The 72089-nt window shown below is 38.1% G+C and overlaps 2 protein-coding genes across 5 annotated transcripts; one reads left to right on the top strand and one right to left on the bottom strand.

The window, feature by feature from the left end:
* The first annotated feature begins 48716 nt into the window (after positions 1-48716).
* Positions 48717-50926, top strand: LOC126381075 (putative nuclease HARBI1). Its single transcript, XM_050030616.1, has 6 exons — positions 48717-49302; positions 49388-49578; positions 49693-49828; positions 49952-50093; positions 50202-50483; positions 50641-50926. Exons 1-6 carry the CDS (start codon positions 49060-49062, stop codon positions 50751-50753), a joined length of 1107 nt encoding a protein of 368 aa, XP_049886573.1. The 5' UTR covers positions 48717-49059; the 3' UTR covers positions 50754-50926.
* On the bottom strand, positions 50911-53488 carry LOC126381076 (uncharacterized). Of its 4 annotated transcripts, none has more exons than XM_050030619.1 (6): positions 53041-53488; positions 52790-52922; positions 52521-52703; positions 52243-52351; positions 51617-51739; positions 50911-51375 (listed from the first exon to the last, which is right to left on the bottom strand). In XM_050030619.1, the coding sequence occupies exons 1-6, from the start codon at positions 53088-53090 to the stop codon at positions 51014-51016; spliced, it is 960 nt and encodes a 319-aa protein (XP_049886576.1). In that variant the 5' UTR covers positions 53091-53488; the 3' UTR covers positions 50911-51013. The 4 variants fall into 4 exon arrangements, with proteins under 4 accessions (XP_049886576.1, XP_049886577.1, XP_049886574.1 ...); XM_050030620.1 differs by having other exon boundaries at positions 53350-53488; XM_050030617.1 differs by having other exon boundaries at positions 52790-53488.
* Positions 53489-72089: the final 18601 nt, after the last annotated feature.

The following is a 72089-nucleotide window of genomic DNA, read 5'->3' as shown; positions in this document are numbered from 1 at the left end:
TGGGTTCGTAGTTGAATGGTGCATGGTCTAAGATAAGTCTTATGATATTAACTCACTAGGAGGCGCTGCTATATTAGTGTGAAACGTTTATATTGCAATATTATTAAAATTAAAACGTATTGTCTGATTTCAATGCGGATTTCAGGAATGAGTTCGTGGGTGATTGGTGCATGTTCTCAGATGAGTGTTATAGAGGTAACTTTAAACAGAAAGCAACTGTATAATATATAATAAGGGACTTAATATTATGTGGTAGGATGAATCACACTTATTACCCACGACGGAACGGAGCAGGTATATGCGTTTAGGGTGAGAGATGTTTGTGTGTGCGTTTGTGCAAAGAAATGTTATTAATTATCTTCTAAACTAATAATCCGATTTTGATGCGGTTTTCAATAACGGGTTTGTGTTTGATGAGTTCATGTTATTAGACAAGTGTCATGTCTGTAACTCACTAGGGGGCGCCACAATATTAGTGTTTAGAATAAATATTATCCGAAACGCCTCTTCAATTTATAATAGCAATTTATTTGCAATAGTTTTTATTAGTTAATTGTTTTTGACAGGCGTTTTTTTTTTTCGGTTCCATTGATTACACGTAATTACGTCGAACACAATGCTGTTTCATTGCTACCTAAATCCCTTAAAAATCAGTAAAAAGGCATTGATATGCCTTTTTGCCTGATGGCATATTCATGGTCCTTCGAGCCAGATTTCAGAGAAGATCCCAGATCACAATCAATAAATTGTAGATAAATTAATACGAAGTGATTGGCGAAGATTAAAGAGAAGATTAAAGAAAAATCAAGATCGACTATAAGTGGCACGTGGATTGTGTGGTCAAGTGAATCAAATTCATCCAATTAATCCTCATTTAATTCATAAAGTTGAACCCATCACTCAATAATCAGGTAGTATTAAGTAAACAGCCTCCGTGGTCTAGTGGTTAGAGCGTTAGGCTCACGATCTGGTGTTCCGGGTTCGATTCCCGATGGGGACATTGTCGAAATCACTTTGTGAGACTGTCCTCTTTGTTTGGTAAGGACTTTTCAGGCTTGAATCACCTGATTGTCCGAAAAAGTAAGATGATTCTGTGCTTCGGAGGGTACGTTAAGCCGTTGGTCCCGGCTATTAGCCGTAAAAACACCTCCACCAACCCGCAGTGGAGCAGCGTGATGGAGTATGCTCCATACCCCCTCCGGTTGATTGAGGGGAGGCCTGTGCCCAGCAGTGGGACGTATATAGGCAGTTTATGTATGTTATGTATTAAGTAAAGCAAAGTGTTGTTAATTACGGTTAGTATAATTTTAATTACATTTATTACCCACGACGGAACGGAGCAGGTATATGCGTTTAGGGTGAGAGATGTTTGTGTGTGCGTTTGTGCAAAGTAATGTTACCACCTATCTTTTAAACTAATGATCCGATTTTGAGGCGGTTTTCAATAGCGGGTTTGTGTTTGATGAATTCATGTTCTTAGACAGGTGTCATGGCTGTAACTCACTAGGGGCGCCACAATATTAGTGCAAAACAATGTTGCAATATAATCAAAACGAAATGTCCGATTACAATTCTGTTTTCGGCAATGTGTACGTGGTAGCTTATTGCATGTTCCCAAATAATAAAAATTACGTCTTTAACTCACTAGAGGGTGCTACAATATTAGTGAAAAATAGTATTGCAATAATATTAAAACGAATTGTCCGATTTCAATGCGGTTTTCAGCAATGGGTTCGTAGTTGAATGGTGCATGGTCTAAGATAAGTCTTATGATATTAACTCACTAGGAGGCGCTGCTATATTAGTGTGAAACGTTTATATTGCAATATTATTAAAATTAAAACGTATTGTCTGATTTCAATGCGGATTTCAGGAATGAGTTCGTGGGTGATTGGTGCATGTTCTCAGATGAGTGTTATAGAGGTAACTTTAAACAGAAAGCAACTGTATAATCCATACTAATATTATAAATGCGAAAGTAACTCTGTCTGTCTGTCTGTCTGTCTGTCTGTCTGTCTGTCTGTCTGTCTGTCTGTTACTCTTTCACGCCTAAACGGCTCAACGGATTTTGATGAAATTTGGTATGGTGATAGATGATAACCTAGAAATGGTCATAGGCTATAAATAATCACGCCATCGTTCTTAGGGGGTAGGCAGTTGGCAGATAACTAAATTGATTTAGTGATTTGTAGTCGTTTTTGTTGGGACTTTTGCTCTTTCACGTCTAAACGGCTGAACGGATTTTAATGAAATTTAGTAAGGTAATAGTTGGTTATCTAAAAACGGTTGTACGATCAAATTGATCACGTCATCGTACTTAGGGGGTAGGAAGTAGGCAGAAAACTGAATTGAGTTAGTGATTTTTTTATGGTTTTTGCTGGGAGTTTTGTCTATCATGCCTAAACGGCTCAACGGATTTTGATGAAATTTAGTTAGCTGATAGATAGTAATCTAGAAAAGGATATGGCCTATTAATATTTATGCTATCGTACTTAAGGCGTAGGCAGTAGACAGAAAACTAGGTTAGTGATTTTTAATTGTTTGTTTTAAAAGTTTGCCTCATTCACGCCTTAACGTCTGAACGGAATTTTATAAGACTTGGTTAATTTAAAGATAGGATCTTAGGCACGGACACAGGCTACTTTTTATGGCGGGAAAATACCTCATTCCCGCGGAAATCTAGATTTCGTGATCGTGTCAAGAAGCGCATGACGCCATAGCTACTGGAATGATTTCGATGTTTTTTTTTAAACTGAGTGACCTCAAGTTAGTATTTGATCACTTTTCTAACTTAGAGGGTAGGTAGGCGCCATAATTTAGGGAATTTATGATAAAATTTTGATGCAACTGTCTTTATTAAACAGTTATATCTCATTCCTACAGGAACCTACACATAGCTATAGCTAGCTATCTATTAACATTAAAACTCTTTCTAGAATCACATTACGCCAATTAATTGATCTGATTTGTATAAGTTTTTTTATTCAACTAACTATTACATTACATACAGATAAAATCTAATTACTTACACCACATAATTAATATAGTACTACATGACTAGCTACGCTTTAAACTTGAGGAGGTAATTCGATAGACATTTATACGAACTTTAAGCCCAGTAATCAATCATAGTAATAAGGTAATACTCATTTTAGACAAAGAAACGGATAGGTAATCAGTTCGTCAACGAAATTATAACACCTACACTTAGTTTGTTTACTATTTAACGAGGGAAAATAATCCTTACTAATATTATAAATGCGAAAGTAACTCTGTCTGTCTGTCTGTCTGTTACGCTTTCCCGCTAAAACCTCTCAACCGATTTTGATTAAATTTGGCACAGACAATCTTTAGACCCTGAGAAAGAAAATAGGATACCTTTTATTGCGAAAAGAAGGGACGAAGAGATTGAAATAGGGGTTGAAAGTTTGTATGGGATATTTTAATTTTAAAATATAAATCCATGAAACTTTATATTTAAGCACTTGATAAAAAATAATTAAACATTTGTTCTAGCGTTGCTGAAATTTCGACCAGTGAGGGGGTGAAATGAGGGTTGAAAGTTTGTATGGGAGTTCGTCATTTTTGGGGATAAAACCACGAAACTTTATATTTAGGAACTTGATCTATACTTATAATAAATCTGTAGAGAGGTCAATTCTGTACATTAAATATTTTTTCAAAATAACTATCAGGGGGTGATAAGTGGTCGATACTGATGCCAAAAATGCAATCAGTAAAATTTTTGTCTGTCTGTCTGTCTGTCTGTCTGTCTGTCTGTCTGTCTGTCTGTCTGTCTGTCTGTCTGTATGTTCCTTATAGAAACAAAAACTACTAGACGGATTTTAATGAAACTTGGTACAATTATTCTTCACACTCCTGGACAGGTTATAGTATACCTTTCATCACGCTACAATCAATAGGAGCAGAGTAGTGAAGGGAAATTCTTTTGTATGAAAAATCTAAACCACTCAAGTTAGACGTTTGAAATTTGGCATGCAGGTACCTTAGATACCGTAGAGGTGCACTAAGAAAGGAATTTCCGAAATTCCTACGGGAACGGGAATTAGCGGGAAAATCCTTTTGTATGAAAAATCTAAACCACTCAAGTTAGACGTTTGAAATTTGGCACGCAGGTACCTTAGATACCGTAGAGGTACACTAAGAAAGGAATTCCCGAAATTCTCACGGGAACGGGAATGCGGGAAAATCCTTTTGTATGAAAAATCTAAACCACTCAAGTTAGACGTTTGAAATTTGGCATGCAGATACCTTAGGTACCGTAGAGGTGCACTAAGAAAGGAATTCCCGAAATTCCCACGAGAACGGGAATTAGCGGGAAAATCCTTTTGTATGAAAAATCTAAACCACTCAAGTTAGACGTTTGAAATTTGTCATGCAGGTACCTTAGGTACCGTAAAGGTGCATTAAGAAAGGAATTCCCGAAATTTCCACGAGAACGGGAATTAGCGGGAAAATCCTTTTGTATGAAAAATCTAAACCATTCAAGTTAGATGTTTGAAATTTGTCATGCAGGTACCTTAGATACCGTAGAGGTGTACTAAGAAAGGAATTCCCGAAATTCTCACGGGAACGGGAATTAGCGGGAAAATCCTTTTGTATGAAAAATCTAAACCACTCAAGCTAGACGTTTGAAATTTGGCATGCAGGTACCTTAGATACCGTAGAGGTGTACTAAGAAAGGAATTTCAATTCCCACGGGAACGGGAATTAGCGGGAAAATCCTTTTGTATGAAAAATCTAAACCACTCAAGCTAGACGTTTGAAATTTGGCATGCAGGTACCATAGGTACCGTAGAGGTGCACTAAGAAAGGAATTCCCAAATTTCTCACGGGAACGGGAATTAGCGGGAAAATCCTTTTGTATGAAAAATCTAAACCACTCAAGTTAGACGTTTGAAATTTGGCATGCAGGTACTTTAGTAAACTTAAAGCTTAGTTGCAACAGGATATTACAAAATTCCCACGGGAACGGTAGTTAGCGGGAAAAAACATTTGTATGAAAAAATCGAAACCGCGTAAGATAGAAGATGTTTTCAATTCAATTAAATTAAATTATTTATTGCATTCCATGTAGTACAATGGGGTGTTACATAGGCATAGGAACTAAAACATGGACCCTGTAGGGCACAGCAACGTTGAAGGGAAGAGAGGAAGTGTGTATTAAAATGAAAACTCAATGAACAATCAATTAAAAAAAATCAATTCAATCAATTGATTCAATCTAGCATGCATGCATACCTTAGTAAATATAAAGTTTATTTTTGGCTGTATTTTGAAAAATGGGAGTTATTGGGAAAAAAATTGTACTTATGAAAAAATCTAAACTGCATAAGTATGCACTCCCACACACACAAAGATCTCTCTCTTATATAACACGCCACGCGGACGAAGTCGCGGGCAAAAGCTAGTATATAATAAGGGACTTAATATTATGTGGTAGGATGAATCACACTTATTGTTTTGCGAGATCTTACCTACACATTATATAGATTATGATTCGTATATGCTCTCTAAAAAGTCTGAAATAAAATTAAGCAAAATTAAAAATTTTGAAAAAACCCACGACGGTAAAAATCTCATCGAAAAAGAATAAAATAACTCAAAACCCCCGACTTAACCCAATTATTATGTAACGAAATATTATATTAGACTTAAAAATACTTTCTAAAAAGAGTTGATATCTCGAGACATCGGTAATAGATATACTTAAGTACCTAAACAATGAATATGGATGTTTACAGTTTTTTCCTAACGTGTCTGTTTCTCGAAAATATACTTAAACTAGCTGGTACCCGCGACTTCGTCTGCGTACTTTTAATTTGAATATTAAGGATTATATAAAAGGAACGGTATAGCATGTGATTAAAAGAGAGTAAGTAGGTATATTTAAAAAAAATAAAAAATATCTGTTTACAGTCGTTATAAAGTACCTATGTATTCCATTGAGTGGCAGAAATTACCTAGGAATATTTAGCGGTCCCTTATGTCCAAGACACTTACAGGGGTCAGCGTCACGTTGTGTACAAAAATATTTTAAAATGACCTAATTTAAAACTTTTTTGTACACAACGTTTGCTATTTTGTTATTATTTGTTAAAATGTAGAAATTGTTTGGACTCGACACTCGCGAGCAGGCCACGTATACACCACGTGCGCTCCCCCACCACAAGACAGCGCCGTTGACTGCCGCCACACTTCGGCGAATGTGCGCGACGACGAACGACGACCGACGGCAGTGGCGGCGATGCAGAGTATTCGTTAAAAGGAACTTTATCTACAAAAGCCAAATTTTTTTAACTTGATACACCCAAAACTACTAAATATCATGTTCCTAGGTTCAGTGGTTAATATTTTGTATACAAAAAGTTTGGCTTCGTAGTTCCCGTTCCGAATCCGTTCCGTTCCGTTCGAATTTCGGAAAATCCGTTTGTTGAAAAACTCTGCACATCCTAAGAGACCTACGTACCAAGTTTCATGGTTTTATCTTCAAAAATGACGAATACCCATACAAACATTCAACCCGTATTTCACCCCCATACTGGTAAAAATTTCAAAATGCTTGAACAAACGATTTTTTGTTTGTTATTTAGTGCCTAAACACAAAATTTAATATTTTTATCTTGAAAAATGACGAACCTCATAAAAAATTTCAACACCTATTTCATCCCCTCAAAGATCGAATTTTCAAAAACGCTTTAACAAATTGTTTTTTTATTTCTTACTAGCTTTTGCCCGCGACTTCGTCCGCGTGGCGTGTTATATAAGAGAGAGATCTTTGTGTGTGTGGGAGTGCATACTTATGCAGTTTAGATTTTTTCATAAGTACAATTTTTTTCCCAATAACTCCCATTTTTCAAAATACAGCCAAAAATAAACTTTATATTTACTAAGGTATGCATGCATGCTAGATTGAATCAATTGATTGAATTGATTTTTTTTAATTGATTGTTCATTGAGTTTTCATTTTAATACACACTTCCTCTCTTCCCTTCAACGTTGCTGTGCCCTACAGGGTCCATGTTTTAGTTCCTATGCCTATGTAACACCCCATTGTACTACATGGAATGCAATAAATAATTTAATTTAATTGAATTGAAAACATCTTCTATCTTACGCGGTTTCGATTTTTTCATACAAATGTTTTTTCCCGCTAACTACCGTTCCCGTGGGAATTTTGTAATATCCTGTTGCAACTAAGCTTTAAGTTTACTAAAGTACCTGCATGCCAAATTTCAAACGTCTAACTTGAGTGGTTTAGATTTTTCATACAAAAGGATTTTCCCGCTAATTCCCGTTCCCGTGAGAAATTTGGGAATTCCTTTCTTAGTGCACCTCTACGGTACCTATGGTACCTGCATGCCAAATTTCAAACGTCTAGCTTGAGTGGTTTAGATTTTTCATACAAAAGGATTTTCCCGCTAATTCCCGTTCCCGTGGGAATTGAAATTCCTTTCTTAGTACACCTCTACGGTATCTAAGGTACCTGCATGCCAAATTTCAAACGTCTAGCTTGAGTGGTTTAGATTTTTCATACAAAAGGATTTTCCCGCTAATTCCCGTTCCCGTGAGAATTTCGGGAATTCCTTTCTTAGTACACCTCTACGGTATCTAAGGTACCTGCATGACAAATTTCAAACATCTAACTTGAATGGTTTAGATTTTTCATACAAAAGGATTTTCCCGCTAATTCCCGTTCTCGTGGAAATTTCGGGAATTCCTTTCTTAATGCACCTTTACGGTACCTAAGGTACCTGCATGACAAATTTCAAACGTCTAACTTGAGTGGTTTAGATTTTTCATACAAAAGGATTTTCCCGCTAATTCCCGTTCTCGTGGGAATTTCGGGAATTCCTTTCTTAGTGCACCTCTACGGTACCTAAGGTATCTGCATGCCAAATTTCAAACGTCTAACTTGAGTGGTTTAGATTTTTCATACAAAAGGATTTTCCCGCATTCCCGTTCCCGTGAGAATTTCGGGAATTCCTTTCTTAGTGTACCTCTACGGTATCTAAGGTACCTGCGTGCCAAATTTCAAACGTCTAACTTGAGTGGTTTAGATTTTTCATACAAAAGGATTTTCCCGCTAATTCCCGTTCCCGTAGGAATTCGGAAATTCCTTTCTTAGTGCACCTCTACGGTATCTAAGGTACCTGCATGCCAAATTTCAAACGTCTAACTTGAGTGGTTTAGATTTTTCATACAAAAGAATTTCCCTTCACTACTCTGCTCCTATTGATTGTAGCGTGATGAAAGGTATACTATAACCTGTCCAGGAGTGTGAAGAATAATTGTACCAAGTTTCATTAAAATCCGTCTAGTAGTTTTTGTTTCTATAAGGAACATACAGACAGACAGACAGACAGACAGACAGACAGACAGACAGACAGACAAAAATTTTACTGATTGCATTTTTGGCATCAGTATCGACCACTTATCACCCCCTGATAGTTATTTTGAAAAAATATTTAATGTACAGAATTGACCTCTCTACAGATTTATTATAAGTATAGATCAAGTTCCTAAATATAAAGTTTCGTGGTTTTATCCCCAAAAATGACGAACTCCCATACAAACTTTCAACCCTCATTTCACCCCCTCACTGGTCGAAATTTCAGCAACGCTAGAACAAATGTTTAATTATTTTTTATCAAGTGCTTAAATATAAAGTTTCATGGATTTATATTTTAAAATTAAAATATCCCATACAAACTTTCAACCCCTATTTCAATCTCTTCGTCCCTTCTTTTCGCAATAAAAGGTATCCTATTTTCTTTCTCAGGGTCTAAAGATTGTCTGTGCCAAATTTAATCAAAATCGGTTGAGAGGTTTTAGCGGGAAAGCGTAACAGACAGACAGACAGACAGAGTTACTTTCGCATTTATAATATTAGTAAGGATTATTTTCCCTCGTTAAATAGTAAACAAACTAAGTGTAGGTGTTATAATTTCGTTGACGAACTGATTACCTATCCGTTTCTTTGTCTAAAATGAGTATTACCTTATTACTATGATTGATTACTGGGCTTAAAGTTCGTATAAATGTCTATCGAATTACCTCCTCAAGTTTAAAGCGTAGCTAGTCATGTAGTACTATATTAATTATGTGGTGTAAGTAATTAGATTTTATCTGTATGTAATGTAATAGTTAGTTGAATAAAAAAACTTATACAAATCAGATCAATTAATTGGCGTAATGTGATTCTAGAAAGAGTTTTAATGTTAATAGATAGCTAGCTATAGCTATGTGTAGGTTCCTGTAGGAATGAGATATAACTGTTTAATAAAGACAGTTGCATCAAAATTTTATCATAAATTCCCTAAATTATGGCGCCTACCTACCCTCTAAGTTAGAAAAGTGATCAAATACTAACTTGAGGTCACTCAGTTTAAAAAAAAACATCGAAATCATTCCAGTAGCTATGGCGTCATGCGCTTCTTGACACGATCACGAAATCTAGATTTCCGCGGGAATGAGGTATTTTCCCGCCATAAAAAGTAGCCTGTGTCCGTGCCTAAGATCCTATCTTTAAATTAACCAAGTCTTATAAAATTCCGTTCAGACGTTAAGGCGTGAATGAGGCAAACTTTTAAAACAAACAATTAAAAATCACTAACCTAGTTTTCTGTCTACTGCCTACGCCTTAAGTACGATAGCATAAATATTAATAGGCCATATCCTTTTCTAGATTACTATCTATCAGCTAACTAAATTTCATCAAAATCCGTTGAGCCGTTTAGGCATGATAGACAAAACTCCCAGCAAAAACCATAAAAAAATCACTAACTCAATTCAGTTTTCTGCCTACTTCCTACCCCCTAAGTACGATGACGTGATCAATTTGATCGTACAACCGTTTTTAGATAACCAACTATTACCTTACTAAATTTCATTAAAATCCGTTCAGCCGTTTAGACGTGAAAGAGCAAAAGTCCCAACAAAAACGACTACAAATCACTAAATCAATTTAGTTATCTGCCAACTGCCTACCCCCTAAGAACGATGGCGTGATTATTTATAGCCTATGACCATTTCTAGGTTATCATCTATCACCATACCAAATTTCATCAAAATCCGTTGAGCCGTTTAGGCGTGAAAGAGTAACAGACAGACAGACAGACAGACAGACAGACAGACAGACAGACAGAGTTACTTTCGCATTTATAATATTAGTATGGATTAATTTATCACAAGGTTCTAAGTTACTAATAAAAATATTATCGATACATTTCGCGGACTGTGACGTGATTCGGGTTGGTTCTGAAAAAAGATTTACAAGATTATAACACAGAAATAAAGATTTGAATGTAGTACTTAATGAGCAATTTTCCAGAATATCAATATTAAAATCACCGCAGACGATAACATGTTTGCTTTTATTACATAATTTGCATAAAGCTTCATCAATAACTTTCTCAAATAGATCATAAGATGAAGCGGGGGGTCTGTATACGCTCAATACAATAAGCCGGCTGAGTTCAATACAGGCTAGCTCAACAGTTCGCTCAACTGAGAGACTTACAATATCCGTTCGTTCCTTATATTTTAAACAATTACGTACTAATATTAATGAACCGCCACGGATAGCCGTCTCCCTGCTGTACGAGCTGGCAACCTGGTGATTATTGAAGCAAACGAACTCATGTTTTTTTAGCCAATGTTCAGTTACGCACATAATATCAACACAATTAATGTTTAAAAAAAGTTCAATTTCAAGTTCCTTGCCCAATATTCCTTGTATGTTTAAGTAAAAGACATTTGTATAACTAAAACACATAATAACGGGTTCTTACCGCGGGTTTATGTGTTTTAATTATGATAATAACCGCGTAAACTTAAAACAATTTGTATAACTAGTGATGATACAATAGTAAATGGAATTGGTGGTCAGCTTCAATCTTCTGGATGTATCGACTTATCATTGCATCATGAATGTAATAAAAGCATTACATTTCATCATAGGTTTTATGTTTTCAATAACATTGCATTAAAGGCAGATGGGATTCTCGGGTTAGACTTTCTGTGTAACTTTAGATCAAATATAAACATAGACACAAATGAGTTGATACTTTTTGATAAACATGGAATGGAATTTTGTCTTACTCTTTGTGACACGGTAGATTATTCTCGAGATTGTTTATTTATCCCAGCGCGTAGTGAATCTATTCATTTTATATTTTTGGATACAGATTATAGAAATGATGATTTGGTCGTTTCTTCTCAGGAATTAATGAAAGATGTATTTTTGGCTAGTTGTATTGTAAAACAGAAAAATAACCGAATACCAATAAAAATTTTAAATGTTAGTGATCAGGATGTTAACCTACCTATGTTTCAACCTGAACTACATCATATAAATAACTTTGAAATATATTCATTTGACCAATGTTCTTCAACTTTAAATCGTGCTAAAACCTTATCAACTTATCTAAAAACAAATCACTTGACATCGGAGGAACAAAAGTCGATAGAAAGTATTTGTAAAAAATATTCAGACGTTTTCTTTTTAGCGGGAAATAAATTAACTGCTACAAATATTTACAAACAAACAATTAATGTAAAACCTCATGTAAATCCGATATATACTAAACAGTACAGATTGCCACAATCATTAAAACCAGAAGTAGATAGGCAAATCAAGCAGATGATTAAAGATGATATAATAGAAGAATCAAGAAGCGAATGGTCAAGTCCAATACTATTGGTACCGAAGAAAGATACAGGAACTGGAAATAAAAAAATGGCGTATGGTCATAGATTACAGAAAATTAAATGAGACAATTACGGATGATAGATTTCCACTACCCAATATTACGGAAATATTGGATTCGATTTCTGGTTCCATCTATTTCAGTCACCTAGATTTATATCAGGGATATTATCAAGTAGCTTTAGCGGAAGAGAGTCGTAAACTTACAGCTTTCACTACCAGCACAGGTCAATATCAGATGAAGAGACTCCCTATGGGGTTGAAAATTAGTCCGAGTGCCTTTAGTCGAATGATGTCAGTAGCTATGTCTGGATTAACGTATGAAAAGTGCTTTGTCTACTTAGACGATCTAATTGTTTTCGGAAGGAGCTTAGACATACACAACAAAAACCTAACTGATGTATTTGAGAGACTAAGGAAATTTAATTTAAAACTAAATCCTGAAAAATGACAATTTCTTAAAAAACAAATTTTATATTTCGGTCATATGGTCACATCGGAAGGAGTATTGCCAGATCCTGATAAAATTAAAGTCTTGCAAAATTACCCTACTCCACAAAATGCGGATGAAATAAAGAGATTTATAGCATTTTGTAATTATTATAGGAAATTCATTAAAAATTTTGCTTCTATAACAATACCACTGAATAAATTGACAAGAAAAAATGAACCTTTTGTTTGGACATCAGAATGTGAAAAATCATTTCAAACTCTAAAATTAGCGTTAGTTTCGCCACCCATTTTACAGTATCCGGATTTTAGTGAAGAAAATGAATTCATTATACGAACTGACGCATCAGGAGTAGCTATTGGAGCTGTTTTGTGTAATAAAGATATGCGACCTGTAGCCTATACCAGTAGCCCTTTAAACAAAGCAGAACGTAACTATCCAACAATACAAAAGGAGCTTGTTGCTATTGTATGGGCAACAACATATTTTCGTCCATATTTATTTGGCAAAAAATTTACAATATTCACTGACCATAAACCTCTTATTTACTTATTTTTACCCACGACGGAACGGAGCAGGTATATGCGTTTAGGGTGAGAGATGTTTGTGTGTGCGTTTGTGCAAAGAAATGTTATTAATTATCTTCTAAACTAATAATCCGATTTTGATGCGGTTTTCAATAACGGGTTTGTGTTTGATGAGTTCATGTTATTAGACAAGTGTCATGTCTGTAACTCACTAGGGGGCGCCACAATATTAGTGTTTAGAATAAATATTATTCGAAACGCCTCTTCAATTTATAATAGCAATTTATTTGCAATAGTTTTTATTAGTTAATTGTTTTTGACAGGCGTTTTTTTTTTTCGGTTCCATTGATTACACGTAATTACGTCGAACACGGTGCTGTTTCATTGCTACCTAAATCCCTTAAAAATCAGTAAAAAGGCATTAATATGCCTTTTTGCCTGATGGCATATTCATGGTCCTTCGAGCCAGATTTCAGAGAAGATCCCAGATCACAATCAATAAATTGTAGATAAATTAATACGAAGTGATTGGCGAAGATTAAAGAGAAGATTAAAGAAAAATCAAGATCGACTATAAGTGGCACGTGGATTGTGTGGTCAAGTGAATCAAATTCATCCAATTAATCCTCATTTAATTCATAAAGTTGAACCCATCACTCAATAATCAGGTAGTATTAAGTAAACAGCCTCCGTGGTCTAGTGGTTAGAGCGTTAGGCTCACGATCTGGTGTTCCGGGTTCGATTCCCGATGGGGACATTGTCGAAATCACTTTGTGAGACTGTCCTCTTTGTTTGGTAAGGACTTTTCAGGCTTGAATCACCTGATTGTCCGAAAAAGTAAGATGATTCTGTGCTTCGGAGGGTACGTTAAGCCGTTGGTCCCGGCTATTAGCCGTAAAAACACCTCCACCAACCCGCAGTGGAGCAGCGTGATGGAGTATGCTCCATACCCCCTCCGGTTGATTGAGGGGAGGCCTGTGCCCAGCAGTGGGACGTATATAGGCAGTTTATGTATGTTATGTATTAAGTAAAGCAAAGTGTTGTTAATTACGGTTAGTATAATTTTAATTACATTTATTACCCACGACGGAACGGAGCATTTATATGCGTTTAGGGTGAGAGATGTTTGTGTGTGCGTTTGTGCAAAGTAATGTTACCACCTATCTTTTAAACTAATGATCCGATTTTGAGGCGGTTTTCAATAGCGGGTTTGTGTTTGATGAATTCATGTTCTTAGACAGGTGTCATGGCTGTAACTCACTAGGGGCGCCACAATATTAGTGCAAAACAATGTTGCAATATAATCAAAACGAAATGTCCGATTACAATTCTGTTTTCGGCAATGTGTACGTGGTAGCTTATTGCATGTTCCCAAATAATAAAAATTACGTCTTTAACTCACTAGAGGGTGCTACAATATTAGTGAAAAATAGTATTGCAATAATATTAAAACGAATTGTCCGATTTCAATGCGGTTTTCAGCAATGGGTTCGTAGTTGAATGGTGCATGGTCTAAGATAAGTCTTATGATATTAACTCACTAGGAGGCGCTGCTATATTAGTGTGAAACGTTTATATTGCAATATTATTAAAATTAAAACGTATTGTCTGATTTCAATGCGGATTTCAGGAATGAGTTCGTGGGTGATTGGTGCATGTTCTCAGATGAGTGTTATAGAGGTAACTTTAAACAGAAAGCAACTGTATAATATATAATAAGGGACTTAATATTATGTGGTAGGATGAATCACACTTATTGTTTTGCGAGATCTTACCTACACATTATATAGATTATGATTCGTATATGCTCTCTAAAAAGTCTGAAATAAAATTAAGCAAAATTAAAAATTTTGAAAAAACCCACGACGGTAAAAATCTCATCGAAAAAGAATAAAATAACTCAAAACCCCCGACTTAACCCAATTATTATGTAACGAAATATTATATTAGACTTAAAAATACTTTCTAAAAAGAGTTGATATCTCGAGACATCGGTAATAGATATACTTAAGTACCTAAACAATGAATATGGATGTTTACAGTTTTTTCCTAACGTGTCTGTTTCTCGAAAATATACTTAAATGTAGCGATAATAATTTTACCATAATACATAACCGAGGAATATCCGTCGGGGGCTGCCTTTTCTATATGAAATTTCAACAAAAATTTAATCATACTCATAAGTGTATTTTATGTCGTCGTTAAACATCTACAATTCTTCAATAATTGTATTCACGTCACTAGAAAAACTTTAGCTGGGTTAATGGTTAATGTTATGGGCGATAGGCTGATCCCTTATCACCATAAGGTTCATCATATCCATCTTTAGACTTCGTATCAACAGTGGCTGCAAGTTGTCTTTGATTACTTGTGGCTCTGCCCACCCCATTGGGGATTACGGGCGTGAGTTTATGTATGTATGTATGTATGTGTTGCTTAATTTTTTATCTCATTTATTATTCCCGCTATAAATTCTTTATTATTTTCATTTATAAGTATGCATACTTTATTTATATTTAACTTCTTACATAACATAGACAGATCTCTCACCAATACGTCTCGCGTTACTGGTGATCGAGATAAGCTATTCAAGTATATAGCGCTATTACTGGGAACATAAACAAAGTACTTCGATTCACTCGTAATTAATGTGTCTTTTCTTAATATTTGTAATCTTTTATTGTTCAGTAACGCTAACTCTACAACATTTTTCGGTTTCTTAATAATGTCCACAACCCTCGGTTGATCAGACCTCGAATTAGGGGAGTTATTATCCGCCGATAATGTTGTATTATCTCGCGTTATGTTGCTTTCCTGCAAACGTCTCGCTTGTGCTAGCGTAAGCACATTCATAACACTTTCATTCAAACGCTGTAGTTCTGGTAAAGTAATTTGAATCCGTGATAGCGCATCAGCTGCCGCGTTATCTTTACCTTTTAAGTACTCTATTGTAAAGTCGTATTCCTCTAGTTGTAAACGAAACTTTAATAACCTACTAGATGGGTCGCGCATGCCGAATAAATAAACTAGTGGCCTATGATCGGTTTGTATCTTAAAGCTTCGTCCATATAAATAAGGTCTAAAATACTTAACGCTCCACACTATTGATAAAAGTTCTTTTTCGATAGTGGGATAGTTAACTTCTGCCTTATTCAATGTACGGCTCGCGTACGCTATCGGCCGTCCGTCGCTATTACACAGGACTGACCCTATGGCTATTCCTGACGCATCAGTTTGTAAGACAAACTTGTTTTGATTAGAAAAATCAGGATATTGAAGTACTGGTGGATTAATCAATGCTGTTTTTAAAGTTTGAAATGAAGATTCGCATTCATCGGTCCAAATAAACGGTACATTTTTCCTACATAATTTATTTAGAGGATATACTTTTTCGGCGAAGTTTGTTATGAACTTGCGATAGTAATTCGCGAATGCTACTATGCGTTTTACCTCATCCGTATTTTGAGGTCGAGGATACTGTTGTAACACTTTAGTCTTTTCAGTGTCGGGCAAAATCCCTTTTTCTGACACTAAGTGACCCAAATAAAGCACTTCTTTTTTTAGAAATTTACATTTTGCTGGGTTCAACTTCAAATTAACTTTGCGTAACCTTGAAAATACATCAATTAGATTTTTGTTGTGCATTTCTAAATTCCTACCGAAACATACCAGATCGTCTAAATAAACCATACATTTTTCATAATTCAGTCCTGACATGGCTACAGTGATCATTCGAGAAAAGGCACTGGGGCTCGTTTTAAGACCCATTGGTAACCTTGTCATTTGATATTGATTCTTACTGGTTGTGAAAGCTGTATAGGGTCTACTGTCTTTGTGTAAGTTTATCTGATAATATCCTTGATAAAGATCAAGATGAGAAAAGTAAACTGCTCCTGATAATGAGTCAAGGATGTCGGATATATTGGGTAATGGGAATTTATCATCTTGTATTAGGTTATTTAATTTTCGGTAATATATAACAATTCTCCATTTTTTAATACCTGTTTGGTCAAGTTTTTTAGGTACTAATAACAAGGGGCTTGACCAAGCGCTTCTTGTTTCCTCAATTATTCGATCATCTAACATTCCCTTAATTTGATTATCAATTTCAGTTTTTTGTGCTTGAGGTAAACGATAAGGCCTTACGTAAACTGGATTACTATGGGGTTTTAACTGAATAGTTTGTTCGTACAATGGGGTTGTAGTTAATTTATCACCGGGTAAATGGAAGACATCCGGGTACTTTGCACAAATATTTTCAATTGACTTTCGTTCCTCAACATTTAGTCCATCTAATCGTAATAATGAAAATAATGATTTGACCCTTTCAGCGTTCATTGATGGCTTATTAAACGTACAGACATTATATTCTTCTAATTTCGAAATATTGACATTAAAATAGTTGAGATTTACATCCTGCTCTCTGGTGTTTAAAACTCTGATGGGTATTTTTCCATCTCTTTCCCGTGATATAGAACTGGCTAGGAATACGCCTTCAGACAACTCATTGACTACACAGTCTCCCTTCTGGATTGTATCTATAAAATAAACACACTCACATCTCGCGGGTATCGTTAGATAATTATTATTGTTTTTATATTGATAATTTAATTTTAAAGTAAGTGGCCTAGAATTTTCCGTCAATAATTTTAAAGTGTTAATCTCAAAGTCTAGGGTTGCTCGATATTTGATTAGGAAATCCTGTCCGATTATACCGTCAGTTTCACAAGGCAATTTATCGAAAACATAAAATTTGTGTTTGATTACATCTTGATTATGCTTTAAAGGAGAATGGGCGAATCTGGTCCAAGAACCTCCACTGATGAGACTTATATGTAATGAAAGCTTATGCTTTCTCTATGAATCTGGCAAAGTTCTATCAGATTCTGTCCCGGGGTTCTTTTTTTACGGCCATGTTTGTCCTGGCTAAAAATGTGATAAAATACAGCGGGAGCTAAAATCGGCTCAAGATTTGTTGCTGGATAACTAAGTCTACATAAATAATTATGTATCATATTGTATATCATTTTAAAGAGGATCTTTTCCAGAATCCGAAACATAAAAAAAAAACTAAAAAATATCTTTTTGTAAGCGAATTATAGTCAATTTATATCTGCAGCGCCATTGTTTCTCGGTAGCTAAGTTCAAGTTTCATGCCTTTTACCCCTTCCAAAAGTATCTTACCGATTTTTTTTATATTGCTTCCGGAATTTGATCTGGTGATAATAACAAGAAAAATAAATAGACACCTCTCCGATAGAGACCCCCTAAGCTATTGCCTATTGCAAGAAATCGTCATCATTAGCAAGTCATTACGGTATTGCATATAAGCTTATCAGCAACTTGGAACTTGGTCCAAGAACCTCCACTGGTGAGACTTGCATGTAATGATAGCTTATACTTGTCCTATGATTCTGGCAAAGTTCTATCAAAGTCTGTCCTAGGGTTTTTTTACGGCCATGTTTGTCCTGAGTGTACAATAGTGGACTGCAAAATCACCTCAGGATTTGTTGTCGAAAAACTATTTAACTAAGTCTATATACATAATTATACATCATAATGTACATCAATTTTAAAGGGGAAGGTTATCAGAATCAGAAACACAAATAAAAAAATGCATTAAGTATGTAAACGACTTTTAGCCAACTCACGTCCGTAGCACCATTTTTCTCAGCAGCTACGTACGAGTTTCGCGCCTTCCAACCTTTCCAAAGAAGCCCAATAATTTTTTCCTTCTTCTGATATTGCATTCTTAACCTGACAAGTGACAACAACAAGATATAAAATAGATACCATTCCGATAGGGGCCGCGTAAGCTATGTACCTATTGCAAGATAACGTACTCAAAGGCTAGTCATTATAATCCAACAGACGTAACATGATTAGAATGCGGCGGGACGGAAATGTAGTACATCGCCTTATGCGAAAGAGACGAAATATGTGTCTCTTTAACACTAACAGTATACAGCTTAGTACGAGAGATACAAGAAATAAGTCATTCTAATCAAGATGCAATACAATGACTCTATTGTATACAAAAGAAACACATTTATTAAACAAGTTCAGGCAATAACTGGTGCAAAAGGCGGCTTTATTGCCAAGGTAGCAATTACTACCAGGCAACCTTACGTTTACGATACGTTTGTTGTACCATTCGGCATTGTTTATAATACAAGATATAAGCCTGGATTAATAAAACAAGATTGTGGTGAAAGAAAACATACTACATTTGCGTCCTCCCGCATTCTAAACATGTTACGTCTGTTGGATTATAATGACTAGCCTTTGAGTACGTTATCTTGCAATAGGTCCATAGCTCACGCGGCCTCTATCGGAATGGTATCTATTTTATTTCTTCTTATTTTTTTTATATTTTTTTTTCTTTGTTGTCACTTGTCAGGTTAAGAATGCAATATCAGAAGAAGGAAAAAATGATTGGGCTTCTTTGGAAAGGTTGGAAGGCGCGAAACTCGTACGTAGCTGCTGAGAAAAATGGTGCTACGGACGTGAGTTGGCTAAAAGTCGTTTACATACTTAATGCATTTTTTTATTTGTGTTTCTGATTCTGATAACCTTCCCCTTTAAAATTGATATACATTATGATATATAATTATGTATATAGACTTAGTTAAATAGTTTTTCGACAACAAATCCTGAGGTGATTTTGCAGTCCACTACTGTACACTCAGGACAAACATGGCCGTAAAAAAACCCTAGGACAGACTTTGATAGAACTTTGCCAGAATCATAGGACAAGTATAAGCTATCATTACATGCAAGTCTCACCAGTGGAGGTTCTTGGACCAAGTTCCAAGTTGCTGATAAGCTTATATGCAATACCGTAATGACTTGCTAATGATGACGATTTCTTGCAATAGGCAATAGCTTAGGCGGTCTCTATCGGAGAGGTGTCTATTTATTTTTCTTGTTATTATCACTCAGATCAAATTCCGGAAGCAATATAAAAAAAATCGGTAAGATACTTTTGGAAGGGGTAAAAGGCATGAAACTTGAACTTAGCTACCGAGAAACAATGGCGCTGCAGATATAAATTGACTATAATTCGCTTACAAAAAGATTTTTTTTTATTTTTTTTTATGTTTCGGATTCTGGAAAAGATCCTCTTTAAAATGATATACAATATGATACATAATTATTTATGTAGACTTAGTTATCCAGCAACAAATCTTGAGTCGATTTTAGCTCCCACTGTATTTTATCACATTTTTAGCCAGGACAAACATGGCCGTAAAAAAAGAACCCCGGGACAGAATCTGATAGAACTTTGCCAGAATCATAGGGAAAGCATAAGCTTTCATTACATATAAGTCTCATCAGTGGAGGTTCTTGGACCAAGTTTCATACAAAAGTGCCCATTGTCATTTAGGTACACAAATCCATCTGAGATCACAGTTCCACCAACGCCTTTTACAGTAAGTCTCTCTTTTTGGATTGGAATTTGTAAACTAATTATTCGATCTCGCTTGATGACAGATAATGACGCACCGGTGTCAATTAGCCAGCGATACCTATTCGATCCCAATGCAAAGGTGACTGAATTCAATTTATCTGTGACACGTGTATAATTATTCACGAAAAAAATGATTCAGAGATTCGGTATTTTGTTGCTCGGATGTTTCAGATTCAGGTGTCATAGTATGTATGTTACTATGGGCACGAATTGACGGGTCCTATTGTACCTACCCCTGTAGTTGTTACCACGACCACGATAATTGTCCCTTAGTGGAAATGGAATTCGCCTCGTACTCCTTGTAAAATTTCCTGGATTACCTCTTGTTGACTGATTATAATGCTGCGACTGGGCTCGCAGTCTATTTCCTCTGCCTCGATTCAACCTGTAAGAGTAGTTACCTCTACGAGGAGCATGATACATACCAAGTACCTCGGTTGATGGTCCAGCCGACGTCATGTCCTCCTCTAGAGCGACTTGAACCGCGTCTTTTAAGCTCTTAAAATCACGTGCCGCAATTATTGTGCTTAACCTACGATTTCGTAGACCGTCGGCAAAACGTTTTATTGCTGTTTTCTCGTTTATAGGACGTAAAATATTATAACTGTCAACATTTCCTTCGGCTTGCGAAATTGTAAGGTCCACAAACAGCTCTGAAATTTCCTTACCGTAGTCCTCCACAGACCGATCATTTTGTCGCAAGTTTTGCAGTCTGGTTTGTATAGCCGTAGCTGCTTTTCTAGGTAAAAGAGTATGTCGCATATCCTTTAACAATTCATCCGTAGTTTGGTAAATACTTGTCAATTTAAGTTTCGCATTTTGAGACAAACGTGTCTTAAGGACAAAAGTAATCAAGTTCTTCCGCTCTTCCGATTCTAAAGTGGAACTATAGTATTCGATACTGTCAATTAATTCTTTAGTGTTATTTTCTGTGTCTGTCATAACCGGCAGTAGGCTCAGCGCCACTTTTAAATCAAATTTAGCCATTTTTCGCGTTTCTAACTCGTCACTAGAACTTGATTCCTCTTTACCCACGACGGAACGGAGCAGGTATATGCGTTTAGGGTGAGAGATGTTTGTGTGTGCGTTTGTGCAAAGAAATGTTATTAATTATCTTCTAAACTAATAATCCGATTTTGATGCGGTTTTCAATAACGGGTTTGTGTTTGATGAGTTCATGTTATTAGACAAGTGTCATGTCTGTAACTCACTAGGGGGCGCCACAATATTAGTGTTTAGAATAAATATTATCCGAAACGCCTCTTCAATTTATAATAGCAATTTATTTGCAATAGTTTTTATTAGTTAATTGTTTTTGACAGGCGTTTTTTTTTTTCGATGAGATTTTTACCGTCGTGGGTTTTTTCAAAATTTTTAATTTTGCTTAATTTTATTTCAGACTTTTTAGAGAGCATATACGAATCATAATCTATATAATGTGTAGGTAAGATCTCGCAAAACAATAAGTGTGATTCATCCTACCACATAATATTAGTCCCTTATTATATATTATACAGTTGCTTTCTGTTTAAAGTTACCTCTATAACACTCATCTGAGAACATGCACCAATCACCCACGAACTCATTCCTGAAATCCGCATTGAAATCAGACAATACGTTTTAATTTTAATAATATTGCAATATAAACGTTTCACACTAATATAGCAGCGCCTCCTAGTGAGTTAATATCATAAGACTTATCTTAGACCATGCACCATTCAACTACGAACCCATTGCTGAAAACCGCATTGAAATCGGACAATTCGTTTTAATATTATTGCAATACTATTTTTCACTAATATTGTAGCACCCTCTAGTGAGTTAAAGACGTAATTTTTATTATTTGGGAACATGCAATAAGCTACCACGTACACATTGCCGAAAACAGAATTGTAATCGGACATTTCGTTTTAATTATATTGCAACATTGTTTTGCACTAATATTGTGGCGCCCCTAGTGAGTTACAGCCATGACACCTGTCTAAGAACATGAATTCATCAAACACAAACCCGCTATTGAAAACCGCCTCAAAATCGGATCATTAGTTTAAAAGATAGGTGGTAACATTACTTTGCACAAACGCACACACAAACATCTCTCACCCTAAACGCATATAAATGCTCCGTTCCGTCGTGGGTAATAAATGTAATTAAAATTATACTAACCGTAATTAACAACACTTTGCTTTACTTAATACATAACATACATAAACTGCCTATATACGTCCCACTGCTGGGCACAGGCCTCCCCTCAATCAACCGGAGGGGGTATGGAGCATACTCCATCACGCTGCTCCACTGCGGGTTGGTGGAGGTGTTTTTACGGCTAATAGCCGGGACCAACGGCTTAACGTACCCTCCGAAGCACAGAATCATCTTACTTTTTCGGACAATCAGGTGATTCAAGCCTGAAAAGTCCTTACCAAACAAAGAGGACAGTCTCACAAAGTGATTTCGACAATGTCCCCATCGGGAATCGAACCCGGAACACCAGATCGTGAGCCTAACGCTCTAACCACTAGACCACGGAGGCTGTTTACTTAATACTACCTGATTATTGAGTGATGGGTTCAACTTTATGAATTAAATGAGGATTAATTGGATGAATTTGATTCACTTGACCACACAATCCACGTGCCACTTATAGTCGATCTTGATTTTTCTTTAATCTTCTCTTTAATCTTCGCCAATCACTTCGTATTAATTTATCTACAATTTATTGATTGTGATCTGGGATCTTCTCTGAAATCTGGCTCGAAGGACCATGAATATGCCATCAGGCAAAAAGGCATATCAATGCCTTTTTACTGATTTTTAAGGGATTTAGGTAGCAATGAAACAGCACCGTGTTCGACGTAATTACGTGTAATCAATGGAACCGAAAAAAAAAACGCCTGTCAAAAACAATTAACTAATAAAAACTATTGCAAATAAATTGCTATTATAAATTGAAGAGGCGTTTCGAATAATATTTATTCTAAACACTAATATTGTGGCGCCCCCTAGTGAGTTACAGACATGACACTTGTCTAATAACATGAACTCATCAAACACAAACCCGTTATTGAAAACCGCATCAAAATCGGATTATTAGTTTAGAAGATAATTAATAACATTTCTTTGCACAAACGCACACACAAACATCTCTCACCCTAAACGCATATACCTGCTCCGTTCCGTCGTGGGTAATAAATGTAATTAAAATTATACTAACCGTAATTAACAACACTTTGCTTTACTTAATACATAACATACATAAACTGCCTATATACGTCCCACTGCTGGGCACAGGCCTCCCCTCAATCAACCGGAGGGGGTATGGAGCATACTCCATCACGCTGCTCCACTGCGGGTTGGTGGAGGTGTTTTTACGGCTAATAGCCGGGACCAACGGCTTAACGTACCCTCCGAAGCACAGAATCATCTTACTTTTTCGGACAATCAGGTGATTCAAGCCTGAAAAGTCCTTACCAAACAAAGAGGACAGTCTCACAAAGTGATTTCGACAATGTCCCCATCGGGAATCGAACCCGGAACACCAGATCGTGAGCCTAACGCTCTAACCACTAGACCACGGAGGCTGTTTACTTAATACTACCTGATTATTGAGTGATGGGTTCAACTTTATGAATTAAATGAGGATTAATTGGATGAATTTGATTCACTTGACCACACAATCCACGTGCCACTTATAGTCGATCTTGATTTTTCTTTAATCTTCTCTTTAATCTTCGCCAATCACTTCGTATTAATTTATCTACAATTTATTGATTGTGATCTGGGATCTTCTCCGAAATGTGGCTCGAAGGACCATGAATATGCCATCAGGCAAAAAGGCATATCAATGCCTTTTTACTGATTTTTAAGGGATTTAGGTAGCAATGTAACAGCACCGTGTTCGACGTAATTACGTGTAATCAATGGAACCGAAAAAAAAACGCCTGTCAAAAACAATTAACTAATAAAAACTATTGCAAATAAATTGCTATTATAAATTGAAGAGGCGTTTCGGATAATATTTATTCTAAACACTAATATTGTGGCGCCCCCTAGTGAGTTACAGACATGACACTTGTCTAATAACATGAACTCATCAAACACAAACCCGTTATTGAAAACCGCATCAAAATCGGATTATTAGTTTAGAAGATAATTAATAACATTTCTTTGCACAAACGCACACACAAACATCTCTCACCCTAAACGCATATACCTGCTCCGTTCCGTCGTGGGTAATAAAAGAGATGTTTCAACTAGTTTATCGTTGGACATTCACACTGCTGGCTGGCGAGAAATCGGTTCTCTGCTCGTAGTTTGTCTTTAATCGACAAAACATATGATAAAAGTACTACTCGCTCACCACTATGAAACCCTAAAACTCGCTTATAATCGAGCTTGCTAGCTTGTTTCCACATTCTAGCCCTACTTATCACACGTCCATCGTTGTCGGTTGAACAACTGCCTAATTATAGTGTAACATTACAAAACAAACATTTTAATCAACGATTGTAGACAATTGACGTGCCCCACGGTTTTATTTTAGTCTAGTCTATGCATATGTTTATAATTCCCACGACTGTATCTATTTTATTATTTTTTGGTTTTTAGTACATTTAGCTTAAACATTGCAATGTCATCTCAGGCCTTTACATCTTTATCAGATGATTCAAACAGCGTTTCTGTGGCAGCTTTTAAAATGGCTGTAAAGTCCAATGCGAGAGCGACAGTAGCGGCCGCACGACTGGCATTGTAGTTGAGGGTTACTAGATGGTACAGGTGGTAAATCGGCCCTCTCACTTCTGTGTCGCCTCTCGCGCTTGTCGGCTAGATTCTGGAACCAGGTTTTATCGTGTGCTTTGCACCCATCGGCCAAAGACGTCTTCCACTTATTCCGGTCACTGGCCAGGTCCTCCCATTTATCGGGGCTGATCTTAAAAGCAAGCATGTCACGCTTTGTGCAGTCTTTAAATCGCAACAACGGCCTTCCCACCTTACTTTTTGCAAAGGCAACTTCGCTCAACAGGGTACGTCGTGGTAAGCGGGTGGCGTCCATTCGATGCACATGCCCCAGCCACCGCAATCTTCGCTGTTTAAGCATCGCGGTGATACTGGGAAGCTGTGCAATTTGCAACACTCTCTCGTTCGTAACCCTGTCTTGCCAAGTGATGTTTAATATGCTGCGAAGACTGCGCATATGGAAACCGTTCAACCGTCTTTCCTGCTTTGCATACGATGTCCAGGTTTCAGCTCCATACAAGAGTGTGCTTAAGACACAAGTTTGATAAACTAATATCTTGGTCTTCGTTGTAAGATGATTGTTACTCCACACTCGTGCATTAAGCCTCCCGAACGTCGTAGCCGCCCTTCCCAGTCGACTACCAATTTCCAAGTCCAGCGACAGATTGCTTGATATAGTCGAGCCGAGGTAACAGAATTGGTCGACTACATCAAGAGGCGCACCATCCAACATGATTGTCGGTTTCTGGTTATAGCCCTGTGCCAGAACGACTGTCTTTTTGGCATTAATGGACATGGAAAAGAGGGAACAGGCACGCGCGAATTTGTCCATAAGAATCTGCAATTCTTGCGGAGTCTTGGCAATAAAAGCGGCATCGTCGGCAAAGAGCAGTGAGTCGATATGTAAGTCTTCGCGTTTAGTACGAGACCTTAGTAGGGAGGAGTTAAAAAGTTTCCCGTCTGCTCTCGTGTGTAGGTGTACTCCCTGGACTAAATCTCCAAAAGCAACTTTTAGAAGCAGGGAGAAAAAGATGCCAAAAAGTGTCGGTGCCAAAACACAACCCTGCCGCACACCCCTCCGCATGTCAAATAAAGCAGATGTCTTGCCGTCGTAAACAACGGCACCTTCCATGCCATCGTGAAAGGACCTGATCAGATTTAAAAGTTTTGGGGGACACCCTATCTTACTGAGTACCATGTAAAGACCCTCCCGACTAACAGTATCAAAGGCTTTGTTCAGATCTACAAAAGCCTCCCTCGATCACCAGGGGGCTATTCTGCTCACGAGACTTTTCCTGCAGCTGGCGTAAAGTAAATATCATATCCGTCGTAGATCTTCCGGAACGGAAACCACACTGCGCCTCAGGGTACACGCGCTCAGCAAGTTGCTGGAGTCTAGCCAGTATGACCCTCGCAAACAACTTGCCGACGATACTGAGAAGGGAAATGCCGCGATAGTTATTGCAATCACCGCGGTCTCCTTTTCCCTTGTACAAGGTGATAATATTTGCATCGCGCATGTCCTGTGGAAAACGTTCGTGCTCCCAACATTTTCCTAAGAAATTGTGCAGTATGGGATGCAGGCACTCAATCTTAAGTAGTTCCGCAGAAATTCCGTCATCACCGGGACTCTTGCCGTTTTTCAGCAATTTGACGGCTTTGTGCAACTCTCTCGGGGTAGGAAGCTCATCTAACTCTTCCCGGGTTTCCAGTTCAGGGATAGCATCCACAGCTTCTGGCTCGATACTGACTGGGCACGAGTAGAGGTGAGTATAATGCTCCACCCAACGGTCCAATTGGCGGTCGCCGTCTGTTATAATTGAACCGTCAATTTCTTTTAAAGGAGCTGTTTTTTTCGGCAGAGGTCCGATGGCTTTTTTTATGCCAGCAAAAACACCCGCCAAGTTTCCAACGGCTGCGCAGCTTTGGATGTACTCGCACAGATTCAGCCAAAAGTCATTTGCGCACTGGCGACTTACTCGCTGTAGGGTGGACTTAGCCGTCAGAGCTTGTTGCAGCGCAAGGATTTAGCCGATGGTTTAAGGCAGCTTGACGTTTGGTATCTAGAAGGGGCGTCAGATGACTTGCATTTTCTGCAAACCAGTCGATAGATTTGGATGTTTCGTACCCAAAAACTTTGCCAGCAACTGAAGTCAGAAGTGACTTGATGGACTGCCACTCTGTGTCCACTGAGGCGTCAGTGTCCCAAGTTTCTGCTACTCGACTCGCCAATTCACTGAAATCACTCACTAGCTCTTCGATCATGGTATTAGAAAGATTTAATTTCTTTCTCCCGGGAGTCTTGCGAGAGTGAATTTTCTTTGGCGTAAGTCGGATTTTGCAGACAACAAGAGAGTGATCAGTGTCACAATCAGCGCTGTGAAAGGACCTTGTGTGGATAACATCTCCCAGATCTTTTTTCTTTGTCAAAGCAACGTCCAATTGGTGCCAATGTCCAGAACGAGGGTGCTTCCAGGAGACGCGTCGCATCAATTTGCCCTTGAAGTAAGTGTTGGTAACACACAGCTGGAACTTACAACAAAATTCTAGAAGGCGTTGGCCATTCTCATTCTGCTTACCCACGCCGTGGTTACCTAGGCAGTCTGGCCAAGCAAGGTTGTCTTGACCCACGCGGGCATTAAAGTCGCCCAGAATTAATACGCGATCTCCCGCTCGTATTTCACTCATTGTGCTGCACAGTTGGTCGTAAAAATAATTCTTGGACTCGGCTGGTGACTTGAGCGTTGGAGCGTATGCGGAAATGATCGAGACAAAGCCGCAGGTAGTAGAAAGGCGCAGGACCATTAAACGCTCAGAAATCCCGCGAGGGCACTCTATAGAGCTCAAGAGGTCGTTCCGAACCGCGAATCCTACGCCATATTCACGGTTTTCACTAGAAGGTTTGCCTTTCCAAAAGAACGTGAATTTTTTCTCCCGTACGGAGCCCTCATCCGGTAGCCTAGTCTCTTGGAGCGCAGCAACACTAACATTAAGTCTGTCCAGTTCCAGATCTATAACTGATGTTTTGCGCAGGTCTTGTGCACACTGTGAGCTTCCACTGGTGTCCGGGAAGCCTGTCCGCATTGTCCGGACATTCCATGTCCCAAAACGCAGGGCAGTGTAAGCGTGTTCTTCGTTCTTGCTTTTCTTAGTGCCAGGTGTAACAAGCGCAGCATCAACATACAGGAAAAACCTGGTTGTTCCACACACCCTAAAGGAACAGTCAATGCCGAGGCGGACCAGTACCTAATTGGCCGGGGGCTGCCCAGCTGAAGCGGGCGGTAACTGGTCAGTGGGTCTGCGATGGACCCTCCCACTGTCGAGAGTGACCCCTGGCGTCCGCACTTACGCCTATACGTGCGGGCTTATAACCGGTCACTGCCACTCCCCGTGTTGTTTTCCACGCAGCTCAGCTGACGTGGGTGAAGTACCCTCTCCACAGACGCTGCATCGCCTGGGACGCAGTTTGATGACGCAGGGTTGCCCAGAACCTGCGCCATCCTCTCGACTTCACTGGCTGGATCCGCAGGAAAGGCAAGCCAATACGTGCGGAGCCAGGTCGGTTGCAGGTGACTGCCGCATATTTCAGGTTAGACCTTACTTACGCCTAACGGAGTCGCCAATTCCGGGTTTAATTTCGGAGTTTTCCTTCTCCTAGACGGTTGCAAACCAATGCTAGGAGGCCGTCTCCCCCGCTGATTGGTTGGGGACTGCTTATTTAATTCGCAGCTGACCTCTATATATAGAGGCCGCTCACTATCCACCACCTGTGACCCCGTCGGTAGCCTACAGCACGGCCCCGACAACATTGCAATGTATGTTTAACATAAAACCGTTTAACTTAAAAAGTTTTTTTACCTATTTTTATTTTCTAGTTTTTAGTTTTTATTTCGCATTCTGTTTAATTCATTTAGTGCTTCATTATTGCAAGGTTTCGTGCCCGTTAGTTTATTGCAGTCCAACTCCTCTATACGTAGTCCCTGCAAAGATCTTCTGCTAAGAGCCACGTAGGCTTGACCTTCTTCAAACAGTTTCGCACCTAAGTATACGACTGCGTGATCCACAGTGCTGCCCTGCATTTTATGTATTGTAGAAGCCCATGATAGTATTAAAGGCAACATTCTTCTTTCAGCCGTCATCCCAGATTCAATTTCTAAATTTTAATCTTATTATTATACGCCATTTAGTGGCTGCGCCCATCTTAAATATTGAGGTTGTATAGTGCACTGTATTCTTCTTGTCAAGCCCTTTTATTTGATACCCATATTGGTGGGATTGATAAAAAATTGTTATAAGCCATTTGGTAGCGGCGGCCATCTTAGATTTCAATTTTGCATAGTAAATTGTATTCTACTTGTTGAGACCTTTCATTTGATACCCATGTTGATGGGATTGATAAAACCTAAGTTATCCGCCATTTTGTAGAGGCCGCCATCTTGGATTTTAATTTTATATAGTACAATGTATTCTACTGGTTGAGCACTTTCATTTAATACCCATATTGATAGGATTGATAAAACCTACGTTATCCGCCATTTTGTAGCGGCCGCCATCTTGGATTTTTTTTTTTAGTATATTGTATTCTGCTTGTTGAGCCCTTTCATTTGATACCCATATTGATGGGATTGATAAAACCTACGTTATCCGACGGATTGATAAAACCTACGTTATCCGCCATTGTGTAGCGGCCACCATCTTGGATTTAAATTTTTTTAGTACATTGTATTCTGCTTGTTGAGCCCTTTCATTTGATACTCATATTGATGGGATTGATAAAACCTACGTTATCCGCCATTTTGTAGCGGCCGCCATCTTGGATTTATAATGATAATGAATAAACATAATTGTATTGTCACCAAAATCCAAAGTGTATACAAAATTTCAGATTAATCGGTTGACACGAAGAGGGTGAAATATGAATTACTAAATTTGACCCAAGAATAAATAAAACAAACGGGGTGAGCTAAATATAAAACCGTTTAATTTTGCATAGTAAATTGTATTCTACTTGTTGAGACCTTTCATTTGATACCCATGTTGATGGGATTGATAAAACCTAAGTTATCCGCCATTTTGTAGAGGCCGCCATCTTGGATTTTAATTTTATATAGTACATTGTATTCTACTGGTTGAGCACTTTCATTTGATACCCATATTGATGGGATTGATAAAACCTACGTTATCCGCCATTTTGTAGCGGCCGTCATCTTGGATTTAATTTTTTTTTTAGTATATTGTATTCTGCTTGTTGAGCCCTTTTATTTGATACCCATATTGGTGGGATTGATAAAAAATTGTTATAAGCCATTTGGTAGCGGCGGCCATCTTAGATTTCAATTTTGCATAGTAAATTGTATTCTACTTGTTGAGACCTTTCATTTGATACCCATGTTGATGGGATTGATAAAACCTAAGTTATCCGCCATTTTGTAGAGGCCGCCATCTTGGATTTTAATTTTATATAGTACAATGTATTCTACTGGTTGAGCACTTTCATTTAATACCCATATTGATAGGATTGATAAAACCTACGTTATCCGCCATTTTGTAGCGGCCGCCATCTTGGATTTTTTTTTTTTAGTATATTGTATTCTGCTTGTTGAGCCCTTTCATTTGATACCCATATTGATGGGATTGATAAAACCTACGTTATCCGACGGATTGATAAAACCTACGTTATCCGCCATTGTGTAGCGGCCACCATCTTGGATTTAAATTTTTTTAGTACATTGTATTCTGCTTGTTGAGCCCTTTCATTTGATACTCATATTGATGGGATTGATAAAACCTACGTTATCCGCCATTTTGTAGCGGCCGCCATCTTGGATTTATAATGATAATGAATAAACATAATTGTATTGTCACCAAAATCCAAAGTGTATACAAAATTTCAGATTAATCGGTTGACACGAAGAGGGTGAAATATGAATTACTAAATTTGACCCAAGAATAAATAAAACAAACGGGGTGAGCTAAATATAAAACCGTTTAATTTTGCATAGTAAATTGTATTCTACTTGTTGAGACCTTTCATTTGATACCCATGTTGATGGGATTGATAAAACCTAAGTTATCCGCCATTTTGTAGAGGCCGCCATCTTGGATTTTAATTTTATATAGTACATTGTATTCTACTGGTTGAGCACTTTCATTTGATACCCATATTGATGGGATTGATAAAACCTACGTTATCCGCCATTTTGTAGCGGCCGTCATCTTGGATTTAATTTTTTTTTTAGTATATTGTATTCTGCTTGTTGAGCCCTTTTATTTGATACCCATATTGGTGGGATTGATAAAAAATTGTTATAAGCCATTTGGTAGCGGCGGCCATCTTAGATTTCAATTTTGCATAGTAAATTGTATTCTACTTGTTGAGACCTTTCATTTGATACCCATGTTGATGGGATTGATAAAACCTAAGTTATCCGCCATTTTGTAGAGGCCGCCATCTTGGATTTTAATTTTATATAGTACAATGTATTCTACTGGTTGAGCACTTTCATTTAATACCCATATTGATAGGATTGATAAAACCTACGTTATCCGCCATTTTGTAGCGGCCGCCATCTTGGATTTTTTTTTTTAGTATATTGTATTCTGCTTGTTGAGCCCTTTCATTTGATACCCATATTGATGGGATTGATAAAACCTACGTTATCCGACGGATTGATAAAACCTACGTTATCCGCCATTGTGTAGCGGCCACCATCTTGGATTTAAATTTTTTTAGTACATTGTATTCTGCTTGTTGAGCCCTTTCATTTGATACTCATATTGATGGGATTGATAAAACCTACGTTATCCGCCATTTTGTAGCGGCCGCCATCTTGGATTTATAATGATAATGAATAAACATAATTGTATTGTCACCAAAATCCAAAGTGTATACAAAATTTCAGATTAATCGGTTGACACGAAGAGGGTGAAATATGAATTACTAAATTTGACCCAAGAATAAATAAAACAAACGGGGTGAGCTAAATATAAAACCGTTTAATTTTGCATAGTAAATTGTATTCTACTTGTTGAGACCTTTCATTTGATACCCATGTTGATGGGATTGATAAAACCTAAGTTATCCGCCATTTTGTAGAGGCCGCCATCTTGGATTTTAATTTTATATAGTACATTGTATTCTACTGGTTGAGCACTTTCATTTGATACCCATATTGATGGGATTGATAAAACCTACGTTATCCGCCATTTTGTAGCGGCCGTCATCTTGGATTTAATTTTTTTTTTAGTATATTGTATTCTGCTTGTTGAGCCCTTTTATTTGATACCCATATTGGTGGGATTGATAAAAAATTGTTATAAGCCATTTGGTAGCGGCGGCCATCTTAGATTTCAATTTTGCATAGTAAATTGTATTCTAATTGTTGAGACCTTTCATTTGATACCCATGTTGATGGGATTGATAAAACCTAAGTTATCCGCCATTTTGTAGAGGCCGCCATCTTGGATTTTAATTTTATATAGTACATTGTATACTACTGGTTGAGCACTTTCATTTGATACCCATATTGATAGGATTGATAAAACCTACGTTATCCGCCATTTTGTAGCGGCCGCCATCTTGGATTTTTTTTTTTAGTATATTGTATTCTGCTTGTTGAGCCCTTTCATTTGATACCCATATTGATGGGATTGATAAAACCTACGTTATCCGCCATTTTGTAGCGGCCGCCATCTTGGATTTATAATGATAATGAATAAACATAATTGTATTGTCACCAAAATCCAAAGTGTATACAAAATTTCAGATTAATCGGTTGACACGAAGAGGGTGAAATTTGAATTACTAAATTTGACCCAAGAATAAATAAAACAAACGGGGTGAGCTAAATATAAAACCGTTTAATTTTGCATAGTAAATTGTATTCTACTTGTTGAGACCTTTCATTTGATACCCATGTTGATGGGATTGATAAAACCTAAGTTATCCGCCATTTTGTAGAGGCCGCCATCTTGGATTTTAATTTTATATAGTACATTGTATTCTACTGGTTGAGCACTTTCATTTGATACCCATATTGATGGGATTGATAAAACCTACGTTATCCGCCATTTTGTAGCGGCCGCCATCTTGGATTTAATTTTTTTTTTAGTATATTGTATTCTGCTTGTTGAGCCCTTTTATTTGATACCCATATTGGTGGGATTGATAAAAAATTGTTATAAGCCATTTGGTAGCGGCGGCCATCTTAGATTTCAATTTTGCATAGTAAATTGTATTCTAATTGTTGAGACCTTTCATTTGATACCCATGTTGATGGGATTGATAAAACCTAAGTTATCCGCCATTTTGTAGAGGCCGCCATCTTGGATTTTAATTTTATATAGTACATTGTATTCTAATGGTTGAGCACTTTCATTTGATACCCATATTGATAGGATTGATAAAACCTACGTTATCCGCCATTTTGTAGCGGCCGCCATCTTGGATTTAATTTTTTTTTAGTATATTGTATTCTGCTTGTTGAGCCCTTTCATTTGATACCCATATTGATGGGATTGATAAAACCTACGTTATCCGCCATTTTGTAGCGGCCGCCATCTTGGATTTATAATGATAATGAATAAACATAATTGTATTGTCACCAAAATCCAAAGTGTATACAAAATTTCAGATTAATCGGTTGACACGAAGAGGGTGAAATTTGAATTACTAAATTTGACCCAAGAATAAATAAAACAAACGGGGTGAGCTAAATATAAAACCGTTTAATTTTGCATAGTAAATTGTATTCTACTTGTTGAGACCTTTCATTTGATACCCATGTTGATGGGATTGATAAAACCTAAGTTATCCGCCATTTTGTAGAGGCCGCCATCTTGGATTTTAATTTTATATAGTACATTGTATTCTACTGGTTGAGCACTTTCATTTGATACCCATATTGATAGGATTGATAAAACCTACGTTATCCGCCATTTTGTAGCGGCCGCCATCTTGGATTTTTTTTTTTTTAGTATATTGTATTCTACTTGTTGAGCCCTTTCATTTGATACCCATATTGATGGGATTGATAAAACCTACGTTATCCGCCATTTTGTGGCGGCCGCCATCTTGGATTTATTTATTTTTTAGTATATTGTATTCTGCTTGTTGAGCCCTTTCATTTGATACCCATATTGATGGGATTGTTAAAACCTACGTTATCCGCCATTTTGTAGCGGCCGCCATCTTGGATTTATAATGATAATGAATAAACATAATTGTATTGTCACCAAAATCCAAATTGTATACAAAATTTCAGATTAATCGGTTGACAGGAAGAGGGTGAAATTTGAATTACTAAATTTGACCCCAGAATAAATAAAAAAAAAATAATAAAACAAACGGGGTGAGCAAAATAAAACCGTTTAATAATAAATAAAACAAACGGGGTGAGCTAAATAAAACCGTTTAATTACACTCTTTCGTGCGTATTGTACATCACTATACACCTGCAGCCTGTGGGCGAATTACACTAAGCGCTGTTACAACGACCTCCGCATCTTGTACAATAATGCGTTCAGGGTGATATTGGGGCTGCCTCGGTTCTGCAGCGCGTCGGGTATGTTCGCGGCGGCGCGCACCGCCTGCTTCCATGCGACGATGCGCGCCCGCGGCATGTCCCTGGTGCGCAGAGTGCGGGCCAGCTTCAATGTCATCCTGCAAATGATCGGCGATAGGCTGGACTGTCCTTATCTCCGGCATTGCTGCGACAGACATGTGCCTGTATCGATGCCGGTGAGAAGGTTTTGTTGATATTCCGTGATCATTGTTGTTTTATATTTTAATTGATTTTATTTGTTTTATCTAATTCTATTTTATTATATTTATTATTTTAAGTTATTTGAATGTTTTATTATGTAAATTATGGATCATTGTTATCTGAAATAAAGAAATTTTAATTTTTAATTTTAATTTAATGCACAAAAATGTGAGTTTTACGGTTGCAGTCAAGGCGTACAGTCAGTTTTTTCGCAGTTCGAGGTACTGTTGCCGGGCTTGCAGAATAAAAGCAGGGATTCACTTTCTTTGTTGGGAGCCCCAATCTTTGCCGAAGGGGTGCCGTCACTTTTATCGGCGAAGGGGGATATGCTGAATTCCCGGAAGGTACACTTGAAACAGCTTTACACCAGTGTAGCATTAGTTTTGCTCAGGAGTTGCCTTGCCATGCCCAAGTTGACCTATACCCTAAGGACTTCCCCTTCGTGGCTGTATCCCGCGCAGGTTCAATCTTGGGATTTATGTTTGAGGGGAATTTTAGAGAATATTCTTAAAATTTCTTTAGATAACGATCAGTGGTCCCAGGTATCTTTACCGATTAGGCATGGGGGTCTTGGCATTCGTGGGATGGAGGGTACCGGTGTTGCCGCTTTTCTTGGTTCCGCGTATGGTGTTCGCGGTCTGGTCGCTCAGATTCTCCGTATTGATAGTGACAGACTGGCGATTCCGTTCGTGGACCAGGCTTTAAGCGAGTGGAATGGGTTATGCCCTAACCAGTCGGCTCCGGACCGCCTGGGGGCTCAGAGGGATTGGGATGAAAAACTGTGCAAAATTGTTTTTGATGATTTGTTACAGCGTTCGTCTGGGGCTGGTTTGGCGCGCTTGAAGGCAGCTGCTAGGCCGGAGTCGGGCGCTTGGCTTCATGCTCTGCCTTCCATGCAATTAGGAACACTTTTAGACAGGGATACTACGCGAATCGCCGTTGCGTATCGTTTGGGCTGTAATGTGTGTATCCCTCACAGGTGTATTTGTGGGGTGCGTGTTGAGGCTGATGGGCACCATGCTCTTATGCTCTTAGCTGCATCAGGTCCGCTGGCAGGTTTTCGCGACACGGAGCCCTTAATGACATTCTCCGTCGTGCTTTGGTGTCAGCGAACATCCCCTGCGTTCTGGAGCCCCCGGGTTTGAGCCGTGCGGACGGTAAGCGTCCGGACGGTTTGTCTTTGGTCCTATGGGAGCGGGGGCGTAGTCTGCTGTGGGATGCGACGTGCGTCAGCACTTATGCTGCGTCGCATCTCTCCGGCACTATTCGGACGGCGGGAGCGGCTGCGGAGTTAGCGGCAAGGGCAAAGCATGTAAAATATGCTAATGTGAGTCCAAATTATTGCTTTTTGCCCTTTGCCGTTGAGACTGGGGGCCCGTGGGGTTGCGAGGCACTGGATTTCGTTAGAGAGCTGGGGAGGCGGTTGCGTGAGAAGGGCCATGATCCGCGTTCCGGATCGTTTTTGGTTCAGCGCATTTCACTGGCTGTTCAACGTGAAAATGCGGCCAGTTTAATGGGTAGCTTTGAGCCGGAAGCGGTCCGGGGTGGGCTTCTGGAGTAGGTAGTTTTGGACGAAGCCAATTGTGGTTTTGTTTTTGTATTTTGACGAAGCTTGTGCGGATTTTATTATGTATGAATTGAATATGCTTTCCCTTATTTTTTTTTTTTTATATGAATGTTGGTACTGACGAAGCCTGTGGTGGATTTACTTTTTGTTATTTTATTATTATTGTTTTTGAATAAATATTTCCGACAGAGGGATTGTGTCCTCTAACATGATGGACTAATGTTATGGGCGATAGGCTGATCCCTTATCACCATAAGGTTCATCATATCCATCTTTGGACTTCGTATCAACAGTGGCTGCAAGTTGTCTTTGATTACTTGTGGCTCTGCCCACCCCATTAGGGATTACGGGCGTGAGTTTATGTATGTATGTGAATAAATATTTAAACGTTAAACAAGAAATAATAATATTTTAAAGCATTGAATGACTTGTTATTTAGCACCATATTCGCTTGAACCTACATTTCACGTTAATGTGGCATTTGTAGAATTTGTCAATAATAGAATATGACATTTCCAGAATCTGTCTTTTGCAGAATAAGTCATTAATAGAATGTGGCGTTTTCACATTTTGTAATTTATAGAATTTGTCGTTTTTAGACTATTGTGTCATTTCCAGAATATGGCATTTATCGACTAAACCATTTAGTGCTTAAGGAATATTTTTGTCGGTGATGTAAAGAACAAAATCATCGGCATATTGTAGTATATTGACATTAGTTACTTTCTGACATATATTATGGGACGCTACGTTAAATAACAAAGGTGACAATGGGTCACCTTGTGCTAACCCCTTAAAGCAGTGTCTTTCTACTTGACTATTGTCTGTCTTGATCACTAACCGTCGCTCCTTTAGAAAATTCCATAAATATGTACATATATCAGATCCAATATCAAGCTGCTCCAAAATACTTATTAAAGAAACCAAGTCTATGTTGTAAGCATGTTCAATGTCTACAAAGCAACCAAGAGTAGCGCAATTTTTAACAAAACCAATTTGAATTTGTGATACTAATAACGAAGATTATCCAAACATGATTTAGATTTTCTAAAGCCGAAAGTAACATCTGAAAAGATCATTTTTCTCTCCAGAAACCATTCTATTCTTTTGTTGATAATTACATGAAAAATTTTATAGACACAAGATATCAGTGATATGGGACGAAGATAAGATACTAAATGGGGATCGCGTCCAGGTTTTGGGATTGCAATTATCCTTATATCACGCCACTGCTTTGGGACAAACCCAGTGACCAATACGTGATTATAAAATTTATAATATAAACACACTATAAGCCTTATCTTCTTCTATAGGTGAATAAGTACTAAATCGGCCCTTGAACCATCTCATTTTTATTATTATTATTATTATTATTAACTCAGGCAGGCAGTTTTCACTGATAAGTGCCTGTATTCAACTATTCAGTTTTGTTTTCCTTTCTCTGTTTTATGGTAATTGTCCAATTTGTTTTTGAAGGTGTTGATGCTAGAAGCGGAGACCACGTCCTGCGGCAGCCCGTTCCACGCTGTTACTACTCTGTTAGTCAGGAAATGCTTATGGGGGTTGTTGTTTGAAATTCTTTTACAGAGTTTGAGCGTATGACCTCTTAGATTGGTGTTATGATTGAACAAGTATAGTGCTTCGAAGTTGTCCACGTCATAATAGCTGTTTAAGATTTTGTATGTCTCTATTAAGTCTCCACGCTCCCTGCGAGCTTGCAGTGTGGTCAGCTTAAGAGTTTCTAGCCTCTCTTCATAAGATTTGTTCCTGAGTTCTTTCGGTATTTTAGTGAAACTTCGTTGTACTTTTTCTAGTAGTTCTATATCCTTCTTAAAATAAGGACTCCACACTTGAAATGCATACTCTAGCAGTGGTCTGACGTATGTTTTATGTATTTTAATCATCATGTCTGGTGTTAAAATTCCAAAAGCTTTCCGAATGAGATAAATGAAGCTCTTTGCTTTCTTAGTTATCGTTGTTATATGTTCGTCCCACTTAAGGTTCTCTGAGATGATCACACCCAGGTCAGTTTGTGCCTTGACTGCTCGAAGTGTAGTGCTGTTCCAGTTGTATGTCCGTTTAGGATTGCGACTGCCTATATGTAGCACAGTGCATTTGGAGGCATTAAGATTGATGAGCCATATCTTAGACCAGCTCGCAATTTTGTCTAAGTCAGATTGAAGTTGGGAATAATCAACTAATGGGTTGGCAAAGAGTTTTGTGTCATCCGCAAAAATACTGACATTGCTATGGAGATGATGTGGTAGATCGAATGTATATATGATATACAGTACGGGACCCAATACCGACCCTTGTGGTACACCACTGGTGGTTTCTCGTTCCTCAGAAAGTGTTTCGCCCACTCTTACTCGAAAAGTCCTGCCTCGCAAAAAAGCTTCGATCCAATTGAGTGTTTTGCCAGTTATGCCTAAGAATTCGAGCTTCTGCAATAGTCTTGAAAACGGGACCTTGTCGAAGGCTTTTTCGTAGTCAAGGTAGATGACGTCCACTGGTTCCCTTTCATTAAAACTGTTCGTCCAGGATGATAGGCATGACAACAAGTTTGTGACTGTGGAGCGATGTGGGCAAAATCCGTGTTGGTGATGTCCTATTATTTTGTGTTCAGATAAGAATGTCCTCATATGCTGTACTATGATTTTTTCCATTGCCTTGCAAATGACGCTAGTGAGACTTATCGGTCTGTAGTTTGCTGGATCAAGCCGACTCCCTTTTTTAAAGATTGGCGCAACTGTTGCTGTTTTCCACAGTGGTGGGAGGATCCCAGTATCATATGACGTTTGCATTAATACAGACAATGGGTGTTCAAGGTTACACTTCTGTAGCAGTATTGAAGGTATATCGTCAGGTCCGGGAGCCGAATCTGTATTCATATTTTTGATGACTTGTGTGATTTTGACTTCAGTAAAAATAATATCTGTAATGGAGTCTTGTATGCGGAAACATTCATCAAGTTGAGGAAGCTGTCCCATGGGTTCTTTCTGATAAACACTTCCGAATTGATCAGCGAACGCTTCAGCAATATCCGAGGCCTCAGTCACCAACTGCCCGTGTTTATTTCGTAAGATAGCTGGTACGCCCACTTTTGAAGTTGTTTGTTGCATTACGTACGAATAAAATTTCTTGTTTCCGGCTTGGAGGAGATCGTTCTCATACTTAATGCGGGAGGTTCTTCTAAGGTTTGTAAGTTTGTTGTTTATTTTCCTGTATTCTTTATAAGTCTGGTTTAAACCCGTTATTACGTATTGATTCCATAGCATCAATTTGTGTCTTATCAAAGTTTGAATATCCTTCGATATCCATGGTTTATTTCTCCTGCGAGAGTTTACCCTAACAATCGGTACATGGGTATCAATGGCCTTCTTGGTGGCTGAGAGAAAGGAATCGAACATTCTCTCTATGTCCATGGTATCGTCTCGTATCTCAGGTAGGGTCGTAGTTAGAAATTCATTAATTTTATCAAAGTTTGCTTTATGGAAGTTGCGTCTTAGTATGTTGCGCGGCAGCTTGTAGGTTTCTATCTCAATAGCAGCTATTATACATGTGTGGTCACTTTTCCCAATTGGTGATTCTTCTCTGACTTGAGCTATTAGAGTGTCATCATTTGTCAGTAACAGATCTAGGTAAGATGGTCGATATCCATCCCTGTATCTAGTTGGTTTATCTACTAACTGTACTAGGTTGTTGCCTCTGAACCACTGTACAAAGTTTTCTTCCTTTGGTGTTAGATATTCGCAGTTTTGAAGCGGCCATTTGACACCTCGGTAATTGAAGTCTCCGAATACAAGTATGGTGTTTGTTTCTGAAGCCTGTTCAATTCTGTTGAGTAAAACAGTATCTTGTTCGAGTGTCGAATCGTGCCCACGATAGACACCAGACAGTAGAAACTTAGTTGATGCAATTTGTATGTCTAGCCATATACACTCTGAATTTGTCAGCGTACCATTATATTTTCGGTTCAGTTTTGCTGTAATGATTGTATTATCGTTTGCAACATATATCGCCACTCCTCCACTGCGTTTTATTAACCGATCATCTCTATATATATCATAACCTGGTATTCTTATGAGAGCGTCGGGTATAGTGGGTTTAAGCCATGTTTCCGTAATTACTATTATAGCCGGTTTCGTTAGATTTACCCTGGCCAAGAATATGTCTAATTTAGATGTCACAGATTGGATGTTGGTATACAAAATAGTAAATGTTCTGAACGTCGGCTGTGGGTGGTTTATTGGCGTCTTTGGGTACGAGCTTTTGGTATGGATTAGTTTTTTGGGGTTCCAGGACTATCGACTTTTACGATAGTGGGTTGTCCGCGCACGTACTTAATGGTTATGCCTCTTTCACCTTCCTCCTTCCGCTTTTCCAGCTCTTCGCGCAGGTATTTGAGATACTCGCGCTGCATGGGTGTCAAATCTGAAGCAATTGATTTTGGCTTCGCTAGCTTGTTCCTGTTACGCATTACTTCTATAGCATCGGTTTTAGAATGAAAGATAACTTTTAGCGGTCTAGGAGATTCGGCACCAACCTTTGGCGGGCCCAATCTAAATGTTGAGATTCCATTGCAATTTACTTGGTTTGTTAACGTCTTTATAACTTTCTCACAAGCTTTCCTGTCATCCTCTTTTCTTATTTCCTTATTGTCGCTCTTGGATTCTGGTAGATCGTACATAATGATATTGGTAGATCTTTTACTTCTTTCTTGCATCTCAGTTATCGCCGATTCGGTAGCTAGCATATCTTGGCGGACACGCAGTTGTTTGACTTCTTCTGTGAGATCATTCAGTTTCTTCAGTATCAAAGGTAACTGCGTCATTGCGGATCTGCAGTCCGCGCACAAGAAGGTCATGATGCGTGCTACAGTTTTTAATTCCAATACTCGGACCTCGGTTGATGAGAGTCCATGACAATCACCACAGAATAAGGCATTGCAGCAGTCGCAAGTCGCTGATGTTTTCTTGTCATTCGGGCTCTTATTGCACTTTACGCATTTCCCAGGTGCCGGGGACCGAGTGCTAGTGCCTATAGTAGTAGCTGATCCTGCTGCTTTGGATGCCATTTTCCTTTTTTTTGGGGTAATATGTTTTGTTGTACTGGCAACACTAAGCTATGGTAGGAATTGAAATCTAGATATGGCAACACTGATCCTTTAAGTGACAATTAATCATAAGAATGTTGAGGGTACACTTATAAAAATTTTGGTATGCAAATGTCAATGTTTTAGGTTTTGTACCAGTTTTTAGTGGCAAATCACTGTAGTTCGTTAAAATAACACTGGCACAATGTCTGCACAGCTTCCCTAACGTGATAACACTACATTCACAGGTGGATACCAAGATTATATCACAATAACAAATTATTTGATGGAGCGCGGTTTCACCTTACAACACAGTTTTGACAGATGAACATTTTGCGCCACATTTGACTAGAAGACATTTCGCTATCAGTAGAGTCACAAAAATAACACCAAGCTTTCCGCTCGGCAATTCGAAGTAGCCGTTGAAATTCTCGTATTTTATCCAAAAGAATATCGTGATTATAGTAGCATTGCGTCTGAAATTAGATAAAGCTAATCGCCGTAAAGCAACTGATCTGGACAGCTCAGCATTCCAATATGGTTTGGGATTAAAATTATTTTCCGGAAATTGGCAATATGTAACAAACAGAATTTTATAATCTGCTGATTGATTAATCGCTTTAATAAAGGTGTCATATTATTATGCCGATTGTAATTTTTTAGGGAAACTAATATTTAAAAATGTCTCTTCTAAATGTGATGAGTATGTGCTCCAGTCCGCTTTTTTAAAATTACGTTTCTTGTTTATAAGTACACTAGCTGGTACCCGCGACTTCGTCTGCGTACTTTTAATTTGAATATTAAGGATTATATAAAAGGAACGGTATAGCATGTGATTAAAAGAGAGTAAGTAGGTATATTTAAAAAAAAATAAAAAATATCTGTTTACAGTCGTTATAAAGTACCTATGTATTCCATTGAGTGGCAGAAATTACCTAGGAATATTTATCGGTCCCTTATGTCCAAGACACTTACAGGGGTCAGCGTCACGTTGTGTACAAAAATATTTTAAAATGACCTAATTTAAAACTTTTTTGTACACAACGTTTGCTATTTTGTTATTATTTGTTAAAATGTAGAAATTGTTTGGACTCGACACTCGCGAGCAGGCCACGTATACACCACGTGCGCTCCCCCACCACAAGACAGCGCCGTTGACTGCCGCCACACTTCGGCGAATGTGCGCGACGACGAACGACGACCGACGGCAGTGGCGGCGATGCAGAGTATTCGTTAAAAGGAACTTTATCTACAAAAGCCAAATTTTTTTAACTTGATACACCCAAAACTACTAAATATCATGTTCCTAGGTTCAGTGGTTAATATTTTGTATACAAAAAGATTGGCTTCGTAGTTCCCGTTCCGAATCCGTTCCGTTCCGTTCGAATTTCGGAAAATCCGTTTGTTGAAAAACTCTGCACATCCTAAGAGACCTACGTACCAAGTTTCATGGTTTTATCTTCAAAAATGACGAATACCCATACAAACATTCAACCCGTATTTCACCCCCATACTGGTAAAAATTTCAAAATGCTTGAACAAACGATTTTTTGTTTGTTATTTAGTGCCTAAACACAAAATTTAATATTTTTATCTTGAAAAATGACGAACCTCATAAAAAATTTCAACACCTATTTCATCCCCTCAAAGATCGAATTTTCAAAAACGCTTTAACAAATTGTTTTTTTATTTCTTATCAAGTTCCTAAATATAAAGTTTCGTGGTTTTATCCCCAAAAATGACGAACTCCCATACAAACTTTCAACCCTCATTTCACCCCCTCACTGGTCGAAATTTCAGCAACGCTAGAACAAATGTTTAATTATTTTTTATCAAGTGCTTAAATATAAAGTTTCATGGATTTATATTTTAAAATTAAAATATCCCATACAAACTTTCAACCCCTATTTCAATCTCTTCGTCCCTTCTTTTCGCAATAAAAGGTATCCTATTTTCTTTCTCAGGGTCTAAAGATTGTCTGTGCCAAATTTAATCAAAATCGGTTGAGAGGTTTTAGCGGGAAAGCGTAACAGACAGACAGACAGACAGAGTTACTTTCGCATTTATAATATTAGTAAGGATTATTTTCCCTCGTTAAATAGTAAACAAACTAAGTGTAGGTGTTATAATTTCGTTGAAGAACTGATTACCTATCCGTTTCTTTGTCTAAAATGAGTATTACCTTATTACTATGATTGATTACTGGGCTTAAAGTTCGTATAAATGTCTATCGAATTACCTCCTCAAGTTTAAAGCGTAGCTAGTCATGTAGTACTATATTAATTTTGTGGTGTAAGTAATTAGATTTTATCTGTATGTAATGTAATAGTTAGTTGAATAAAAAAACTTATACAAATCAGATCAATTAATTGGCGTAATGTGATTCTAGAAAGAGTTTTAATGTTAATAGATAGCTAGCTATAGCTATGTGTAGGTTCCTGTAGGAATGAGATATAACTGTTTAATAAAGACAGTTGCATCAAAATTTTATCATAAATTCCCTAAATTATGGCGCCTACCTACCCTCTAAGTTAGAAAAGTGATCAAATACTAACTTGAGGTCACTCAGTTTAAAAAAAAACATCGAAATCATTCCAGTAGCTATGGCGTCATGCGCTTCTTGACACGATCACGAAATCTAGATTTCCGCGGGAATGAGGTATTTTCCCGCCATAAAAAGTAGCCTGTGTCCGTGCCTAAGATCCTATCTTTAAATTAACCAAGTCTTATAAAATTCCGTTCAGACGTTAAGGCGTGAATGAGGCAAACTTTTAAAACAAACAATTAAAAATCACTAACCTAGTTTTCTGTCTACTGCCTACGCCTTAAGTACGATAGCATAAATATTAATAGGCCATATCCTTTTCTAGATTACTATCTATCAGCTAACTAAATTTCATCAAAATCCGTTGAGCCGTTTAGGCATGATAGACAAAACTCCCAGCAAAAACCATAAAAAAATCACTAACTCAATTCAGTTTTCTGCCTACTTCCTACCCCCTAAGTACGATGACGTGATCAATTTGATCGTACAACCGTTTTTAGATAACCAACTATTACCTTACTAAATTTCATTAAAATCCGTTCAGCCGTTTAGACGTGAAAGAGCAAAAGTCCCAACAAAAACGACTACAAATCACTAAATCAATTTAGTTATCTGCCAACTGCCTACCCCCTAAGAACGATGGCGTGATTATTTATAGCCTATGACCATTTCTAGGTTATCATCTATCACCATACCAAATTTCATCAAAATCCGTTGAGCCGTTTAGGCGTGAAAGAGTAACAGACAGACAGACAGACAGACAGACAGACAGACAGACAGACAGACAGACAGAGTTACTTTCGCATTTATAATATTAGTATGGATTAATTTCAATTTTCATACGAATTTTTAGAATAAAATGGTCACTGCTAAGAGACACGCTGGTTACAGACCAATGTAATTCCGACCCTGTGTCGGCAGTAACAATAGATAAATCAGGGGCGGACTTTTTCAATTCTCCCTTCACCATCTGAAATCTGGTGGGCGAGCCATCATTCAACATCACACAATCACTTTCTAACAGAGCATCAGATATTTGTTTACGTCTTGAATCTGTTTTACAAGACCATGAAACATGATGACCGTTAAAGTCACCTAAAATTATAGATTTTTGTTTAAATAATGTAAAAATATATTCTCAATCGCTACTTCTAGTACTTATGTCGCTACTGCAATAAACAGACACTATATTTTCAATCTTAGGGCAATTAAGAATTTTAACATGTATAATTCCAATACCTAAATTATTATGGCTTACTAGCTTTTGCCCGCGACTTCGTCCGCGTGGCGTGTTATATAAGAGAGAGATCTTTGTGTGTGTGGGAGTGCATACTTATGCAGTTTAGATTTTTTCATACAATTTTTTTCCCAATAACTTGGGTCAAAATACAGCAAAAAATAAACTTTATATTTACTAAGGTATGCATGCATGCTAGATTGAATCAATTGATTGAATTGATTTTTTTTTTTTATTGATTGTTCATTGAGTTTTAATTTTAATACACACTTCCTCTCTTCCCTTCAACGTTGCTGTGCCCTACAGGGTCCATGTTTTAGTTCCTATGCCTATGTAACACCCCATTGTACTACATGGAATGCAATAAATAATTTAATTGAATTGAATTGAAAACATCTATCCTACGCGGTTTCGATTTTTTCATACAAATGTTTTTTTCCCGCTAACTCCCGTTTCCGTGGGAATTTTGCAATATCCTGTTGCAACTAAGCTTTAAGTTAACTAAGGTACCTGCATGCCAAATTTCAAGCGTCTAACTTAAGCGGTTTAGATTTTTCATACAAAAGGATTTTCCCGCTAATTTCCGTTCCCGTGGGAATTCCGGGAATTCCTTTCTTAGTGCACCTCTACGGTACCTAAGCTATGTCCCTTCCAAATTTCAAATGCCTACGTTTAGCCGTTCAGGCTATGCGTTGATATGTCAGTCACTGAGTCAGTCAGTTTCTCCTTTTATTTAGATTTGATTTTTTCATACAAATGTTTTTTCCCGCTAACTACCGTTCCCGTGGGAATTTTGTAATATCCTGTTGCAACTAAGCTTTAAGTTTACTAAAGTACCTGCATGCCAAATTTCAAACGTCTAACTTGAGTGGTTTAGATTATTCATACAAAAGGATTTTCCCGCTAATTCCCGTTCCCGTGGGAATTTCGGGAATTTCTTTCTTAGTGCACCTCTACGGTATCTAAGGTACCTGCGAGCCAAATTTCAAACATCTAACTTGAATGGATTAGATTTTTCAAACAAAAGGATTTTCCCGTTAATTCCCGTTCCCGTGAGAATTTTGGGAATTCCTTTCTTAGTGCACCTCTACGGTATCTAAGGTACCTGCATGCCAAATTTCAAACGTCTAACTTGAATGGTTTCGATTTTTCATACAAAAGGATTTTCCCGCTAATTCCCGTTCCCGTAGGAATTTCGGGAATTCCTTTCTTAGTGCACCTCTACGGTATCTAAGGTACCTGCATGCCAAATTTCAAACGTCTAACTTGAGTGGTTTAGATTTTTCATACAAAAGGATTTCCCTTCACTACTCTGCTCCTATTGATTGTAGCGTGATGAAAAGTATACTATAACCTGTCCAGGAGTGTGAAGAATAATTGTACCAAGTTTCATTAAAATCCGTCCAGTAGTTTTTGTTTCTATAAGGAACATACAGACAGACAGACAGACAGACAGACAGACAGACAGACAGACAGACAGACAGACAAAAATTTTACTGATTGCATTTTTGGCATCAGTATCGACCACTTATCACCCCCTGATAGTTATTTTGAAAAAATATTTAATGTACAGAATTGACCTCTCTACAGATTTATTATAAGTATAGATCTGTATATTTTGAGATTTTATTGACCTGTGAACTAAAATAACCAAACCCCCGCCACCCGTCCTGTATGGAGAATCCCTGTCCTTCCTGTATGAAAAATAATCGTTAATTTTAAAAGGATCCTCTTGTTCGAGCCACGTTTCGGATATAACTGCGATGTGAATTTTCTCTTGGATTAAAAACTGTTTAAACATGTATGTTTAAACTTACATCTTAAACTACGAGCATTTCACTGGCATATGTTCATGTTTGCACTTGTAATGACAAATATTACCAAATGCCCAAGTTCCTACCATCAAAAAACCGTTCTTTAATTTAGTTATAAAATCAAAGCTTCTATCCAACATCATTTTTTTTAATCTATACTTATAATAAATCTGTAGAGAGGTCAATTCTGTACATTAAATATATTTTCAAAATAACTATCAGGGGGTGATTAGTGATCGATACTGATGCCAAAAATGTAATCAGTAAAATTTTTGTCTGTCTGTCTGTATGTTCCTTATAGAAACAAAAACGACTGGACGGATTTTAATGAAACTTGGTACAATTATTCTTCATACTCCTGGGCAGGTTATAGTATACTTTTCATCACGCTACAATCAATGGGAGCAGAGTAGTGAAGGGAAATTTTGGGAAAACGGGAGAAGTTACTCCATTTTTTAAGCTTCCGTCGCGTGAGCAGCCTTAATGGTTAAAGTTACATGGAAATCATTTATGACGGAAATAATTAAATATATAAAAGAAGAAACTGAGTGACTGAATGACTGACATATCAACGCACAGCCTAAACGGCTAAATGTAGGCACTTGAAATTAGGAAGGGACGTAGCTTAGGTACTGTAGAGGTGCACTAAGAAAGGAATTCCCGAAATTCCCACGGGAACAGGAATTAGCGGGAAAACCCTTTTGTACAAAAATTCTAAACCGCTTAAGTTAGACGCTTGATTTGGCATGCAGGTACCATAGTTAACTTAAAGCTTAGTTGCAACTGGATATTGCAAAATTCCCACGGGAACGGAAGTTAGCGGGAAAAAACATTTGTATGATAAAATCTAAACCGCGTAACATATATGTTTTCAATCTAGCATGCATGCTACGAATAAAAGCATGCATGCATACCTTAGTAAATATAAATTTTAGTTATGGCTGTATTTTGAAAAATGGGAATTGGCGGGTAAAAAAAATTGTATGAAAAAATCTAAACTGCATAAGTTAGATGCTTGAAATTTGACATGCATATATTATATACCTTAGTGAATGCAAAGTTAAAAATTTCCCTGGGAACGGGAAGCGAGGAGGCTTGCGAGCGTTAGAGGCCTACGAGCGTTAGAGGCTTGAAATTTATAGCTCGCAGTAGTGGCAACCAAGAAACGTCGCGGCCGCGGCGGCGTTTGTGGGGCGGCGACAGCGGTGGCGAGGCGCGGAGGGGGGGCAGATACCCGAGTGAGCAAGTCGTGTCAAATATTGAATTTTGCGGGCGAACTTTTCACTATTCTTGGATGGTTTAAATCTTTCGTAGGTAGTTTTCTGTTGAATTTTCCAGGAGGACGTTTCACGGCGTATTTCTGTTGTAATTTTTAAATTTTGTTTAAATTTTCGAAACTGATCGTATTTTCCTAAAATATCAAACCAATCTAGAAATTAATAACAATTCATTATTTAACTGAGCTACTTATACTGTAACCTCATTTAAAAATAATAAAATTAAGCATTATTTAATCTTTCTCCCACACACACAAAGATCTTTCTTTTATAACACGCCACGCGGACGGAGTCGCGGGCAAAAGCTAGTGCTTAATAAGGTTGCTAAAAGATAAATCTTTTATGTTTTCTTCGGTATGAGATTGATTAGATTCCGGTTCGGAAGGTGGTTCCTCATCTACTTCGATAGTCGATTGATCACTGTTTAAGTTACGTGGCTTGTCGTTATTGGAACTTGAAATAACCTTGCGCGGCTTCGTAGCTTTCTTAACGCGCTCTGTACGCCGAGTGCGAGTTTTTATAACTACTCGATCGCGTTAACGTAAACGCGGATTTGTATGGGATTGAAACAGCGCCATCTGGTGGCAGTATTGTGAATTACAATTAGCGAGTGCGAGTTTAACTCTCTCGATAGCGACTATCGAATACTAATTCGAACGTGAGCACGTTAACGGTCGTGTTGTAGTTAGCGTTGATTTTGCGAGTGCGAGTTTCAATTTTGACATTTCATATAGTAAGATTACGCTAACGTCGTAGTAAAGTTATTCACCTTAGTTTCGCTCGTGAAAGTGCCGTGAAAGGAATTTCAAAAAAACATATTAAAATTAAATTATATTATTAACAATGACAGCGCGTCATTTCTTCGCATGGAGGTTGTTTGCAACAACGAGAGAGCAAGATGATCGGTATTACATGGCAAATGTACGCGCAAGAGCTCGCGTCTCATTTGATCCTTTGCTGGACCTCACGGATCAAGAATTTAGAAATAGATATCGATTCCCGAAGAAGGCCTTTAAATTTTTGTGCCAAGAGTTAAAACGGCTTACAAGATTAAGATCATCACAACGGGTTTCCTTAGAAACAAAGGTAAATTAAACTACAACCTACCTAAGTTAGGTATAATAATTTTGTTATAATATTGTATATTTACTTGATTTTGGTAAAATTACAGGTACTTACTGCTCTATTTTTTTTTGCTTCTGGCTCATACCAACGGCCAGTGGGAGTTGCAAAGAACCTCTCACAAAAAATGTGCAGCGTGTACATAGAAGAGGTAACTCAGGCTCTGACCCATAAAAATATATTAAATAAATACATACGATTTCCTGACACTCCAGCTGCCCGACAAACAATAAGCCAAAGGTAATACAATACAAATACTTTATAACTGCATATTTACTTCAGTTACCTACATTATTCCATGGTCCACACGATTGTTTTTCAATTTGCATGCAATAATTAATTTGTCTTTTTTAGGTTTTACACCAAATATGGAATACCTGGAGTGATAGGCTGTATAGATGGGTCTCATTTTAAAATATTTGTACCCCACAAAGATGAGGAACACTTATATTATAGTCGCAAACACTACCATTCACTTAACGTACAAATGGTAAGTAATATACTAGTTTACATATTATTTTTTTCAACGTGTAATGACTGAGTCTCTACTAAGTACTCACTACTCTATACTAACTACATAAATAAAAGTTTATAATTGTTTTAATCATTTTAGGTATGTGATGACGAATACCGGATTTTAAATGTTAATCCCAAATTTGGGGGTGCCAACCATGACTCCTTCATTTGGGAAAACAGTGCAGTAAATCCATACATGCAGTCGTTGCACCAAAATGGAGATGCGTTTTGGCTGTTAGGTGAAGTATTTAAAATGATGTACTAAATTATTGTCAATTTGATAAATGATGTAGATTGTATTTGATAATTATTTAATTATGCCCTTACCACATGATTATTCCTTCCAGGTGATTCTGGTTACCCACAACGCCCATGGCTAATGACACCAATATTGGATGCTGCTCCAGGCACAGCAGAAGCAAATTATAATGAAAAACATATGACAGCCAGAGTAGTGATTGAAAATACATTTGGCAGATTGAAAAATCGGTGGCGTTGTTTACATAAGGATAGAGTTCTGCATTATAGACCAGTCAAATGTGCAAGAATTATACTGGCCTGTTGTGTCTTATACAACTTAGGTCTCAATTTTGGCACTACAAACATGGAGGATGGAGATGAAAACAGAGGTAGCCATTTCTTTATATTAACATTGATGCCATATAGAATAGAATAGAATCATTTATTTATTTGGCTAGACCAATTTTATTATTTCCAATAACTTTCTCATTTTCATTGGTGTATTTACCAACATATGTTTAATTTTACACAATAATTTATTTCTAGATCTGATACACGACTCGCAGAGGGATGAAAATGTATATTCTCAAACTGGGGAATCCACTGACTTATTAAGAGGTAGAGTATTGAGAGAACAATTAGTAAGAAGAATGCAATAAATGAATTTGTATTAGATAGTAGAAGTTGCCTGTAAATAGTTGACGAGATACTTGTTTTCATATTTTGTAAAATTAAATCCTTTTATGATTGTGTCATTACATAAAGTTCTTCTATGTTTAAAAATATATCTTGTATGTATATATGTGATAAATAAAAAATCTTTTTATTTATGTTCAATTGGTATTATTCTTTATTTAACTAACAAACTAATGATGAAATACTTATACAACTATGAGGTATGGTAAGCTACTAATCTAATTTAATCTTTACAAAATTTATTTACTACCTTATCAACTAAATCTAATACTCTAGAACCTAAAGCTAGCCATGTCCTCTGCGTTTCCACCTCCATTTCCCGTACCCGGTTTTTGTCTCTTGCCATTTCCACATTATCACGATGCTGCTGTATCTTGAACTTCCTCCATTCTTCATCAGAATGGAGGAAATGTTGAGCCGCCTGCTCTGTTTGTGTTGGCCTTACGAGTCTCCTAGGTGATGGTCTTGTTCGAGAGACTCTTGGCCTGATACTGCGGCGAGGTGTTGTTTGCCCAGAGAGAGCAGGCTGTGCCTGAGTTGCATCAGCATGTGGTGGTGGAACTGGTGAGATCCGGTTTTCTGCATCTGAAAAATTAACACCTGATATTAGTGAATTAAACAGATGTCAAAAATAACATTAAAATTAACTATAAGCTCTTGTAACTACAGGGTCTAAAATAAATTATTACCATACTAATTAATGGAAGTTTACCTTTTATAGAACTTTTTTAATTCCCTTAATTCTTACTTAATTAACTTAATTCCCTATTATTTTCATTAAGTATATAATATAACTATAGTATTATTTTAAAAATATTTTGCTTACTTTCTACTATTACAACAGCCTCTACGTGGTGAGGAGGTGGAGACGTAGGAGGTGGCATTTGGACTGGGGGTTGTGGTCTGCTATCTCGCCTAGATGGTCCAGGCTCGTTCAATGAATCAGTGCCTAAAATATGAAATTATATAAATATGTTATCTAGAATATCCTTATTTAAATACTTTTTGTTTCATTTATCTGCTGGACTGGGAATAAAGAAACAAGATAGAGTGCATGCAGCTGCTTATCTTGCCGTGCATGTGGTAAAATCCAGGAAAGTGTCCTATCAAACATGATGAACCATCTGTATGGGGATGCGCTGATCCCCTGCGACCATACCATTCATCATTATTCATCTCGGGACTATGTATCCAAAGTGGCTGCAAATACTCTTCTGAATATTTGCGGCAGTGCCCACCCCTTTGGGGAGCATGGATGTGAGTTTATGTATTTTAGGTTCTCATCTCTTTGTTTTCATTATGATTGTATTCTCTGATTGTTTTAGAAAATCTAGGAGGTCCACGGCTCAGTCACAATTACGACAATACCTTCTACAGATATTTATAATAGTTAACATTTTAAGAAGTTATAATAGCATACAAACGATTTACTTAAAGTAATATATTACTTACACTCTGCGATTTCTATTATTTGAATGTCTTCAGCTTGGGTACTTCCAGAAGGCGATGGTAGCCTTATTTCTTCAACAGGGTCTGGCATATTTCTTTCAATATTAATCTCCTGAAAAAGGTTAATACATATTTTATACATGCTAGCCCATCACCTAGACAGCACAAGATCCTTTTCCTTTAGTCACCTTATGCATAACCCACAGGAGGAAATACAGTGCTGCTATTCCTAGCAACAAAATATACCGAGACAAGACATGTAGAATAATAAATATAATTACCTGTGAAAAACCTCCCTCTGCCACTGCCAAGCCTGTTGCAGCCTGCATACCAATAAGATTTAGGACTCTTTGTTCTAAATCTGTTAACTTAATTGTTAGGGCAAGCCCACCACCAGTACCTGAGGCTGCTCGGTGGATACGAGCAGCTTTTTTTTTTGTATTATTTTTTAAGTCACTCCACACCTTGAAATAAGCAAAAAACAAAGATATATACATAAATTAACCCTTTACCATATCGCTCAAAAATAAGTAATTTATTATTAACTAACCTTTTTCCACTTTTCAGTGGTTTTTGTGTCACCACTTCCATCGCTATTTAGAAATGTAGTTAATTCCTCCCACCGTCTAATTGTAGTCATCCTGCCTCTAGCATTGGTGGAGGGTTTGCTTAAATCTCCATGCCTATATAGCACAATCATAACACAATGAGAAATTGAATCACGAAGCCATTTCAACTTTCCAAAAAACTTCACTGTAGTAATATGTGTAATTAATAACATTCAATCTTATTTGAACTTACTCCTGCATAAACGTCACCATTAATTCGAATTGTGATGAACTAGTTCTCATTCTTATTGGTTTTAGACAAAGGTCTTTGGTTTTAGAAAACACGAAACTCAAAATGAAAACAAACAAATCAAAACGACGCGACACGACGACCCAAACAATAACAATAACAAACAATGGCGGAATGCGATAATCCGTTTAGTTTTGAGAGATCTAGCAACGTCTATATGAGTAATATGTAACGCATTCTTCTAAATTTGGTAGGCTTATTTGAAGACGCTTCAAAGCTGCCAACTTAAGAAATACAGTAAACGCAACTCACGGTGAGCAAACGGCGATCGAGTAGTAAGACTCGATGGTTTCTCGCACTCGCGTGTTTTCGATAGTCGATGCGTTTGACGTTAGCTCGATTAACGCGATAGTAAAGTTACTCGATTGGTTTTATGAAACTCGCACTAGACATACTGTACTATGTAGCTTCGTACGGGGCTTACTCGTTACGCTGGCCACTCTGGCGTAGGTATGAATTAACGGCGGCGCGGGCGGAGTAAAAAACATGTCCGGTTTGCATACGTCATCCTCTAGTTGTAGTCCGTCGAACGAATTGTGTTTGTTTACATATACCGGCGGCATATTCTTATCAGAATAGGTATTCTGAGGTGACGGAGGGACAAACTTAAAGTCTTTTTACCCACGACGGAACGGAGCAGGTATATGCGTTTAGGGTGAGAGATGTTTGTGTGTGCGTTTGTGCAAAGAAATGTTATTAATTATCTTCTAAACTAATAATCCGATTTTGATGCGGTTTTCAATAACGGGTTTGTGTTTGATGAGTTCATGTTATTAGACAAGTTTCATGTCTGTAACTCACTAGGGGGCGCCACAATATTAGTGTTTAGAATAAATATTATCCGAAACGCCTCTTCAATTTATAATAGCAATTTATTTGCAATAGTTTTTATTAGTTAATTGTTTTTGACAGGCGTTTTTTTTTTCGGTTCCATTGATTACACGTAATTACGTCGAACACGGTGCTGTTTCATTGCTACCTAAATCCCTTAAAAATCAGTAAAAAGGCATTGATATGCCTTTTTGCCTGATGGCATATTCATGGTCCTTCGAGCCAGATTTCAGAGAAGATCCCAGATCACAATCAATAAATTGTAGATAAATTAATACGAAGTGATTGGCGAAGATTAAAGAGAAGATTAAAGAAAAATCAAGATCGACTATAAGTGGCACGTGGATTGTGTGGTCAAGTGAATCAAATTCATCCAATTAATCCTCATTTAATTCATAAAGTTGAACCCATCGCTCAATAATCAGGTAGTATTAAGTAAACAGCCTCCGTGGTCTAGTGGTTAGAGCGTTAGGCTCACGATCTGGTGTTCCGGGTTCGATTCCCGATGGGAACATTGTCGAAATCACTTTGTGAGACTGTCCTCTTTGTTTGGTAAGGACTTTTCAGGCTTGAATCACCTGATTGTCCGAAAAAGTAAGATGATTCTGTGCTTCGGAGGGTACGTTAAGCCGTTGGTCCCGGCTATTAGCCGTAAAAACACCTCCACCAACCCGCAGTGGAGCAGCGTGATGGAGTATGCTCCATACCCCCTCCGGTTGATTGAGGGGAGGCCTGTGCCCAGCAGTGGGACGTATATAGGCAGTTTATGTATGTTATGTATTAAGTAAAGCAAAGTGTTGTTAATTACGGTTAGTATAATTTTAATTACATTTATTACCCACGACGGAACGGAGCATTTATATGCGTTTAGGGTGAGAGATGTTTGTGTGTGCGTTTGTGCAAAGTAATGTTACCACCTATCTTTTAAACTAATGATCCGATTTTGAGGCGGTTTTCAATAGCGGGTTTGTGTTTGATGAATTCATGTTCTTAGACAGGTGTCATGGCTGTAACTCACTAGGGGCGCCACAATATTAGGGCAAAACAATGTTGCAATATAATCAAAACGAAATGTCCGATTACAATTCTGTTTTCGGCAATGTGTACGTGGTAGCTTATTGCATGTTCCCAAATAATAAAAATTACGTCTTTAACTCACTAGAGGGTGCTACAATATTAGTGAAAAATAGTATTGCAATAATATTAAAACGAATTGTCCGATTTCAATGCGGTTTTCAGCAATGGGTTCGTAGTTGAATGGTGCATGGTCTAAGATAAGTCTTATGATATTAACTCACTAGGAGGCGCTGCTATATTAGTGTGAAACGTTTATATTGCAATATTATTAAAATTAAAACGTATTGTCTGATTTCAATGCGGATTTCAGGAATGAGTTCGTGGGTGATTGGTGCATGTTCTCAGATGAGTGTTATAGAGGTAACTTTAAACAGAAAGCAACTGTATAATCTATACTTATAATAAATCTGTAGAAAGGTCAATTCTGTACATTAAATATTTTTTCAAAATAACTATCAGGGGGTGATAAGTGATCGATACTGATGCCAAAAATGCAATAAGTAAAATTTTTGTCTGTCTGTCTGTCTGTCTGTCTGTCTGTATGTTCCTTATAGAAACAAAAACAACTGGACGGATTTTAATGAAACTTGGTACAATTATTCTTCACACTCCTGGACAGGTTATAGTATACTTTTCATCACGCTACAATCAATAGGAGCAGAGTAGTGAAGGGAAATCCTTTTGTATGAAAAATCTAAACCACTCAAGTTAGACGTTTGAAATTTGGCATGCAGGTACCTTAAATACCGTAGAGGTGCACTAAGAAAGGAATTCCCGAAATTCCCACGGGAACGGGAATTAGCGGAAAAATCCTTTTGTATGAAAAATCTAAACCATTCAAGTTAGATGTTTGAAATTTGTCATGCAGGTACCTTAGATACCGTAGAGGTGTACTAAGAAAGGAATTCCCGAAATTCCCACGGGAACGGGAATTAGCGGGAAAATCCTTTTGTATGAAAAATCTAAACCACTCAAGTTAGACGTTTGAAATTTGGCATGCAGGTACCATAGGTACCGTGGAGGTGCACTAAGAAAGGAATTCCCGAAATTCCCACGGGAACGGGAATTAACGGGAAAATCCTTTTGTATGAAAAGTTAGATGTTTGAAATTTGGCACGCAGGTACCTTAGATACCGTAGAGGTGCAATAAGAAAGGAATTCCCGAAATTCCCACGGGAACGGGAATTAGCGGGAAAATCCTTTTGTATGAATAATCTAAACCACTCAAGTTAGACGTTTGAAATTTGGCATGCAGGTACTTTAGTAAACTTAAAGCTTAGTTGCAACAGGATATTACAAAATTCCCACGGGAACGGTAGTTAGCGGGAAAAAACATTTGTATGAAAAAATCAAATCTAAATAAAAGGAGAAACTGACTGACTCAGTGACTGACATATCAACGCATAGCCTGAACGGCTAAATGTAGGCATTTGAAATTTGGAAGGGACATAGCTTAGGTACCGTAGAGGTGCACTAAGAAAGGAATTCCCGGAATTCCCACGGGAACGGAAATTAGCGGGAAAATCCTTTTGTATGAAAAATCTAAACCGCTTAAGTTAGACGCTTGAAATGACAATGGGCACTTTTGTATGAAACTTGGTCCAAGAACCTCCACTGATGAGACTTATATGTAATGAAAGCTTATGCTTTCCCTATGATTCTGGCAAAGTCCTATCAGATTCTGTCCCGGGGTTCTTTTTTTACGGCCATGTTGTCCTGGCTAAAAATGTGATAAAATACAGTGGGAGCTAAAATCGACTCAAGATTTGTTGCTGGATAACTAAGTCTACATAAATAATTATGTATCATATTGTATATCATTTTAAAGAGGATCTTTTCCAAAATCCGAAACATAAAAAAAAAACAAAAAAAATCTTTTTGTAAGCGAATTATAGTCAATTTATATCTGCAGCGCCATTGTTTCTCGGTAGCTAAGTTCAAGTTTCATGCCTTTTACCCCTTCCAAAAGTATCTTACCGATTTTTTTATATTGCTTCCGGAATTTGATCTGAGTGATAATAACAAGAAAAATAAATAAACACCTCTCCGATAGAGACCGGCTAAGTTATTGCCTATTGCAAGAAATCGTCATCATTAGCAAGTCATTACGGTATTGCATATAAGCTTATCAGCAACTTGGAACTTGGTCCAAGAACCTCCACTGGTGAGACTTGCATGTAATTATAGCTTATACTTGTCCTATGATTCTGGCAAAGTTCTATCAAACTCTGTCCTAGGGTTTTTTACGGCCATGTTTGTCCTGAGTGTACAGTAGTGGACTGCAAAATCACCTCAGGAATTGTTGTCGAAAAACTATTTAACTAAGTCTATATACATAATTATATATCATAATGTATATCAATTTTAAAGGGGAAGGTTATCAGAATCAGAAACAAATAAAAAAAATGCATTATGTAAACGACTTTTAGCCAACTCACGTCCGTAGCACCATTTTTCTCAGCAGCTACGTACGAGTTTCGCGCCTTCCAACCTTTCCAAAGGAGCCCAATCATTTTTTCCTTCTTCTGATATTGCATTCTTAACCTGATAAGTGACAACAAAGAAAAAAAAAAATAGATACCATTCCGATAGAGGCCGCGTAAGCTATGGACCTATTGCAAGATAACGTACTCAAAGGCTAGTCATTATAATCCAACAGACGTAACATGATTAGAATGCGGCGGGACGGAAATGTAGTTCATCGCCTTATGCGAAAGAGACGAAATAATGTGTCTCTTTAACACTAACAGTATACAGCTTAGTACGAGAGAAACAAGAAATAAGTCATTCTAATCGAGATGCAATACAATGACTTCTATTGTATACAAAAGAAACACATTTATTAAACAAGTTCAGGCAATAACTGGTGCAAATGGCGGCTTTATTGCCAAGGTAGCAATTACTACCAGGCAACCTTACGTTTACGATACGTTTGTTGTACCATTCGGCATTGTTTATAAGACAAGATATAAGCCTGGATTAATAAAACAAGATTGTGGTGAAAGAAAACATACATACATATACATTATACATATACATTTGCGTCCTCCCGCATTCTAATCATGTTACGTCTGTTGGATTATAATGACTAGCCTTTGAGTACGTTATCTTGCAATAGGTCCATAGCTTACGCGGCCTCTATCGGAATGGTACCTATTTTTTTTTTATTTTTTTTTTCTTTGTTGTCACTTGTCAGGTTAAGAATGCAATATCAGAAGAAGGAAAAAATGATTGGGCTCCTTTGGAAAGGTTGGAAGGCGCGAAACTCGTACGTAGCTGCTGAGAAAAATGGTGCTACGGACGTGAGTTGGCTAAAAGTCGTTTACATAATGCATTTTTTTTATTTGTGTTTCAGATTCTGATAACCTTCCCCTTTAAAATTGATATACATTATGATATATAATTATGTATATAGACTTAGTTAAATAGTTTTTCGACAACAAATCCTGAGGTGATTTTGCAGTCCACTACTGTACACTCAGGACAAACATGGCCGTAAAAAAACCCTAGGACAGAGTTTGATAGAACTTTGCCAGAATCATAGGACAAGTATGAGCTATCATTACATGCCAGTCTCACCAGTGGAGGTTCTTGGACCAAGTTCCAAGTTGCTGATAAGCTTATAATATGCAATACCGTAATGACTTGCTAATGATGACGATTTCTTGCAATAGGAAATAGCTTAGCAGGTCTCTATCGGAGAGGTGTCTATTTATTTTTCTTGTTATTATCACTCAGATCAAATTCCGGAAGCAATATAAAAAAAATCGGTAAGATACTTTTGGAAGGGGTAAAAGGCATGAAACTTGAACTTAGCTACCGAGAAACAATGGCGCTGCAGATGCAAATTGACTATAAATTCGCTTACATAAAGACTTTTTTTGTTGTTTTTTTTTTTTATGTTTCGGATTCTGGAAAAGATCCTCTTTAAAATGATATACAATATAATTAGCAACTAGCTATTAATTTATTAAAAAAAAAACAAACGAAAACCAAACTGTATTTATTAGAACTTTAAAATAAATTTACATAACACGAATGATATAGAATTAAAATTAGCAAAGAACTATTTTACAAGAAAAATATAAAATTAGGACCGCGATAGTACAACGAACGACTACTCCTGGAGCCACGATCAAAATGGACGAGAAATGGCGCGCGCGCTGCTCAGGACCGGTGCTCGCCCCTCCACCACGGACCCTCTCCGCTCGAAGGTATGGCAGGTAGGCGGTAAGCCACGCCCCTTCTCACGTCATCTACTCCAATACGGCCTCTCCTGACGACGGTGCGTCCTCGCCCGTGACATCATCAGTACGGGAGTGCGAGCGCTGCAGTGTGTCTTCCAGCTCAGGGGTTGGTGCGGCGGGAGCATGCACATCCACCTCTATGACTTGGCGTTCAGCAGTACTACTATGTACCGGGTCTTCAACTGTGTTGCCCTCAGTCACTTCTTCGTCATCTGAAAGTCACATTGTTTCGATTAGTTACAATGTCCAAACTAGTGCCTGAAAGTGAGAGTACCTCGATCACATAAGTAAGAGTACCTCGATCACATAAGTGAGAGTTCGCTCAATCACGAAAGTGAGATTCCTTGATCACTTTCAGGGTCCTCAGACAAGCCGTTGAGAAAGTAAAAGGAAACAGCAGAATAGCTTATTCGGTTACAAATAAGCTAGCAAGCAGTATGTAGATGGCAGAGCCCTCAGGATGCCCACTGTGGTCCGACTGGTCGTCACAGAAACAACGGTTGGCAGAGCCCTCAGGATGCCCACTGTGGTCCGACTGGATGTCACAGAAACAGAACGGTTGGCAGAGCCCTCAGGATGCCCACTGTGGTCCGACTGGACGTCACAGAAACAGAACGGTTGGCAGAGCCCTCAGGATGCCCACTGTGGTCCGACTGGACGTCACAGAAACATAACGGTTGGCAGAGCCCTCAGGATGCCCACTGTGGTCCGACTGGACGTCACAGAAACATAACGGTTGGCAGAGCCCTCAGGATGCCCACTGTGGTCCGACTGGACGTCACAGAAACATAACGGTTGGCAGAGCCCTCAGGATGCCCACTGTGGTCCGACTGGACGTCACAGAAACATAACGGTTGGCAGAGCCCTCAGGATGCCCACTGTGGTCCGACTGGACGTCACAGAAACATAACGGTTGGCAGAGCCCTCAGGATGCCCACTGTGGTCCGACTGGACGTCACAGAAACATAACGGTTGGCAGAGCCCTCAGGATGCCCACTGTGGTCCGACTGGACGTCACAGAAACATAACGGTTGGCAGAGCCCTCAGGATGCCCACCGTGACAATATACAACGCAGTATGCGAGCTGCGAGCGAGATAATAAAACAATAACACAGGCACACAATAATAAAACAACAGTTTTAAGAAAATGTGCTTCTACTCACTTTGAAAGAATGTAGCGCAGACGCATCGGTGTGCACCTCAGTGGGAAGTGAGGGATCAAAAATCGCCAATACAGGCTGACTAGTTAGACGGTCAATAATATCTTTACGCATGCGTTCTTGCTGCTCACCCCACACGAACTGCACACCCCTGCGAGTTAGATTTGCAATGCACGCTGTCTTTAGAGAGTACCCCGGGATGTACCGCCTGAAGTACCCGGCAAGGCCTAAGAACTGCCTTACCTCCCTGACATTACTTGGCACCCGAGAATTCACGAGAGCCTCGACCTTGTGTTCGCTCGGCCTCACCTGACCATTACTAATGATACGGCCCAAATATTCTACCTCTGTAGTAAGGAATTTACATTTCTTTAAATTAATAGAAAATCCTGCCTTGGTTAAGGTATCGAGAACCTCACGCAGTGTTTGCAAACTCTCGTCAATAGTGTGGCTAGGTAATAAGACATCGTCAATATAAACACACGCCTTACCCGCTTCGATAAAGGGACGCAAAGTGTTAGATATTATGCGCTGGTATACCACCGGCACATTGGCAAGTCCGTACGGCATCTTAAGATACTCGTAGTGACCTTCCGGCGTCACAAACCCTGTGCGATGGATGGAGTCATTATCCACTGGGATTTGATGAAAGCCGTAGCCATATCAAGGCTTGTGAAATATTTAGCTTTACCAAGGCGGTCTATGTGGTCGTCTATCAACGGCAGTGGATAATGATCTTTCACAGTGTTAGCGTTTAAGGCACGGAAGTCCACACACATCCTATCGCTACCATCTTTCTTCTTAACAAGTAGAATAGGGCTAGAAAACTCTGATTCAGACTCCCTAATGATCCCTTTATCCAACAGGTCCTTTATGAGCTCCCTAACGCGCAGCTTCTCGTCATACGACATCTTATACGGCCGGTAAACAACAGGCGTTTCATTATGTAATCGAATGTGCATCAAACCAGTAGTGACAGTCGTAGTAGCCGTACCGACAACTAGGTTGTCCGCGAAATCATTAATAACGCTCATTAAACGTTCCCTCTCCGTACCTACTAACGGTGTATCAACGGGCAGCTGCGTGTCTGCCTCCGCGGAAACATTAAGCACACGGTCAGAACGCGTGAGCCGCTGCACTCCCCTCTTGCGGGTATACGTAACCCCGTCCCTGTTTAGTACATCCGTACCGACGATGACTGGCGTGTTCATGAACCGGTCCGGTACGACATGAAAATCTACCTCGAGCGTTATTTCTGGAAACTCGGCCGTCAAAGTTGTACTATAAGAAGATTCCACATCTTGGCTACCTATACCGCGCAACGTACGAAAAGACGGCGTCTGCGTGCATTGAAAATGCTTAGCAACGGTCTCGGAAATCAAGGATATAGTTGAGCCACTATCTATAAGTATGTCGACAGGTACGCCTTGAATCACTGCAGTAGCAATGTCGTTTTGCCTATACATGGTTTCACGGCAAAAATTAACGTTCGACTTACCACGTGAGTCGGCACGTTGTTTTGCGAAACAATCGTCGACCCTATGGCCAATCTTTTTGCAAAACGAGCACGGTTCCGGCTTTGACGACACATTGCTATTAGAATTACTAACGATTAGACTGTTACCATTACGATTATCTGATCTCGCACGCTTAGGACACAAATTTTGTTTATGACCAAATTCGCCACAATTACAGCACTTGGCTTTCGATTCACTATGTTCCCGTTTACGCGAATGTGATGGAGAATCGTTTCTCCCAAAAACACCACGAGGTTTCGCACGAACCGCTGATAACTGAGCACTCTTAACGTATATCGACAAAAAGTTAACTATATCATCGGGGGACAGATTAGCATTCGTCGCAGCCGCGCGTATTTGCGGGTCGACTATGCCGCGAATCACTATCGCCGTAATAAGTTCGCCACTCAATCCGTTAATCACACGTAAACGCAGCAAAGAACGCCTGGCATATTCGGCGTACGTGGGGTAGCAATTGGAATCTGTCTTCATAACCTCGAACAAAATATTTGCTATGTCTAAACGGCGAGGACACAACGTTTTGAACTCGCACTTGAAATTAGACCAACTTCGATCGTTACTAATCCACTCATTAAGCCAAACACGCGCATCGCCTCTCAAACAATTGCCTATACGAGCCACACACTCGCGATCATCCCATCGATTCAAAATTCGCACATGGTCAACCTCACTACACCAAGTATCGAAATCATGCAACGATGGATCAAAATTAGAGATAAAAACATGGTTGGATCTTACCGGAATAGCACTGATAGCACACACCAACTTTTCGGTTACCTCCGCCATAACGAAGTCCGCAGTAGAGCGCGGCTCGGACAGATTCACGCTTGCTGCGCGTGACTCACTGCGCGGGCGCGGCGGCGCCGGCGTTGCAGGCGGCGGTGTAGCAGGCGCAGGTGCAGGCGCAGGTGCAGGTGCCGGCGCAGGTGCAGGTGCCGGCGTGTCACGTGGTGTACCACGTGCACAGCCATTGTCTTCATTAGCGCTGCACACCCTGCTAGGATCTTCTAGGGCGACCAAGCGATTCATAATCGCTTGTAACTGCTCCTCCAAACCAGGAATAGGCGTTCGTGCACTCTTACGACTTCTACGTTTCTTACTCGTATCGTCCGACATAGTTACACGCGAAGCTAATACTTATATGCAAAAATAAGCAATTTAGAATCAGGAAAAACCAAGCAGAAGGGAATAGACGATCCCACTTCTGAAATTAGCAACTAGCTATTAATTTATTAAAAAAAAAAAAAAACGAAAACCAAACTGTATTTATTAGAACTTTAAAATAAATTTACATAACACGAATGATATAGAATTAAAATTAGCAAAGAACTATTTTACAAGAAAAATATAAAATTAGGACCGCGATAGTACAACGAACGACTACTCCTGGAGCCACGATCAAAATGGACGAGAAATGGCGCGCGCGCTGCTCAGGACCGGTGCTCGCCCCTCCACCACGGACCCTCTCCGCTCGAAGGTATGGCAGGTAGGCGGTAAGCCACGCCCCTTCTCACGTCATCTACTCCAATAATATGATACATAATTATTTACGTAGACTTAGTTATCCAGCAACAAATCTTGAGCCGATTTTAGCTCCCACTGTATTTTATCACATTTTTAGCCAGGACAAACATGGCCGTAAAAAAAGAACCCCGGGACAGAATCTGATAGAACTTTGCCAGATTCATAGAGAAAGCATAAGCTTTCATTACATATAAGTCTCATCAGTGGAGGTTCTTGGACCAGATTCGCCCATTCACCTTTGGCATGCAGGTACCTTAGTTAACTTAAAGCTTAGTTGCAACAGATTATTGCAAAATTCCCACGGAAACGGGAGTTAGCGGGAAAAAAACATTTGTATGAAAAAATTTAAACCGCGCAAGATAGATGTTTTCAATTCAATTCAATTAAATTATTTATTGCATTTCATGTAGTACAATGGGGTGTTACATAGGCATAGGAACTAAAACATGGACCCTGTAGGGCACAGCAACGTTGAAGGGAAGAGAGGAAGTGTGTATTAAAATTAAAACTCAATGAACAATCAATTAAAAAAAAATCAATTCAATCAATTGATTCAATCTAGCATGCATGCATACCTTAGTAAATATAAAGTTTATTTTTGGCTGTATTTTGAAAAATGGGAGTTATTGGGAAAAAAATTGTATGAAAAAATCTAAACTGCATAAGTTAGATGCTTGAAATTTGATATGCACTCCCACACACACAAAGATCTCTCTCTTATATAACACGCCACGCGGACGAAGTCGCGGGCAAAAGCTAGTATATAATAAGGGACTTAATATTATGTGGTAGGATGAATCACACTTATTGTTTTGCGAGATCTTACCTACACATTATATAGATTATGATTCGTATATGCTCTCTAAAAAGTCTGAAATAAAATTAAGCAAAATTAAAAATTTTGAAAAAACCCACGACGGTAAAAATCTCATCGAAAAAGAATAAAATAACTCAAAACCCCCGACTTAACCCAATTATTATGTAACGAAATATTATATTAGACTTAAAAATACTTTCTAAAAAGAGTTGATATCTCGAGACATCGGTAATAGATATACTTAAGTACCTAAACAATGAATATGGATGTTTACAGTTTTTTCCTAACGTGTCTGTTTCTCGAAAATATACTTAAATGTAGCGATAATAATTTTACCATAATACATAACCGAGGAATATCCGTCGGGGGCTGCCTTTTCTATATGAAATTTCAACAAAAATTTAATCATACTCATAAGTGTATTTTATGTCGTCGTTAAACATCTACAATTCTTCAATAATTGTATTCACGTCACTAGAAAAACTTTAGCTGGGTTAATGGCAGCCCCCGACGGATATTCCTCGGTTATGTATTATGGTAAAATTATTATCGCTACATTTAAGTATATTTTCGAGAAACAGACACGTTAGGAAAAAACTGTAAACATCCATATTCATTGTTTAGGTACTTAAGTATATCTATTACCGATGTCTCGAGATATCAACTCTTTTTAGAAAGTATTTTTAAGTCTAATATAATATTTCGTTACATAATAATTGGGTTAAGTCGGGGGTTTTGAGTTATTTTATTCTTTTTCGATGAGATTTTTACCGTCGTGGGTTTTTTCAAAATTTTTAATTTTGCTTAATTTTTGAGTAACGCAGTTGTTTCCCTACAAAATTCCACTGTCCCTCTCATATATTTACTCCATATAAACATACATTACTATTAAAATGTAATATTTGCGGTAATAACACGTAATTTAATCTTTACTTTAACAATAATAAATATTATTTTCCTTTATCAGTTTTTAATTATTCCAAAATATTTATTGTGTCCCTGCGGCAAACCGAAAAATTACGAACACTATGTTACCATACGAAACTGAGTCTTAAAATTAGAATTTTGTATGCATTTGCGACAAAAGTCGTATAACATATAATCAAATATTATTGGGGCGCGGGGGGAGTGCGTGGCTTTGAAATTCGCCGAGTCAGTCACGAGGACGCCGGCGGGATAGGTGCGTGTATTAATTGGGAGACCGCTGAGTGACCGCTGTGATAGGTGAGTTTTTTGAATATTGAATAATCTTTTACGTTATATCTTAAAAAAAAGGAGCAAATATTTATTGTACACGATCTGTTTTATAAAATGAATTACCATATGAGTGCTATTTTAGAATACACGTGGTTTCTACAACTGAGTTACCGATGCACTGCGTTACTGCGAAATGTAACGCAGTTGTAGCAATCGTAACGCAGTGGAAATACTCAAAGTTTTTGCTCAATATTTACAAATTTAATGGTTTTAATAATTTAATTTATAATTATTTCGTTACAGAGTGTCGAGTTTATCGTCCACAAGTCCCTAGTCAACAACGTGTTGACCATCGGTAGTGTTTCGAGCAGGGTAGCGTGCCTGATACTCAGAATATCATCTCGATATTCGCTGACTGTCATCCAGGCATACGCTCCGACCTCGGGACACCACGATGACGAAGTGGAGACTATGTATGAGGAGATTTCTAATAGCCATAAAAGCCACTACACGATTGTGATAGGGGACTTTAATGCACTGTTGGGGAAGCGTTGCGGTAACGAGCTGAGAGTGGGGCAATTTGGATTTGGGGTCCGGAACACCAGAGGCCGGATGCTGGCGGACTTTATGGAGAAGGATAACCTCTATATGATGAACTCCTTCTTCAGAAAGCCCGCACCCGCAAATGGACCTGGATAAGTCCCAGTGGAAATTATAAAAACGAGATCGATTTTATCATGTCGACAAAAAAGCACATATTCAATGATGTCTCTGTGATCAATGCCGTTAAGACGGGAAGTGATCACCGCATGGTAAGAGGCACATTGAATATCAATATCAAGCTAGAAAGATCACGAGTGATAAAATCCACGCTCCGACCGGCGCCAGCCCAGATCCAAAAACCCGAGCGCTTTCAGCTCGAGCTTCAAAACCGCTTCGAGTACCTTGATAACTGCGCAGAAGTGGACGATATAAACGACCTGATGGTGGATGCTGTCCGTACGGTAGGTTCTAAACACTTTAGAACCCGCCGTACCAAAACGCAGAAACTCTCGCACACACACTCGAACTCATGGATAAGAGACACGAAATGAGGCTGCAGGACTCAGCGGATGTCTTACATTATAGACAACTTAATAGACAGATCTCGAAGTCTTTGACGAGCGACTTTCGCCAATTTAATACTACACGTATTAAAGTGGCTATAGAGCGGAACAAGGGCTCCAAGGTGTTCGCAAAAGATCTGTCTATTGGGCAAAGTCAACTAACGAGACTGAAAACTGAGGACGGCAGAGTCATTTCGTCGACTCCCGAAATCCTGAGGGAGATTGAGATTGGAGTACCTGACGCACCTTCGATTTGCCGATGATATAGTCCTAATGGCTGAGACCCTGGAAGACCAGAACACCATGCTCGAGCATCTCAGTAACGCATCCCAACGAGTGGGTCTTAGCACGAACATTTGTGTCCAACGACCATGTCTCACCCACTCCAGTTCAGGTTGGGAACGTTACACTCGAAGTTGTAGACCAGTACATTTACCTAGGACAAATAATCCAGTTAGGTAAGTCCAACTTCGAGAAAGAGATCTCTCGTCGGATCCAACACGGATGGGCAGCGTTCGGGAAGCTGCGAATATCTTCTCGTTCAAAATACCTCAGTGTCTCAAGAGGAAAGTCTTTGACCAGTGCGTGTTGCCAGTGATGACCTACGGCAGTGAGACGTGGCCGCTTACTATGGATCCCGTGAGGAGGCTCGGTGTCGCTCAGCGGGCAATGGAGAGAGCTATGCTTGGTATTTCCCTGCTCGATCAAATCAGAAATGAGGAGATCCGCAGGAGAACTAAAGTCACCGACATAGCTCGGCGAATTGCAAAGCTGAAGTGGCAGTGGGCAGGACACATAGCGAGGAGAACCGATGGCCGCTGGGGCGGAAAGGTTCTAGAATGGCGACCACGTGTCAGACGACGCTCAGTATAGGCCCGCTACAAAGTAGACCAACGATTTGGTGAAGGTCGCGGGAAGCCGCTGGATGCGGGCAGCGCAGGACCGATCGTCGTGGAGATCCTTGGGGGAGGCCTATGCCCAGCAGTGGGCGTCGTAAGGCTGATGACGATGATGACATACATACATACATAAACTCATGCCTATTTCCCACCGGGGTAAGCAGAGACTATAGAATTCCATTTGCTGAAAACGTATTGAATGAATTTGATGTCCCATTAAATATATTTGAAAAATAAGACTGAAGAGAGACTCAGACAGAAACTAATGTATGTTTAATACTGTTTTTTTGAGAAGTTTTGATTTTATTTTATTCTAAGAGAGTTTTGTTTAATTTGTTATGGTTTCAATTTAATTGTATTCTGTTTTTAATTGTTTTCAGTAAGTTAAACACCATAGATGCGGAAAGTTTACCATTATGTTACTTACTAAACTACTGCGTTACTTTTTTGTCCCCCATTTTTATGGAGACATTTTCAGAATTATAGCTAAAACTAGCTGGTACCCGCGACTTCGTCTGCGTACTTTTAATTTGAATATTAAGGATTATATAAAAGGAACGGTATAGCATGTGATTAAAAGAGAGTAAGTAGGTATATTTAAAAAAAATAAAAAATATCTGTTTACAGTCGTTATAAAGTACCTATGTATTCCATTGAGTGGCAGAAATTACCTAGGAATATTTATCGGTCCCTTATGTCCAAGACACTTACAGGGGTCAGCGTCACGTTGTGTACAAAAATATTTTAAAATGACCTAATTTAAAACTTTTTTGTACACAACGTTTGCTATTTTGTTATTATTTGTTAAAATGTAGAAATTGTTTGGACTCGACACTCGCGAGCAGGCCACGTATACACCACGTGCGCTCCCCCACCACAAGACAGCGCCGTTGACTGCCGCCACACTTCGGCGAATGTGCGCGACGACGAACGACGACCGACGGCAGTGGCGGCGATGCAGAGTATTCGTTAAAAGGAACTTTATCTACAAAAGCCAAATTTTTTTAACTTGATACACCCAAAACTACTAAATATCATGTTCCTAGGTTCAGTGGTTAATATTTTGTATACAAAAAGTTTGGCTTCGTAGTTCCCGTTCCGAATCCGTTCCGTTCCGTTCGAATTTCGGAAAATCCGTTTGTTGAAAAACTCTGCACATCCTAAGAGACCTACGTACCAAGTTTCATGGTTTTATCTTCAAAAATGACGAATACCCATACAAACATTCAACCCGTATTTCACCCCCATACTGGTAAAAATTTCAAAATGCTTGAACAAACGATTTTTTGTTTGTTATTTAGTGCCTAAACACAAAATTTAATATTTTTATCTTGAAAAATGACGAACCTCATAAAAAATTTCAACACCTATTTCATCCCCTCAAAGATCGAATTTTCAAAAACGCTTTAACAAATTGTTTTTTTATTTCTTATCAAGTTCCTAAATATAAAGTTTCGTGGTTTTATCCCCAAAAATGACGAACTCCCATACAAACTTTCAACCCTCATTTCACTCCCTCACTGGTCGAAATTTCAGCAACGCTAGAACAAATGTTTAATTATTTTTTATCAAGTGCTTAAATATAAAGTTTCATGGATTTATATTTTAAAATTAAAATATCCCATACAAACTTTCAACCCCTATTTCAATCTCTTCGTCCCTTCTTTTCGCAATAAAAGGTATCCTATTTTCTTTCTCAGGGTCTAAAGATTGTCTGTGCCAAATTTAATCAAAATCGGTTGAGAGGTTTTAGCGGGAAAGCGTAACAGACAGACAGACAGACAGAGTTACTTTCGCATTTATAATATTAGTAAGGATTATTTTCCCTCGTTAAATAGTAAACAAACTAAGTGTAGGTGTTATAATTTCGTTGACGAACTGATTACCTATCCGTTTCTTTGTCTAAAATGAGTATTACCTTATTACTATGATTGATTACTGGGCTTAAAGTTCGTATAAATGTCTATCGAATTACCTCCTCAAGTTTAAAGCGTAGCTAGTCATGTAGTACTATATTAATTATGTGGTGTAAGTAATTAGATTTTATCTGTATGTAATGTAATAGTTAGTTGAATAAAAAAACTTATACAAATCAGATCAATTAATTGGCGTAATGTGATTCTAGAAAGAGTTTTAATGTTAATAGATAGCTAGCTATAGCTATGTGTAGGTTCCTGTAGGAATGAGATATAACTGTTTAATAAAGACAGTTGCATCAAAATTTTATCATAAATTCCCTAAATTATGGCGCCTACCTACCCTCTAAGTTAGAAAAGTGATCAAATACTAACTTGAGGTCACTCAGTTTAAAAAAAAACATCGAAATCATTCCAGTAGCTATGGCGTCATGCGCTTCTTGACACGATCACGAAATCTAGATTTCCGCGGGAATGAGGTATTTTCCCGCCATAAAAAGTAGCCTGTGTCCGTGCCTAAGATCCTATCTTTAAATTAACCAAGTCTTATAAAATTCCGTTCAGACGTTAAGGCGTGAATGAGGCAAACTTTTAAAACAAACAATTAAAAATCACTAACCTAGTTTTCTGTCTACTGCCTACGCCTTAAGTACGATAGCATAAATATTAATAGGCCATATCCTTTTCTAGATTACTATCTATCAGCTAACTAAATTTCATCAAAATCCGTTGAGCCGTTTAGGCATGATAGACAAAACTCCCAGCAAAAACCATAAAAAAATCACTAACTCAATTCAGTTTTCTGCCTACTTCCTACCCCCTAAGTACGATGACGTGATCAATTTGATCGTACAACCGTTTTTAGATAACCAACTATTACCTTACTAAATTTCATTAAAATCCGTTCAGCCGTTTAGACGTGAAAGAGCAAAAGTCCCAACAAAAACGACTACAAATCACTAAATCAATTTAGTTATCTGCCAACTGCCTACCCCCTAAGAACGATGGCGTGATTATTTATAGCCTATGACCATTTCTAGGTTATCATCTATCACCATACCAAATTTCATCAAAATCCGTTGAGCCGTTTAGGCGTGAAAGAGTAACAGACAGACAGACAGACAGACAGACAGACAGACAGACAGACAGACAGACAGAGTTACTTTCGCATTTATAATATTAGTATGGATTTGGGACCCAATGTTAAAATTATGAGAAATGGAAAACCAGATATTGTACACAAAAATCGCACGAAAATGTTTAAATCTTGAATAGACAAGTAATGGAATATATTAAACATGTTTTAAAAAAGTATAATGATTCCATATTATAATAAGAAACCATAAAGATACAGATAGTAATAAGGTATATCACTAACGTTATGTGTTAAAAATAAGCAAGCATTTTATACAAATAAAATTATGTTAACCAATAGTAATAAAATAAATAAAAATGTATGAATATTTAATCAAAATATTGAATTAAGAAATTAAATGTATTTATAATTTCTTATGTAACCAAACCAAATTGAATTATGCCCCTAATCATTTAGTAAATTAAATAAGACCTTAATTTACAAAAATAAAATAAATACTAATTTTATTTTATTTTTACCCAATCGGGGAAGGTGCAGTGTATAGACACCTACTATGTAATATTAACTACATATTTTAAAGGAACTTATTATAATAAACATCAGTCTTAACCCAACTCTCCGTCGTTTCACTTGTCTCCTCACGTTCCACCGTACAAATGAACCTTAAACCGGATAGTGCCCCGGGTTGGGATAATATATCAGCTTCTTTTCTTAAATTTATAGGGCCTTTAGTCACTCCTATTATAACACACTTAGCCAACCTCTGTTTTACCCAGGGTATTTTTCCTACACTGTTAAAGCAATCTATAATAACACCTGTGTACAAGGGTGGAGACAGAAACGACATAAATAACTATAGACCTATCTCCGTTTTGCCTGCTCTCTCAAAAATAATTGAAAAACTCTTAAACTCCAGGCTGCTTAACTACTTAGCTAAATATAACATACTATCCTCATCTCAGTTTGGATTCAGAACAGGTCTCTCAACTGAAGATGCGATCACATCCTTAACTTCAGTTATATCTGAACAACTGGATAAAGGTAACAAATGTATATCAGTATTTATAGACCTAAAAAAGCATTTGATACCGTATCTCTTCCTATCCTTGTACACAAATTAGAAAAAATTGGAATTAGAGGCACCCAACTGTCTATATTTAAAGATTACCTCTCCAACAGAAAGCAAAAAGTTAGGCTGGGTCGGATCTCTGGTGAGTACACTGACGTATCATTCGGCGTTCCTCAAGGTAGTGTCCTTGGTCCTACCCTCTTTTTAATCTACATAAATGACCTCTGCAACATGAATATCAATAATGCCCAAATTTTCTCATATGCCGATGATACTGCCATTGTGTTCACTGGTAAACACTGGAATACCACTAAAGCTGCTGCTGAAAAGGGATTGGTACAAGTGAATAACTGGCTAAAACATAACCTCACATTAAATACTAATAAAACTAATTACATTCGCTTTAGTATTAATAAACTTCGTAAAGAAGAACAAAATCTCAACCTAAAACTACACGCATGTAATAATGTGTCCAACAACGTTTGCAACTGTCCAACTCTAACAGAGATGTGCTA

This window comes from Pectinophora gossypiella, unplaced genomic scaffold (assembly GCF_024362695.1).
Source record: "Pectinophora gossypiella unplaced genomic scaffold, ilPecGoss1.1 Pgos_35, whole genome shotgun sequence".
NCBI classification, from domain to species: domain Eukaryota; kingdom Metazoa; phylum Arthropoda; class Insecta; order Lepidoptera; family Gelechiidae; genus Pectinophora; species Pectinophora gossypiella.
Note: the sequence above shows the minus strand (reverse complement) of the source record. Positions and strands in the feature narration are given on the sequence as shown.

What these genes read in the sequence shown, in the direction of transcription:
- LOC126381075 (XM_050030616.1), top strand. Translation starts at nt 49,060, where the DNA reads ATGACAGCGCGTCATTTCTTCGCATGGAGGTTGTTTGCAACAACGAGA. An exon ending in GGGTTTCCTTAGAAACAAAG is followed by an intron (nt 49,303 to 49,387) that starts GTAAATTAAACT and finishes GTAAAATTACAG; the next exon opens with GTACTTACTGCTCTATTTTT. An exon ending in AGATGCGTTTTGGCTGTTAG is followed by an intron (nt 50,094 to 50,201) that starts GTGAAGTATTTA and finishes TATTCCTTCCAG; the next exon opens with GTGATTCTGGTTACCCACAA.
- LOC126381076 (XM_050030617.1), bottom strand. Translation starts at nt 53,020, where the DNA reads ATGTTATTAATTACACATATTACTACAGTGAAGTTTTTTGGAAAGTTG. An exon ending in AATAATAGAAATCGCAGAGT is followed by an intron (nt 51,740 to 52,242) that starts GTAAGTAATATA and finishes TTCATATTTTAG; the next exon opens with GCACTGATTCATTGAACGAG. An exon ending in GGCTGTTGTAATAGTAGAAA is followed by an intron (nt 51,376 to 51,616) that starts GTAAGCAAAATA and finishes TTAATTTTTCAG; the next exon opens with ATGCAGAAAACCGGATCTCA.